The following is a 71514-nucleotide window of genomic DNA, read 5'->3' as shown; positions in this document are numbered from 1 at the left end:
GACTAAATTGGAGAAGTTCTAGGAAGATTTGCCTCACCGGAGCATATTTGACAAAGGGGAAGAGAGGTTTGAAGACCTCGCCGGAAGGTCCGGTGATTAGCAATTGTGCTTACCAGAGCAATTCTCACAGAGAAGGGTGTCGTGCTGAAAAATGAATGCTAAGTCTCACCAGATAGTCCGGTGATGAAAGCATTGCAACACCGGATTATTTCTGTCCAGAAGGCATAATGGAACAACCCACCAAAAAGTTTGGTGATCAGAGGAAGATACACACCAGAACATTTCCACCAGAGAAGATTGCAGCCGTAGAAGATCAATCAACACGCCGAAAGGGCCTGTGATGAAGCAAAGCTACAATGGACAATACAACAGACAACGAACAGTGCAAAGAGGCAGAATGAAGTTCAAGACATCGGATAGTACGATGATGAAGTGATGTGCACCGGATGTTAACACCAGAGCAATTTACACAGAAAGGATACAGTTGGCTCAGATGGCTCAGGATAACTCACCGGATAGTCTGGTGATGGAAATGAAGTATATACCAGAGTGTATAGTGTTCACAGAAGCTTGAGTAGGGTTCCAACGGTTAGTTTGTGAAAGTGTACTCATCGGATGATCCGGTGTTAGTACTATTGTTCTCACCGGATCATCCAGTGGTAATAACTTTCCTGAGTTGTTGGGTTAACAGCTAGTGCACGGGTTTGAAGCTATAAATACCCTTGCACTCAGTCATTTGAAGGTGTGGTATACCGCTGGAGTCTAGAGAAAGCTCATACACACTTGAGAAGACATCCAAACCACCAAAATGCTTAAAGTGATTATCTAAGATAATTAAGCACAAGATTAGAGAGTGTTTAGCGCTTATAGGACTAGAGTGAGTTATAGCTAGGTGCTGCAGCATGAAGAAGGGATTAAGGAGTGATCCTACCTTGTACCGAGTGGTATATCGACGTCTTGGAGTCTTGATGACTTACCGGCATCTTGGGTCTTGGTGACTCAAACTTGTTGACCCTCTGACTTGATATGGAGTAGCGACGAGAAGCGTATATGGGGACGCGAAGACCCTTGTCTTGGTGCTTCAAGCTCCGAAGTGATCACAATAGCAAGGAACCGAAAGAGAGACTAGTGATGAGACCTTGCCTCGATGGCTTGATGGCTCATACGGGTGGAGGCCTTGTCTTTATGACTTGGTGGCTCAAGAGCCATGACCGGGTGCCGACCGGGAGCATATCCTTTGTGGTGCTCCAACGTGGACTAGAGGTGACATTAATACCATCGATACCTCGGGATAAACATCCTTTTGTCGAGTTTGCTCTCTCTACCTTATTTAAGTTTTCGCGTTTACGTTTTTACAATTTACCTTCTTAGATATGTTGCAAATGCTTTGATCAGTGGAGTAGACATACTACATAAATTTAGAGCATATTTAGATATAAATTGATATAGGTTTATCTTGTGTAGTCTTTCAAACCGAATAGATTCTAAGTGTCCTAATTCATCCTCTCTTAAGACGTCACTGATCCCTTCAATTGGTATCAGAGCTAGGGCTCACATCTAGCTCTTTAATTTGTGTTAGAGCTTCACACCTTTCACAAGGTTTTGCCAATTCAAGTGGCATTTGAGTATTAATCTTATTATGATCGGTTAGGCTTCACCGCCTAGTGAGTAGTGACGTTCGAGGTTACGATGGATTCCCATAGTGCTTCACTTTTCGATGGCACAAGTTTTTCCTGGTGGAAAATTCTAATATCTTGTTATTTGCAAGTCCGAAGGTTGGATATTTGGAGAGTCACCAAGGAAGGAATGAAACCTTGTATCACCAACAAGGAGATAATTAGATGCATTGTTCAAGAGTATCATTTTATCATCTATATATATTGATGCATTTAACCGTGTTTATTCTCTCACCAATGCACATGATATTTGGAATAATCTTATTGACATATATGAAGGCACAAAGAATGTGCGCAATGAGAAATATCATGTGCTTGTTACGAAGCTAAATGGCATTAAGCAACTACCCATGAAAGTGCTAATGATATATATTCGCGTTTGAATATTCTTGTCAATGAGATCAATGGGTTAGGTTTGATGCAAATTGAAGATGATCAAGTGGTGAGAAGAATACTTCAAGCTTTTCTTCCAAAGTACAAGTTGATTGTCTCCATCATCTACGACAATAATGACATCAAGAAAATGACTCCAAGTCAAATGCTTGGCAAGATCACCGCTCATAAGATGATAATGAATATGGAGGTGTAAGCTCCTACCTTATCCAATGCCAAGAATATTGCTCTCACAAGCAAGTAAGCTCAATGCTCCCATATAAAGATAAAGATGAGAAGACAAGAGCAAGAATCAGGCTCAAGTGAAGATGACGGAAATGAAGATAAAGAGATATATGAAGAGGATGATCAAAGAACATCAAGTGATGAAGAAATTGAACCTAAGATGGCCAAGTTCTTCTCGAAGTTAGAGAAGAACATGAAGAGGATCAATGCTAAGGTTAATCATCCTATCTCCATTGAAGATTTAGTCAACATAATTGATCATATTAAGAAGGAAAACAAGATCAAGAACAAGAGAGAGACAAGGGGAAGAGTCAAGGCATTCACAAGCATAAGAAGATGGATGAGCGACGATGAAGAGTCAAGCTCAAGTGATGAAAACTTCACCATCCTCCCCTCCAAGAAAAACTCTTCCTCAAGGTTGTCATTACAAAAGTCATCATTACGCAAATCATCTCACAAGTGTCTCATGGCCAAAGGTATGGATAGTGATGTAAGTGATGATGAATTCGATGAGGATTCTCTATCCTATGATGAACTCCTTCATTTGATCAATGAGCAACAAAGGGCCCTTAAGAAACAATCAAAAGAGCTTAATAAATTTAATGCACTTAATGACACTCATGCTACCTTTGTTTCTAATTATGAATATTTATTTAGCAAATTCAATTTGCTAAACAAGGAGCATGATGAGATTAAGGCTATATTTGAGTATATTAAATCTCAAACTAAGATCCCTTTGAAGCAATCTACCTCTCTATTTAATTTTAATCTTAAGGTAGATACTTCTACTTCTTGTGATAATTTAATTGCTTTATCTAGCTCACCATTTTGCAATGAGATTTGTATTAAGAATGTTATTGTAGAATCATCTAACAACCTAATTGCATAAAAGAATGATGAGCTTAAGCAAGAAGTGCGGAATCTCAAAAAGGACTTGACGAGTTTAAAGGGCAAAGGACATATCCAACCTCCTCAAGATAACCATACTTTCGTGGTGAAGAAACTTGCAGAGGGGTCCCACTGTGACATACTTCAAATGCCATCAAGAAGGCCAAAAGTCCTTTCAATGCAGTTGGCTTAGATGGCTCAGGATAACTCACTAGATAGTCTAGTGATGGAGATGAAGTATACACTAAAGTGTCTAGTGTTCACAGAGGCTTGAGTGGTGTTTCAACGACTAGTTTGTGAGAGTGTACTCACTAGATTATCCGGTGTTAGTACTATTGTTCTCACCGGATCATCCGGTGGTAACAACTTTTTTGAGCCGTTGGGTTAACAACTAGCGTGCGAGTTTACAGCTATAAATACTCCTCTACTCAGTCATTTGAAGGTGTGGTATGTTGCTGGAGTCTAGAGGAAGCTCATACGTACTTGAGAAGACATCCAAGTCACCAAGGTGCTTAAAGTGATTATCTAAGGCAATTAAGCACAAGATTAGAGAGTGTTTAGCGCTTATAGGACTAGAGTGAGTTATAGCTAGGTGTTGCAGCTTGAAGAAGGGATCAAGAAGTGATCCTAGCTTGTACCGAGTGGTATGTCGGCGCCTTGGAGTCTTGGTGACTTACCGACATCTTAGACCTTGGTGACTCAAACTTGTTGACCCTCGGACTTGGTGTGGAGTGGTGACGAGAAGCGTGTACGAGGACGCGGAGACCCTTGCATTGGTCGCTCAAGCTCTGAAGTGATCACGGCAGCAAGAAACTGGAAGAGAGGCTAGTGGTGAGACCTTGCCTTGGTAGCTTGATGGCTCATCCGGATGGAGACCTTGTCTTTGTGACTTGGTAGCTCAAGAGTCGTGACCGGGTGCCGACCGGGGCATATCCTTTGTGGAGCTTCAACGTGGACTAAGGGTGGCATTCATGCCATCGATACCATGGGATAAGCATCCTTATGCCGAGTTTACTCTCTCTATCTTATTACGTTTTCGTATTTATATTCTTGCAATTTACCTTCTTAGATAGGCTGCAAGCGCTTTGATCGGTAGAGTAGACACACTAGATAAATCTAGAGCACATTTAGATAGAAATTGATATATGTTTATCTTATGTAGTTTTTAGAGCCGAATAGATTCTAAGTGTCATAATTAACCGTCCTCTCTTAGGACGTCACTAATCCCTTCATAAGGACTCCCTGCAGAGAAGTCAGACCGAAGTCTAATGACTCCCCGCAATGATGGCTTGGTGTGTTTCGCCTGCCTTGCAAGAAAGATGATGGTCCAACAACGGGCTGGCAGGGAATCAAATTGAAATCAGTTGGGGTCCTAAGGACTACCATCAAAAACTTGTCATTTTTGGACGAGTCTCTACTTTGAGGTTTGAGCTTCGCAGATCAAGCTCCGCTGTGATGATACTCTCTCCGCGTCGAGGTTCAACCCCCGTGGATCCAGTTCTTCTCTGCTTCAGTGCTAGTCTCTCCGTGTCGAGGTTCAGCCTCTGCGAATTGAGCTGTGCTTTGGCACTGGTCTCTCTGCATCAAGGTTCGGCCTCCATGGATCGAGCTCCTTCTAGCTTCGTTGACGACTTCGCCTTTGTTAAGCTTTGTCGACACTGGAGCGTGCCTCTAGAACTACAACCCCCTCGCTTCATCACGCATTGTCATCGCCGTTGGACAGCAGGCGGCTCTACACCTTTGGCTATGTCGATGCCCTCAACCCCGTTGACGACTTCGTCTATGCTGGGGTTCGTCGACACTAGAGTAGGCCCGAGAGAGTATGACTCTGGGTTTCATTGTTGCCGCTACCCTTCAACTACGCTGAGCTTCGTCGACAAGGGAGTACGCATGAGGAGTACACCTATTGGAGTATGACTCCCTCACCTCTGTATTGGGGGGAGTGCGCGGCTTGTTCTCCAACACATGTTAAAGAGGGAGTAAGGGGTAATACTTGGGATAATGGCCAACCCTGTAACATTACTTGAATTTAACTATTGCTTTTGAACAAGCGCCTCTGTTAGCTTTGGCCTTTTGGCTCATCGCGTCTTCAACACTTCAAACTTCAAACGGATTTACGATTGCAACCATGTCAGTCCGTGAGACTTTGGCTGTGTTTGGTTGGGCTTCTGTTGGCTTCTGCTTGTTAGAAGCTAGAAGCCCAACCAAACAACTAACTTCTGAGGGAATAAACTAAAAGCTAAGAAGCAAGCTGAGAAAAGCTTTTCTTGCTTTTGGTGTGCTGAAAAGCTAAAAAATTATTACAAAAGCCAATAGCAAAAAGTCATCAGCAAGAAGCCAAAAACTAGAAGCTAGTTTTTCAGCCTAAAAGCCAAAAGCATCAGCCCAACCAAATAGACCCTTTGTCCATGACTTTGACTGCGCCAAGGTTCATCAACACTGGAGTAGGCTTGAGGGAGCACTACTCTAGGTTTCATCGTTGTGACTCTCCTTCGACTTCGTCGAGCTTCATCGACAAGGGAGTATGCATGAGGGAATACAACCCCCTCGACTTTGTTTTGCGTCATCGCCACTGCTGGATAGTGGGTGGCTCTACACCTTTGGCTTCATCGATGACTTCACTTCCGATAGGGTTCATCGACACCGGAGTAGGCCCGAGGGAGTACAACTCCAGGTTTCATCGATATAACTCTCCTTCGTGTACGCTGAGCTTCATCAATAAGGGAGTGTACATGAAAGAGTACAACTCCCTTGGCTTCATTGGGCGCCACCGCCGCTCTCCATGTACGACTTTGTCAAGTCTCACCACCAAGGCTATTCTTTAACTTTGTTGGGCCGAAGGACTTTGTCAATGGCTTCGACTCAATCTCAACTTCGGCATGCTTTGTCGAGTACTCCTGACGGGCCAGGTATGCCCGGGGGAGTACGACACCTTTGACTCTAGCAGGTTTCGTCAGGTACTATCGGAGGCACCTATCATCCCCGTGGGAGTACGACGCCCCTAACTTCAGCAAGCTTCATCGTGTACTCCCAGAGGTGCCAAGCGCATCTTGGGGAGTACGACGTCTTTGGCTACAATAAGCTTCATCACTATCGTTCTATGTCTTTGGCCTTACAGCAGCCACAAGATTTAGAGCAATGTGGCTCCCTTGACTCTGTTAGGCTTTGCTCAAAGCCCCTTTGTGTTTGGGAAGCTCCTATGTAAAGATTAGGCATCATGGCATTAGGATGGGCTACAGCCATGTGAGTTACGCGCTCTTTCCTCTAGGCCCTTTTTCCCACTGGGTTTTTGGCTGGATTTTTTAATGATGCGTACCGGAGTCAGGGGATCCTAGTGTAGATGCTCCAAACCTTGAGAGGCTAAGGGATATCCTTAATTGTATCTGTAGGCCACTTGGGCTTAGAAGTCTGCAAATGATGGAGTACTGTGGGGGGAGTGGCCCAACAGCCCATGAAGGAAGTCAACTCAATCATATTTAATGGCATAAGTTGTAATTCTTGTATGCCGCCAAGGGTAAGAAGTATATATATATATATATATATATATATATATATGAAAAGTAGTATATACATATAAGAAAAAATATTTCACTTATAAAGAAGTATATACATATATGTAAATAGTATATACATCTCAAATAGTAGTATATAATTCAGTTATAACGGGATCATACTACTAATATGAACTTTTAGAAGTACATACTATACTCCTGACTTGAATCATAGTTGATCCATATATGTATAAGAGGGTCATGGGCTCTCAAGCTCATTCAATTGTCCACCATTTTATTCCTCTCATGGAGGTGTGGTTTCTCACCACAACATTCACTTTTGCTATTTTAAGTCATTTAAACCAACTTAATTTTTTAATCGTCATCCTATGTTATTGCATCATACTTATCAGTTGAAATGGTTGGATATGATCCAAGTTCCTGTCATTGACGTGGTAGTGCCCGAAATGATTATTAATGCAACGTGAATTAAGCATGAAGATGACGGCAAGAGAATAATACTTATATTGCCACTAGCTAGTGGAATCTGTGATGTAACATTTTTCTTACTACATGTAACATTTTTCTTACTACGAGAAGATGCGTACCATTTCTGGTGTCTACCTATTTACATAAAAATACATGAGTAGCGAAACACACCTACCATCACGGACACACTCTTAAAATAGAGAATGCACTCGTGTGTGCAAGTAGTTAGGCACCAGCAATTCAACCGTAGTGGCTGAAGACCTGAAGTCATATACTCCCAAGACTCCACCGCCCGTGAAGATGTGGTTTTCAAATTTATGATATAACTAACGCACTAATTACTAACAGCGGGAATGACACCAAATAAATATATGACCAGGTAGGTAGAGATGATCCAAGGGATAGGATCTCACCAAGTACGCAAAGCGTTGTACTCTCTCTCTCTCTCTCTCTCTCTCTCTCTCTCTATATATATATATATATATATATATATATATATATATATATCTATCTTTTTATATTACATATGCTCCCAATTGTTACTCACGCATTTTCATGTAAAATAATTATTGGTTGCAGCAGAAAAAACCAACATGCTTCAACTAGATTTTGCTGTACCTCTCAAAAGGATAGCAAGGACAACAGCAATTTCTGTACGCTAGCTAGCTTTCGTTTTCGCAGAGTTCCAACCTAGTTAAATATCTTTTATATATAGATGGTGGCATGCTGCTTACATCCGTCATGGTGATTGTTGCGGAAAGAAAAACCAACTGTGACTAAAGAAAACAAAAAAGATTCCAAAGTCAAATGAAACCGCGCACAACACGATGCACTGTTCACTTCGGCACGCATAATCCGTCATTCCAGGCTATATAGTAAAACGGAATCAGGCAGGATTTTGAGAAGCTTTCTTTTTCCCACAAGTTGGAAGTCAACCATTCATTCTTTAAAATATATCTACTTGCATGATACTTCCTATGTTTTTAAGTACAAGAGGGACGTATATATTTACTCACGTCTACACATATTCAAATGGATGTATTTTAGTACACATCTAAATAAGATTGGATACATAACCTTACATAGTTACATGCATTTTAACTACTGAATGTAAACATATATGTATGTACTATTCTTTTCAGAATTTAATTTTAAAAAATATGAGCATCTGTACCAAATCTAAAACTTAAACTCATGAACAGGTTCCACCAAAAAAAACCTTTAGATACTCCTATGTTTCTATAACAGAAACACTAAATGTCAACCTGAGTGTTTAATTGGGGACTCCAACACTAGTTTTATAGGCATCGGCTGGAGATCTGAGTTAAGAAAAGCTCATTTATTTTTATCCACTCAAACACCTGAGTTTTTGTTCACCCTAAAGTTAGGTTTACATTGGTTGGAGTTACACTAATTTTTATATAATTTTTAACTAGTCTTGATGTAAATAAAAACGGGTGTTTGAGTCCTAAGAATAGCCGAATTTTAACAACTGTCAAGTCAGATAAAATCTCTATCAAGTCAGATCAAATCAAAATTGCACATCTCAAATTCGACGGCTAAAAGAATCGTGTATTGCCAAGCCCAAAAACACTCGAAAACTCTGTAGACGCCAACGCTTTATGGAGTGTGATTTGACGTGGCACATCTTCTAAGATGAACTACCACTTAAAATTTCTCTTGTGGTACATTGTTACTAACTAAAAATCATGAACGTATGGATATAAACCGAAATACAAATCTTGCGGTATCAACTTTTAGCACTAAACCTACAAATAGTTAGCCTAACTATCCATCAAAATTTACAAAATTCAAATTTTGAAATACATGCACGCCTTGTAATTTTGGACGAAGTAGCTAGGAATGGACGCATGCAGGTACTGTACGTGCAATTGTGCATACATATAGAAATGTGCAATCAGTTTATACGATATACCAAAATTATACGAGAGATCGGATGTTAAAAAGAAAAACAAATCATGCGGAGACGTATGCCGCGATCGAGATGCTGATTAGCTAGTAGGGGTAGCAAGGTAAATGTATACCAGGAAGGAGGTGAAGACGGCGAAGAAAGCGCCGAAGCCGAGGACGATGGCGTACCCGACGGACTGGTCCAGCACCGGCTTTCCACCGAAGTAGCTGCTGGCGCGGCTGCAGACCCCGTCGACCACTGAGTAGAACTCCCCGCCGAAAGCCACCTCCGGCGGAGGGCACACGACGCCACCGCTAGCCATCGATCTATACATATATACACACAGCCAACAAGAATCCAAGATCAGATAGTGCTTATGATACGAGCACACAGGGGAAAATCAAGAAGAGGGAGGGAACCGGCGAATGAAGCAGGCCACGTACATCAGCGCACTCAGCCCCGCAGCAAGAATTGAGGAGATGCAGGCGTCGGCGGCGGCGGCGGCTCCAAGTGAAGCAGACGATCGACGACCGGATAGGAGGAGCCGTGTATATAAGGCGACGACGGCCGCACAATCGCTCTCACAACTCGCCAACAACGATCCAATTAAGAATCTTTGACTAAGTTAATTCTGTATTCTATGCTGGTATCTCTCTAAATAATATTCAAATTCTATATTCGGTATCTTGACTCTTTCAGAATTTGCATCCTCCTACTCTTACGCCGTTTAATTTATGTCCTTTAATTATCAAAACCGGGTCACCTCTTTGGCTTAGTTTTGGAACAGATCTTGAAGCTCAAAGTAGAGAGAGAAAAAAGATTTCACAAAAAAAGAGTAGAAAAATGGATGTTTGTTTTCGTTTTGCTGCGGAGGTGGTGGTCATCAAGCAGGGTAATCGTATAGGGAAATGCGGTTAATCTGGATGCAGCTTTGCACGCTGAAGAGAATAATACTCCCAGTACCCGCTCTAGTTACAAATAAGTTAAGTGTTATTTTAGATATAGATATGATCTAAAAACATATCTTTAACTATTATTTTTTAATATTTTATAGAATATAGCAAAGTATACTATTATGAAACTACTTTTCAAGACAAATCTACTCGTATTATTTTCGAACATCCAAACTCAGTAAAAAAAAAAACTTTGTAGCCAAAGTTTTAAATGTTGACGGTATGTAACACAAAACGATACTTATTTATGATATTGACACGGTCTCTAAAACACATCTTTAACTACTATTTTTTTCGAAAGGACGACACCAATAATATCGATTTTATTAAAAAATAAGAGAGTTAACCCGTTTATGAGAGAAACCGGACCCGAAACCCTTAACAACTTAACGGTTGATTTAGGGCCAACATGCGAAAGACCCAATAACATGAACGCCCAGACAAAAAAAACCATCACTACTACACACCAGAACAAACAAGCGGAGTCCGCCACTGGATCATCGTTGTCAAGCATGACGCACTAAAGTGCCCAAGCAGCTTTGCTTACCAACAACAGATCTCAGCCTTTGTCTTGATGTCTTCACGCCCTGCCCACGACCACCATAGCAATAACGACAGGAGAGAGACATGCAACATGTTATCATTGCCGAGCTCATCGGATGCCCCGGCACAGCAGCTCTAACTTCACCATAGCCCCCACAACCTAACGCATGTCAGACCAACCGCAGGCGCAACACCAACAAAAAACAGAGACCTCGCCAACAACCTGCCCCTACAGAGGTCGGTGTGGACACAACCAACGCTAAAGTAGGTCCCCACCACAACAAAGCCGATAGACACTAGGACACGGCATAGGATAATCCAAGGGGATGCCTCCAAGGAGGTCGCGACGCCCAAAGTGCCGTCATTGCCCATTCGGATATGGACAGGGTTTTCACCCAGATGATCCCACAGCGAGTGGGAGAGAGCACCTTCAACAACACCTCCATGGAGGGGAGCAATGCCCAACGACGTCACTGTCGTTGGCCCAGTCAAATGTCGTGCCATGCTTTCGCCCGGGGCACGCACCCCCCTCGCAAGGCATTAGTCACTATGAGCACGTGCCGCCCCAAAGCCTCTCCATGCCACAAGGCTCCCCACGAGCCAGATCGGAGAGGAGGAAATTCGGCAAGGGGAGGAGCCAACATGGCACAGAGTGATTGTGGGAATTGGGAACCCGAGAACAAGGTGGGATGACAGCAAACCGGCAGCACCACGCAAGCGTAGTAGCCATCACCATCAGCGTCCTCCCAAGATCCTTAGACAAAGCCACGTGCCCTGGTCGTAGATGCCCATGTCACTGTCAGCGGCCACCATGAAGACAACAACGAGCAAGACCTTGCCGAAACGGCCAACGAAGGCTGCGGAGATGAAGCTGAGCTTGAACTGGAAGATTATGGCCAAGAACCCAGGCCACACGCCCAAAGGTCCTGCACAGGGACGACCAGATATTGCGGCCAAACACTGGCCCCATGGCCAGGGGCATCCCCCACGCAGCCGCTAGTGCCCACAGCCATGGGAGCAGGGGACCCCATAAAGCAAGAAGGGGGCCACGCCGAATGGACTCCAAGAGGCCCACTGCCGCCCTGGCTAGCCCCTAACTACTAAGGGCACCGATGCCAGACCGGCACGAAGCAGGCCATCGACGCCCGAAGCCTCCCAACAAAAAACGAATCCGACCGAAAACACACTGGATCTACACTCTAGCTGGCGCTTAGCAATGGGGGGGGGGGGGGAAGGAGAGGGGGCGGAGGAAGGAAAGGGAGGGAGGTATGGGGAACCGCGACGGCCGCCGCTTGGCGCTGCCGTCTCCGGCCAACAATGACGGTAGCGACCGCTCTGGGCCACGATGGTGGGGACTCCCAATGGCGGTGGAGTTTCAACCCCTGTGTCGCCTCTCAAAGACGACACGAGGGTCTTTCAGGATCATGGATCTTGACTACTAATTTTTGCGTAAGATGTTTATATAATATAGCAAAGTATATTATTATGAAATTACTTTTTGAGACAAACCTACCTGTATTTTTTTAAAATATCCAAACTCGGTACATAAAGAATAATTGGTAGCCAAAGTTTAAAAATATTGACTATATATAACCCAAAATGATACTTATTTGTAACCGGAGGGAGTATTCTAGAAGCAACATGAATAGCAAGATTAAAATTTATCTTGTCTTGTTTAATTTGGTCATAGAAGCTGTAATACAGCTGCGCATGAACGTTCCTCGTCTATTGGACTGAAGGTGTCCCTGGGTTTGTAATGTCAAATATTCCTTTAAAAAAACCATGTCACTTAGCTCCCAAATCCAGATTTTAATATGGCCCACTCGCACCCGCTCGCAATGTCAGCCATGCCATTGTAGCGCTGGCACCTCTTTCCTCGTTGCCTATTTGCAACGACGGAATCTATGAACGGAGGATGGCAGCGACAGGAGAGGTCCTGCTGTCCTGGTGCATGGTATCTTCGGAGATCCAGTGTAAGTTGCGCTTTTTCTATGCGAGCAGACAGCTTGGCTGCTGTGAATTTCAGGATTTGGTCAGCTAATTACTCTATTGATGCCGATTACTATAATTGCCCATGGCTCTCTTTGTTTTCCTCTCCTCGATGCAACGGCAAACAGAGCCCCAAGCTTTCGTGTAGGTTCGAGCTGAACTTTTGCGAAGTCTTCGCTCAATCCTGTAGCGGCTTGACAATGAAGAAGATCCATCGCCGTCGCCGTTGCCGTCGCCGTCGCCACTCCACGACACAGCCGCCGTCGACCTTGAGCGGCCCGGCCTATTCGACGTCTCTGTAGGACCTATACGTTGCTCTTGGTCCACCTGTATTAGGAGCCCTGCTGATGGATATGTGGTTAGACGTTAGAGGGTCGATTGACCCGCGTGTAGAATTGGCGATTTGCTATTTTGCCACTCTAAATAGTGCGTTTCAAATATTTGTTATTCTAATTTATATGTCATTAATTCAGATCATCTTATATTTCATCGACGCCAGTAGTAATCTATCGAGTGACAAATCATCATTTATTTTTTTAGAATACAGAGGCTTTGTGCCTTTCCTTCCTATGTCCCATGGGATCGCTGCCTGCAAACAGTCTCACACGTGTTGCCGTGTGATGTGGCGAGGCGGGTATTGGTGGAGTGGGTTTTATGATTTTTCGAACTTCTATTTGTTCCATCTGATGATCAACTTGTCAAATAGTTATTTTATTAAGCAGGTGTTCTGTCATGTCTATTTATTAATGAAAAAAAGTAATTCTAGATCTCAGGGACCCAAAGAGACAAATCCATGAAATTTTAGGAACCTACGTGTTTACCATAGTTACTACTATATGACAAAAAAAATCTGCAAATGTTAGAAATTCTGATATGCTTTCATAGCTAACAACTAATGCAGTGAGGTGTCATATGAAAGTCATGCAATTAACAATGTACAAGCATAAGAATTGCAAACTTTTGGAAAGTGCACATTATTACTGCCTCTGTTTTTTCATCCTTGCCAAACGAATATAAAATGATCGTGGTGAAACATATATGCAGAAACAAGTGTAAGGCATATTGTGCGAGAAACATGATCTTAGCACTCAAAACAGCCCTTGAAACTTGAAGATACAGAACGTACATTAGAAATGCATCATCTGTAGATCTGGATGGCACTCCAATACCAGAGGCACCGCCGCTGTACGGGGTTTGTTATTTCCTCCGGATATCATCTATTCACAATGTACATTATTCTCCTATTATTATATTCCCTCTGTTTAAGATGTTTAAGAATGTAAGGTGTATATTAATTTAAAAAACTCATTAAAACTAAATTTTAATCGTTAATTTCTCTTATAATATGTTGTCAATTGCTATAAAATCAATATCATATTAAAAGTACTTTAAAATACAAAATCTATTAATATAAATTTGTATCCTAAGCATGCATATAATTTGATTAATCATTGATTAAAATTTATAAAGTTTAACTTTTTAAAATAAAATATGTCTTACATTTTTAAACGAAAGGAATAATTTTTCTCTTGGAGGAGGAGAAAACTACACAGCCAGTCTATGACATCGTGGGTCAAAGATCGTTGGCAGTATCAACTGCCTCCGTCAGGTATCACTACATCTACCTGCATCTTTGTTCACGGCATCCAATTTTAGTCAGTTAATCTAGTTCAAAGACACCTGGAGATTCCAGCCACTGAATTGGCACCTGTGCTGTTGAAGTGGAACAATCAGTCTTGCTGCCTTGCGTTAGTATTCGCAAATCGCAAGGACATAAAAGAGAGAGCTAATTAAGCACTCGTTCTAGTTATAAATACATAACGTTTTAGACTAATATTATCTGTAATGTATATTTTTAACTACTATTTTTTTATTAAGATGGATTTATAAAATCCAATAAATTTGTGATATTATAAAAAAAATAGACAAATCTACATATATAATATTAATTTTTACAAATTAAATATTTTGAAAGCTATTATTAAATAGAAGTTTTATAAGTTGACCAAATATGATTCAAAACATCATGTTTTTATGATGAGATGATACGAGGGAGTAGCTAAATTGCTTGTGTTGTATGATCTCTCCTTTCTATGTGCCTACTACCCCCATAAGAACATTTACACCTTTTGCTAGTTCGTTTCTCGTATTGTGTTCCCTCTAAACTTTTTGTCGCTGCTAGTGTTTGCTAGAGCTGATCCTCGTTATATAGTGTTGTTGCTGAGAGGCTAGGGGTTGGTAAATGTGCGCTTAGGATGGATGGTGAGAACATTTGACTTACCTACATTAAGAGGCTAAGAGCTCTTTGTTAGAGCTAATTCAATCTTAATTTGTCAATTGCTAGCCTTAAATCATGGACACTAATCGGTTTTAGCGGAAGCGTGAGCACATACCAAATGAGGAAGACGACATGATGTGTAGATCCGTCGGTGTAGAGTCGCGACATGGATCAGTATGCTTGACGAGGCGCAATGACGACATGATGTCAAGATCTGTCAGGAGGTAAGCCTTTTGTAAGAGGATCCGTAGGTATTAACTTAGTACTTATATACTTAACATTAATGATCTGATCATAGATTCTATCTTTCACAATATGATAATTAATATCGATGTGTTTGGTAGCACCACTCGATTTGTTGTTATTTGTATAGAAAATTACGGGTTGATTATCGCAGTATAACATAAGTGGCTTTGAAATGTTGTCTACCACTATTAATTCTGAGATAAAGTTCTTTAGTCATACAATCTGCCCGGTAGCCTCATAACATGCTACAAACTCAGTTTGTATCGTTGATGATGTCGTAAGTATCTGTTTGGAGCTTTTCCATGAGATAGCTCCTCCAACGAGGGTGAAGATATAACCTGGCGTGGATTTCTTAGTATCCACACACACCACAAAGTCTACATCCGAATAACCTTGCTTAGCTTTTCGCTGATTCCATGAATGGCTACGCTCTTAGGTGCCGCTCTCCCCTATGGGGGTGCTGTCGTAGTGCCTCCCCCTCTCCTCCTTCGGTGCCTCCCCTGATGCGTCCGGTGGTGGTGACTCCATGCCAGTACCGGCTCCTAGTATTTGTGCTGCTCCTCCCCTTGCCCAACCTCCTCCTCTTCTGTAGGTTGGGCCTGTGGGGGCTTCATGACGTTGGGATGGCCATGGGACAGTGCAGCTGTGAGGTGGCGGCGTTGCGTCTGGTGGCAGCAGCACCATGCCATTTTTCTAACCCCTGGTGTTTGCGTTACTCCTCCCCTTGCTCGGCCTCCCCCTCTTCTGTAGGTTGGGCCCGTGGGGAGCTTCGTGATGCTGAGGAGGCTGTGGGATGACGCAGCTACGAGGAGGTGGCATGGCCCTTACACGGTCTGGCCGTGCATGAGGGATGGGATGTGGGAGCCACTAGCGAATGCCTTGCCTGGTTTTTTGGTCGGCATCGATGACGGCGACGTCCTCGGGTGCCATTCTCCTCCTTGAAGGCATTGTCAGGGCGTCTTTCCACCCCCTCCCCTGGAGTCTCTAGGTGAAAATCTTGTTCGGGCAATCAGACGGGCGACGACGGCGACTCGACGTCGCGTCCTCCTTGGAGGCATCTCTCTAGAGATCTATTTTTTGCACTACGGTGGCCGCCAGCTTAGTGGCGATGTGGTCGGGTTCGGCATTGGCTCTGGCTTCGCTTTGAACCACCAGCTTCTTGTTATAGGTTTACTCCTACGTCCTCGATTCGCAGCGGCTCTTCACTGGTTTTGGCGCTTCTCGACAGCGATTTGTCCCAATGTGCGCTCCTCTATTGCGACGCGCTACCGACTTAGTGTCAGAGAGGTGCGGCGTGGAAGCAAGGCTCTGTCGACCGAGCTGTGTTGTGGCGACGTGGGAGCAGGACTCTGCCGACTGAGTTGTGGTGGCATGGGGGCAAGGCTCCACTGACCGAGTTGTGAGGAAGACAGTTGTTTGGTTGGTCAGTGCGTGAATTGAGTTGGATTAGACTTGTATGTTTGTCTGGTTGTCCCTTCTGGTGTGTAAGTTTGTTTCAAGTTGAGATCGTATTGTCATCTCGAAATTATCCGCCGATTTCCTTTTAAACTGCGCGGTTGTGAGGTTTTTATGTCCGATCTCTGTTATAAACTGAATCAATTCTCTTCTTTTATAAAAAAAAAAGGCAATGTTCTTACCATCCTTTTGAAAAAAAAATTGTTGAAGATATAGGGTAGACGATAATTACATTATTATTTGCCTGATTGAATATAGTTTTACCAACTCTCCTTTGTATATCCAAAAGCAAGAAAAAGGAAAAGTAGGCTCACAGAGAACAAATCATTTATGGGACTTAGAATCGAATGATTACCGGGTAACCTAAAATCTACCCAGTGCCTTAACTCTCAATCAACCCCCCCCCCCCCCACCCCTCACAAAAAAAAACGAAGCTATGGTTGATCTGATGCCAGCACATCGCACTGCTAGTGATCCAATTCATTCACTAGTACTGCGTCCATATTTGTGACAACTGTGACCAACTGCTCTTAATCTCTTACTCTAGTTTGAATACAATACAGTATCTCTGCCCACTTTGTACAAAAAAGTGAGCTCTAGCTTGAAGTCCACTGCCAGCAGAACAATCCATGTTCTTGGTAGGTTAATAGGAGGCTATGGTAAAGATAGTTCGACATATCCCACAAGAGAGTATCGCTGTGTGGCACCATTACGAATCTAGGATGATCGCCTCTATCCCAATGCAAAGGACAAGTGCGGTAACTACGGGAGGCTAGGTTTGCTGCTGAGAACATTTTATCTACTCCATCAGTTTCATGGCACTTTTGACAAAAACTTCCCTCCATAAATCCTTGGTACTCTGTCAAATGTTAATCCAGGGCATTATAACTGTCCCTGGCAACCAAGCGCAAGCTCTACATTACCACCAGTTTTGCCCGCTCCATTAGTAGCTGACCGGAAGCATGTGTATTCAAAATTCTAGCAGTCAGGCAATTTATGCAGCGTTCCCCACAGTTTCAATTCTCAAAAAAAAAAAAAATTACATGCCTTAATTCTACAGAGTGCTTCTTAACAAACTGAGATCAAACATTGCATCCAAGCGTGGTAGCATACTCCTTCTATTCTACAAACATGTGCATAGAAGAGATCCGAGCATCAAAATGCCTGGACAAGCATTATTAAATTTGTTTGTGCATGATGATGAATATCCTCAGTAACTAGTGCTCAGCAGGGCAGATATCTTCCAAGCTGAAAGATAAAATGCAGAGCACATGAAAATGAAGAACCGAAGTACAGGTTGTTGAAAGTATAGTGCAGGCGAACAGACCTTTTGCCCAAATACTCAATGATGTCGGTGGTAACGGTTGCTCGCTTGTTCTTCTCAAACGCAAACGATGCAGCTTTCCTAAGCAGTAGAGAACCAGCTATGCACCCAAGGGTCATCGGATTTACTCTGCATTTCACAAAAACAAAAGCAAATCTGATTCAGGATGACACAGTTCGTAGTAGTGACAGAGAGGAATGTAGCATAACCTATTATCAGTAGACTGCTCATTTGACAAGATAAAGTGCCGTGCCCATGATGAAAATACTGCCACGCTGACACCAACAAAAAAGATTAGAGTATGTCGATGGAAAATAAACTAGTCATGTTCATTCAAAAAAACCTGTATATAATGCCGAGTCTCAAATATGTTGGCAGATAAAAAAAATACTTGTACTGATGTCAGAAATAGACAATCATGGCAAAGCTAAGAGAAAACAAATTAAACTGTTATAATTTAAAGAAGTGAGTTGCCACAAGAAATTTATGCAATCAACAACTGTACAAGTAAAGGACCTCATAGTGCAACTACAAAGATACATTTCTTCAGAGACAACCATACATCTCAAGCATGTGTTTTGTGTCGAAGCCGCATATATGTTGAGCGAACTCTTTTTGTGCAAGGTACAGATCATTTATAGCACTCAATAAGAGTAATGTCTGCACGGAATGGGTATGGTCTGTTTCCAGTGAAAATGTAGATAGGCTATTATAATCCCGAATCCATTTTTAGAACTCAGTGAAAATGTAGATAGGCTATTGTAATCCCGAATCCATTTTTAGAACTCGGCACAGCTCTGAATAGGTTAGAACTACAAAGAAGTTGTAGAGAGAAAAAAAGAGCAGGTACTGTAGTAGAAACAGCCAGGCCTTTTAATCACACAACCGAGATGAGTTCACTAGCAATAATCCTAGTTCATTTGGTTTCCTAAAGGAAAATTTTCCAAATGTTTCGAGAAAGAACCTAAAAGAAATAGGCAAAACAGCCCTCATAGCACTCCCTGAGATGTAGTTTCCCCTTGTACCATTATTTTTTCTTTCCTTGCAAAAATAGCACTCGGTTCCATCGGAGAGTTCCTCCATCTAGCCCTCACCCTCACGCAACAATATTTACGTCGGTCGAACAGAAAGAAATCGGGATGCAAGAAAACACCCGCTTCCTACAAGCCCAGGTCCAGTCACTAGAAGCCGGTCTGGATCCCTGACCCCAGGGAAGGATTGAATTTGTGAGATTCAATAGCACAGTAGCATTGAATTTTGTAAGAGCCAGTGTGTAACCTGGAGTTTTTGTGTGTGCTTTATCTCACATAGCACATTCTGTTGCTGTCTGTTTTCCTGGGCATTTTTGGAAGTTCTGAACAAGTTTAGTAAGATAATGTTCTGTACAATGTTCTGAAGTTCTTGTTAAACTTCTGCTGATGCCTGTTTTCTTGTTAAAATCCGGGTCCTATTTTCAGAATAATCAGCTGCCTGAACTTGTGCCGTTGCTTTGCTTTTACTGGGCGTTTTGTTTTGTTCAAATATGGGTCATATTATGTTCGCACTTGATCAGGGAAGGTGAAAGAAGCAGAAAACGTGAAAAGTTAACAGCGTGCTAGACGGAGCAATGGCTCATAGCAATCGGATGCTATTTTTTCAAGGTAGCAAAAAATAATGGTACAAGGGGAAAGTGCATGTCAGGGAGTGCTGTGAGGGCTATTTTGCCAAAGAAATAAGAACCTGGTCCGTGTACAGTAATTTTGGTGAATGCTAACCCAAAAACAAGGGATAGACAAGTATAGTAAGTATGTTGAAGTGAAGTCTACAAAAATACAATGAACAGTCAACTAATATAATTCGAGAAGGGACTGATCAGCACCAAGAAAGCAACAGACCTTCCAGAAAGAATGTCACCTTGACCGCCACATCGCCTTGGGGAACCAAAAGTACTCACTTGTGTCACTTCAGAAAACCAGAAAACAACATATCTAACAGTTTAAGAAACCAAAAAGAACAGTCTTACAAGAATTACAGCGAAAGTAAAACTAAGATATTCATGCTTGACCATTTTATACTATTAGTTAAGTAGCCAAGCAAATTTCTAATATACCTGTTTTACCATCACTAATTAGGTCTGCTTTTCCTTTCCGCATGATGCTTACGCCACCAATTCTGAACAAAAAAACAATCACAAAACATGATAAATGAACATTTAAGAAAATTGATACTTCCTATAAAAGAACAAAGAGAAAATGATACTATGGTTTGTTCATACTTTTGGCAAAGTGCAGTCAGTTGCTCAGAAGCGGTTTCCTCATTTACGTCACAGTTAAGAACCTTCTGAACAAGACGCTTGTACTCATATACATTCGGTGTTAGGACAGCAAGAGAGTTACCTTTAACAAGACCAAGGTCATTGGTTATTAGGAAAAGGCCATCCTGCAAATCACATGTATAGATTTCTGGGTCGCTTTTTAAAAAAAAAATCTAGATAGACTCAAAACTTATAATACAGGAAATAACTCAATAAGTTAAATAACATCAGTACCCCATCAATAACGGTTGGAATGTTAGCTTGTTGTGCATGCCTCATGATATTACTCACACAATCCTACAAATAAGATATGTGAGCAAACATAAGAAAGCAGATAGATCTCAACATTATTTCATTGTATTTAGACTTTAAGACAGAACTAAAGAAAAAGAAAATCAAATAAATTACTTCAATGGGGAACTTCTCCAAAGAGAAATTTTAAGTTTACATCAACTACTCTTGCAATGCTATGTCTTCTCTATACTTGAAAGATGCAGCCACCATACCAAATAATTATCCAGCTGGGCAACAGCATTTTGAACCGACTTAAAAATCTACACAGAAAGACTAGCTAATCTTTACAAAGAATATTATCTCTCCTACAGGGTTGAGGGTTCTTACTATCTAGTTATTATATTGTGGCACCATATTTACAAAGACCGGAAAGATTGCCAAACTAGCTAATATTATTTCTTAAATTAGACAAACACAAATGTAAAATAAAGTATAGGATCAATGAATCACACACTGGATCCAAGGTTCAAGATGGATAAATGCTAAAGGAAAAAGTAAACAAACATCTGAAATAAAGATGTTTGAAGTCTCAATAGTAGCAACCAATCACACTCAAGAAGAACTCAATAGGACAGCGATATTTGTTATATTCTTTAAAAATGATAAGTATGAAAGCAAACCAGAAGAAATGAATCCCTTCCGAGACCAGGGCCAACAACAATGCAATCAAAGCGCTCCATCCACTTTGCAACTTCGGTAAGAACTTTAGAAGAAACAGATTCTCTTTCATCATCCCTGCATAGGTTATTTACTGAATGATATCGCAAAAGTATCAGAATAATTGTACCATGAAATTGCTAATATAAATCTAAATTTTATTACCTTACGCTGTAGGACTCCTCCAGTATTGGATGTACAATAAGCTCAGGGCTATAACTCTTAATTACTGTTGCAGCATCTTTTGTGCAGAAAACATGCGAGAGATCTGCACCCTGAACAACATTATGTGAAACATTTGTATTGATGTGTAGTTCGCTTGATGAAACTTTCAGAAGATACTGACAATTTTCAAGGCAGAGATAGCGGCAAAATAAGGAGCACCAGTGTATTCACGACATCCACCGATTACTGCTATCTTCCCTGGAAAACATAATGCTAAATTACAAAGCAGCTCCAAAAATATAATTTTCTTTGCGAACACCCAATAGTAAACTGGAATGCACATGTCACATCTTCAATCAGGATGTAAATTGAAAGAGTATGAGGATTGGCTTAATGTTGTGTATATTGCATTGAATCTCGAGGATGGAATATATAGAGTACAGATGGCTTGGATATCAAATAACCCTAGAGATAGGATGGAATCTAATCCTAACCTACCATAACAAACAGATCCTTGTGTAGATGTTGTGATTGGAAAAGCCGACGAGTTGTCTCTAGGATTGCTTAATATCTAAGTCATCTACTCTATATATTCAGCTCTCAAAGCTCAATACAATACACACGATAATATTCCACCAATCCTCATACTCTCACATGGTATCACGAGTTTAGGTTTTAAAACCTAGGCCATAAACTCTAGCCACCACCAGCTTCCGCACCGCGCACCCCCGGGGAGATCAATCTCCATGATCTCCACCAAGGGCAGCGCTGCCTCTACATAAGGTTCGCGTCGCCGATCGTGTTGATCGGCCACCCTAGAGTCTTTTTTCGATCTCTTGATCGGGTGTTTCTCTCTCACCAGTCGTTGATTGGCGTTTCTCTTGGTTTTTTTGATCTACGATCGGTTTGCATTGCCGGCCACCCTCCGTCGTCCTCACGCGTCTCTGACATCGGCACGACAACACCGGCTCCCTCCGTTCACGCGCTGTCACCTCGCGCATTGCCCGTCTCCAGCAGCTGCCCCGTCTCCACACGTTGTGCGGTGGTCCTCTGCGTGCCACGCCTCCATAGCTCTCGTGCGGCGTGCAGCACGTCCACGCGTGAGTCCGGCGTCCTCGACCACATCGTGCGTCCTCTACCACGACTCCAGGCTTCGCCTGTCCACATCATCCTGCGCCTGGCTCCATGCACCGATGGCCTCCACGCGCGCGTCATTGACCACGGCACATGTCTCCCGCACATTGCCCGTCCACGTGCCTGGACTCCCTGCTACAGTGCGAGCCCGTGCGCGCGTCTCCGTCCGAAAGGTCGCCACGCACATCTCCGTCGCCACGTGCCCACCTCGACCACACACCCGTGCGCACATCTACGTGTCACCCACCTGTGGTCTTCATCCTCGACTCCACGCACTCGACCACTCTGTCTCTACGCGCACGATCACGCCGCAAGACCATGTTGCCCCCGATCACGCCGACCACGACCACGCTGGACTGCCGACCCCGACCATGTCGCTCAACCACAGCTGTCCTCAACCAGCACCCTCAAACATGGCTTGGCGTGTGACGCTCTAAGGGAGGCCCTCACGCGCCATTGCCCTGCCATTCCGTTCGCATGACACTCCACACCGGTTTGTCGTCGCCTCCACCACTCGGGACGCTTCCGCTACGACCGCCTTGTGTGCACTCCGTCTGATCAGCCGATCTCGCGTGCCTACCGGCAGATCAGACGTGGCTCCCGTCCTCCTCGAGTACGCGTGTCTCCACCTAAGTATCGAGGCTGTCGCTGCGTCGCCTTCGGGCCGTAGTGCTACCGCCCGTGATCCGTGCCTCCGCAGCGCCGCCACGCCCTCCCGGGCGCGGTCCAGCCGACTGGAGGCTCTCGTCGTCCCCGCACGCCACGACACTTCGGCTGACCGACGCCGCCTCCCTCGGCACATCATCGCCTTTGTCGTTAGTGCACTTGGTCTTCATCACGCTATTCAAGTGTGGCTCTAGGCCACTGGTTCCGCCTCCCTCTACCGACTTCGTCTAGCACAACCTCGTCGCCAACGTCACAGTCTCCTCCCCGACTACTTCGTCTACTCCAGCAACCGCGGGCTACATCGGCACTCTCCTCCTCGCCACTCTGCGCACCGCAACCGTCTCGAAGGCCTCCTCTGCTGGTCCCTCAGTCACTGACGTATGGTTGGACTCCCTACCTTCGCGCGTTCGGTACCGGCAACACCAATACGTGCCTTTGTCCCCGATGCGTTCCCAGGCCTAGCAAACCCGGTGCACGCGTCGTCCTCGATGGCCTCGACTGTGTCAACTTCGGCATCAACCTCTTCCTGACGATTGCCTCATCCGGGTCACCGTCTTCTTCCCTCGGGCCTCCCTACGCCCGTCTCCATGGCGCCTCCAGCGCCCGTGGCTTCAAGTGAGGCTCCCTCGATCGCAGCAACCCCAACTACGGCTACGTCAACCATGGCTATCTCACGCACAACATCCTCGACCACGGGTACTCGCCTCCCTCACGGCTACCTCGACTTTGGCACAAAGGGCTATCATCTTGTCGATTTCTTCAGTCACAGCATTTGCATCGCGTTATTTTAACTGCAGGGGGATATCATTTGTCTTCCTCTTCAGTCTCATCGTCTGTGACGCTCCCGCTGCGACTGCAAGGGATGTTAGAGTATATTTAGGATATCTTCAGATATGGTAGTTTAGCATTGATTATAATCTCAGGATACCTACCTTATCTCTAGGAGAAGCTTCTTGCCCCCCAAGCTTTGTGCTCTGTATATTCCACTCTTAAGGCTCAATGCAAAATGTTGACCACATTAACCAATCCTTATACTCTTTCATAAATGTCTGCAAAGCATCTATCAAATTTCTTGTTTCAAACAAGATTTGAAAAGCACCAAGAATGAGAACTCTTGCAGTTCTAGACATACAAAGATAAGGTAAATTGTGCCTAAAATGCTAATGTTTGTATATGTGCAATTCTGCCTTAAACTTTATCAACTCTATGGCCAATAACTAGTACAATTAAGAAGAATTACCCAAAATAGAAATTACAAAATTTTATTTTTACACCAAGTTTTGCCATAGCTTTTCTTATGTGTAATTATATTCATTTAAACGTTAGATCAAGTCAATAGAAAAGAGCACTCACATTATAAGCAATCTTATTTTAGCTCTACATCAACTAAGCAAAAAGTGAACACAATACAGTTCTCCTTTCGTTCTCTTCTTTCTTTTCTTTTTACGCACATGCGCATGTGCACTATCTATACGTGCAGGCGTGCATGTGACTCCCTCCACTATAGGTACCCTATCCACCTGGGCAGGTGCACCTCTAGCTCCAATCGCCCTGAGGAAGGGAGCCAGCTCAGGGTGCCGCTCCCTTCCGTCATTCCGTATAAAACCTTACTTTGAGTTTTTCTTTGCTTGAACTCGAATGAAAGTTTTTTGCAGCTGATAGATTCTAGATCATCAATTACCAGCCTCAAAAGTGCCACCTTATTTTGGTAAAATAAGATATGCGTAGCGCTTCATATGAACATGCCTCTATTACAAATGCACTCATGCAAGTATATCCACAGCTTATATACAATTGTACATAACGATCCACCCAGCTAGTCTTGTAAACATGACATGATTAGGACATGATTCACCTCGTATGCTCAAGATCTGTACAAAACTAGGCACGAGCTCATTTCAATCAAATTTCAATTGTTCACAATTATGTTACTGATCCCTGATAACAGTTACAAAACCTATAAAAAAGGCATTATATTTTGACTTGAAGGAATATTTTCAATCTCCATAAACATCAAAACTAGTTTACATATGGATTTGATTCCATCCAGAATTCACTAATGAGGAAAGGGAAACTCAATAGTTCGTAGAGTACAGATCTAATCATTCATGCAAAAACTATCTTTAATTCAAATCATTTATTGATTTTGAAGACTACATGGGTCAGATGAACAGATCTTATTAAACATCATCTATTAGTGACATAATGTAGTAGTTTTCCAGTGTCATGTCAACACAACAGAAATGTAATGAACAAGATGTGTTCACCTACATATTTGCTTAATTGTGGACTTATGTTCATTTCATGGTTCGATATAGTCATTAATAGGGTGTTTCGTTCAATGTTTACCTTCTAGGATGGGTTGGTCCATCATGGGATCATAACATGTTTTTTTGTGGGCTGACTCTATTCCACATTTTCTACTAGCCATATGCTTGTAAGTTATAAGAGATCGGATGGTGTTCAGGGGCAGGCGCAGCCTACATAAGTGTGCATAAATTCTCAACGTCATACCCTACCACAAGGTTCAATGGCCTAGCCCATTCTAGCCTTTCCCTCCCAGCTTCCATTAGGCCCATTGAAAAGTCAATGCCTGCTCCTCAGCAGCCAAGGACCACACCAAAAAAAAAAAACTTGGCTTAAAATAGAAGAAGTAATAGAAGAAGTCCAGGCCCACATTCAGTCTATAACCCAATAGGTGTCCGCTCTGAGCATCTTCTCGCTCTCAGCCTGTCCAATGCACTTATCTTGATGAACAGCAAAGGCGCTCCCGTCCATCAACAAACAAGCCCCCACAGTTCGTCCAGCACCGGCCGCTGTCGCGCGGCAGTGGCGGCGGCCTATAGCGGTGTCGAAGTCGGCTCCCACTGCAGCCTCCTCGTTTTTACTCACTCCCATTCTACTTTTGATGTGCTTGGTGGTTGTTTGGCGAGGTGTGTGCAGATCTAAGGTCGTTGTTAGTCGAGGGCACCGTGGTTTGCACCGATCTGCCCTGGATGTCTGGCGACGACTCAGATTCCATAGCGGAGGTAGCGCGGCTCCTCGGATCGGATCTTTCTAGGTCAGCATGGTGCTCATCTTGTAGAGGGTGGCCGAATCTACGCGACTAGCGTGAGTCCAGGGGGCGCTATGGAGGACACCTTGGATGGCCTTGTCGCTGTCGTTTCGCCTTACAGCAGGCGGTCGTGGCCCTCCCAGCTCCGGCACCTCATGTCATCGTAATTCCCTGGGGTGCGGGCGTGGCTTAGCGGCGTGCCCATCTCTGTCCGGTCGTGCCCCCTCCTCCCTCGAGTTAAGCCCTCTCCATATGGCCATCGTGGTTGGCACAGGGCCATCGAGGACAGATCGGTGGTCAGCTTGGTCATGCCATCGGCACAGATGTTAAAATTCATACAGCAAAAGCGTAGCGCTAGGTGCACGGGGAGGTTCTCCACCTCCGCATTGTCCGTCAGCACAGACATCGAAATTCGTGTAGTGAAAGCTTTGCGCCCGGTGCGTGGGGATGTGCTCCACCTCTGCACGGTCCGACGGGTGCCCCTGCTTTCAACTATGGATGTCATGCAGCGAAAGAGTCGCACCTGGTGCGTGGGGAGGTGTTCCACCTCCGCACGGCTCGGCTGGCTCATCGTCAGCCTTTTTGCCGGCCTGTTCTGTGCAACCTTGGTCACTGTGGTGGCTAACAGAGTATGGATGTGGATACTTGTGTGTTGTCTTAGGGGCGGAATCGTTTTTTCCAGCGGAAAATGTGTGGATCTTGGGTTGTGCTTGGTCCGACCAGTGGTGAGACCGTTGTCATATTCCAGTTGGTCAGCACGAATGCATGTCGTATTCCTTAACCCACCCGTGATTAGGGTGGTTCGAAATTTTGAGGCGTCTATCTGATCAAATTTGTCGACGATTGGTGAATCGTTGATCTTACGAATTTGTAGAATAGAAGAGGAATGCCTCGAATAGACAAATCAAAGGAGCACATAGAAGGATTTTTAGACAGGTTCGGGCCTCCCTTAAAATAATAATATTACATCATGTTTGTCTTGTATTGAATGAGTCTGTTACAACGCGTTGTGTAGCTAACCTAGATAGATATATCCTAGTCGGCGACTTCCTTGCTCGGCCTGCGGTGTCTTATGGCTTGTGCAACTTATTCGATTTGTCCTCCATAGGGTCTTCATGCTCTGTATATACTCTGTATATATAGGGGCGTTGTACGTTTTCTAGAATCTTCCTTTCTATTTTTGGATATAAACTTCCATGTTTACGAAATACCCTAAGTACCTACGAGTAGTTTTCTTTCATCCAGGGATCCTCTTTCTGCAGATAGAGATATGTCCTAAGAATTACCGAAAATCCTAGGATGCCCGGATATGGCAATCATCCTGTAATCATTGTCAAGCCCCCCACCAGTACGTGAAATAAGACTTCAACGGGTCAAGTATTTGGCCAGCAAAGATAAGCATTTTATCTGACCGCATCATCGAGTAACACTCGGGTTCCCGATTAGGATGATGCGTGTAACCGGGTTCTCCAGGTTCTCACATCATCTATTCAGGGTTCTGAACGCCAAAGTGTTCTCAAGCGAGACCTCTAGAAGGTGTTCCATCCAAATAGGTTTTTTAATCAGCCTAAAAATATCATCCCGTCCTTGCAAAAGTACGAGGGGAGAAGACTTACCGCTGGTCAGGTTCGAAAGTTGGACCGTCGCAGCGGAGATTTCGGATAGTGGTGAGAATCTTTTACCTGATAGGAGATTATGATTATGGTGAGAAAGCGTGCGTGCATGACGGCATGGTGCGCCATGTTCCTCAGGTTACTGCTCTAACTGCCCCGCATGCGTTGAGCATTAAATGCGACGTGGCGGTAAAAAAGGAGATCGTGGCCTCGAGTCGTGCCATAGCATCAGCCAAAGAGCCATTTCCGAGAGCTGTCACCCTATATAAAAGTAGAGGGTCATCACGATTGTCCAAACCATCACCTAAGTCTCCGATGACGAAGACTTATCAGGGGTAACCTCCGCTAGAGGAAGTGTCCAAATCCATCATAGATCTTTCATCGAATTGCTTCGGATAGGTGTTTCGACAATCTATGTTGTCAGAGTTTGCAACGGAAGATCCCAACTTGTGGTGAATAGGGCATTCTCGGTTGTCTTGGCAACCGAGTGGTTAAAACTCGATGCCGTAATCCTTGGCGTATTGATCCATGAAGCGACTTACCTTATCGCTAGATTCGTCGCCAGAAAGTTCTTCATCGAAGTTTACCCGATCGATAGCCGGTTCATCGGTGGGAGGGGTGAAGCTGTCGTAGAACCCCTCGTTCAAAAAACCGGTCCTCAATGCAAGCTTGGACGAAGTCAACAATACATTCTGTGTAGAATCTTCAACGTCTATTGTCATGATCCCCATTGACGGCGCTAGCTATCCACGATTGGTGAACCGCCGATCATACAAATTTGTATAATAGAAGAGGGATGCTCGGGTAGACGAATCAAAGGAACACATAGAGAGGTTTTTAGACAGGTTCGGACTTCCCTTAGAATAATAATCCTACATCATGTTTGTCTTGTTTTGATATGAGTCTGTTACAAGAGGATGCGTAGCTAGCCTAGATAGATCTATCCTAGTCGACGACTTCTTTGCTCGGCCTGTGGTGTCTTCTGGCTTGTGCAACTTATTCGACTTCTTCTCCGTACGTGCTCTGAAGTCTTCTTTTCTGCTCTTGGAGATAAACTTCACTGTTTACAGGATACCTTAGGTGCATACAGGTAGTTTTCCTTCATCCAAGGATCCTCTTCCTATAGATAGATATATGCCCCTAGAATTACGGAAAACCCTGAGATGTTCAGAAATGGTAATCATCCAGTAGTCATCATCAAAATTCATAGAGGAAAATATGGAGGATGTAACAGCAAGCGAGTGTCTGGACATCAAGGAACTCATAAGGATGCGAAGCTGGATGACGGAGCACGTAAGGGTGTGAAGATGGATGGCGGAGGCTTCTTCTTTGTTTCTTTTTCTCTTTTTTCAAGTTTTCTTAAGCCAATTATGCCCAAGACATTACGAAATCCTAATTCCATTCCACAAATAAAAAATGTGCACTCGGTTTGGAGCTACGATCGCACAGCCCATTCACTATCCAGTTCCCCAAACCAAATGAACATAAAAGAGCACAATGGTGCTAACATACGATCTTTGTATACTACAATTGCAATACGACACTCAATTTCCACCTTGAACCTCTTTGGTTGATGAACAGTACAACTGAGCCCCCATCCCTTTCGCAGCCATGAGAGACATTCTCTTCACAGTTACACACTTACACACAAGCTCAGATTGAACAAATCATACCACATTACATTAACCAAACCCAACTGTCCTGCACTGCAACACTGTAGAGAGCTTTCCGTCGTGGCAAGAACAACACACAGTCATTCCCCATCACCGAAAATAGGCTTCCAAACTTGAGCCCGACGAGGTTGAATTCACCCTACCCAAACGCCAATCCTCTACCAAGTTGACCCATGGCTCCCCAGCACCAACAACCCAAAACTTTCTACATCGAATTCGAATCAGCAACATCCCGTCTGTTTGATTCTTATCGTCAAAGCGCTCAATTCAAACCATAAGGAGCAATCTGCCACCATCCCAAGAAGACCCACAGGTCCTTGAACCCACTATCCGAGAGCAACCCCAATCCACAGTGGGGGCATTCCCACAAACACCGACCGCGCGTCACAATCGCCCGAAATTCATCAAGAAACAGAGGAGGGCGGCGCACTGACCTGCCTGTCCCTTGTGCCGGGCGCGGTCGAGTGGCGGCGTGATCCGCCGGATCACGGCCTCCGCGTCCGCCTCGTACACCGCCGATGCCGCCATCGCGTGGGCCCGGAGAGAGCTCGGGGAGGAGGAGGAAGGGGAAGAGGTGCCGACTGCGGTGGGAGAAGGGAGGAGAGTGCGGAGCAGGACGAGTTGATTGCGGAAGGCAGGGGAGGCGGCCCACATGCGCCCGCGGTGAGGCGGCTGCTGGTGCTGGTGCCACGCGTGGGGGCACGCGCCCGTGTGTCGGCTCATCTACTGGAGTGGTAGTGCCGTGGGAAAGCTGGAGAGGTTGTGGAAGATGCTGCTGGCGTGGAGTCACCGGAGAGAGCCAGAGTAGAGATGGCAATGCTCCCCGAAACCCGATAACCTGTGAGTAATTACTGGATTGAGTATGGATCATTAGATCAAGAGGAGAGTTCATGGATCTTAAGTAAGGAGGCAGAATCGTCGTAGAGTACGTGCAGGATTTCAACCACCTTTGTCGGAGGGTAAACTCCTGTCGCAGGGATCCCGAGAGACCCCTTTTTAGAGATTCGGCCGGGGGATGATCCTGGAAAAGCTTGTTTGGGAAATAAGCGGGAACGGAAACAAATGCGATGGCTGGCGGGAGATGGTTGCACTAATGCGAGAAAAAATGGGTGCACCGGGGTTTGGACAGGTTCGGGCCGCACGGAGGCGTAACACCCTACTCCTGTGTGAGCGCTATATTTGTCCTTGAAGGGAATTCTTCAAGGATGTATCTGGTTCTAAGGGGAGAGCCGTTTACAAAGAGCTTGAGGCTCTCGTGCTCTAGCTTGGCTTGAGTTGGTTCGAGCGTCTGCGTCCTCTTCTTCACACACTTTCGGTTCCTTCGGTCTTGTTCGTCGGGGGGTCCTCTGGTCTCTTTTAGTGTTCTCCATCCTTTCCTTTTATAGGCGCGCCGACCTCAATATATCCTGAATGGGAAAGAGGGGATGCGAATGCCAAGGTGCCACGGAGAAAGACGTAATCATTTCGTCTCGACGAAGTGACAGGGGCGGTGGAGAAATGCGGCGCGCATCCGACCACCCGCCACTGTGGAAGCCCTCGGGCGCCATGAAGGGGGCCCACCGGGCAGCCTCAGAGGTGTCCGGTGCGCCCACCCTGTCTTGTTCTTCCGCCATGGCAGGGTGGCAGACGGAGCGCTTCGATCTTGGCAACGTTATCCCGAGACACCCGGATGAAACGGGACGGGACCCGTGCATTTAATGGACCCACGCCCCCCCTGCCAGTGCATGGCAGGGTCTGACACTGGGGCGTGGGCAGCTGAGAATGTCAGGATGTCAGGATGTCAGGCCGCGCGTGCCTATTAAATGCGGCATTGGGCCTTTGACTGGATGACACCCTGTCGACAGGTCCCTTCGGGTCGTCGAATGATCTTGCGCGAACCTTCGGGGAACCGAGTCCTCGGGGGCTGCCACGTGCAGCCCCGAGCACTCTCTCCCGAGCACTTGAGTGAGACCTTCGGGGAACCGAGTCCTCGGGGGCTGCCACGTGCAGCCCCGAGCACTCTCTCCCGAGCACTCCGGTGGGACCTTCGGGGCACCGAGTCCTCGGGGGCTGCCACGAGCAGCCCCGAGCACTCTCTCCCGAGCACTCCGGTGGGACCTTCGGGGCACCGAGTCCTCGGGGGCTGCCACGTGCAGCCCCGAGCACTTCCTTCCCGGTATTCGGGCTCTGCGGATCATCGGGGAACTAGGGTGCTCGGGAACCAGAGGCGGTGGCCCCGAGCACCTTCTCCCGGGACTTAGCTCCTTCTTACCTTGCGGGGTGGTGACATGTGGCGGATGGCCGGCCTGGTCTCGGGACTTAGGGACCCCTAGTTCTGAATACACCGACAGTAGCCCCCGGGCCCGTTGGTAGCCGACGGGACGGAGACTGCGAATGGGCCCTTCGTCGCGACCGAGGCCAAGGCTGGCGCGGACGCCATGTGGCAAGCTTTCGAGAGGTGGCCCTTGCGGACCTAGACCTCAAGTACGTTCCAACGGGAAAATGAGTGGACGCGTGTCCACACAACTTCCGAAGGATATGATGACCATACGGGCGGCACGCACGGGAGTCTTCTTTCTTGCTTTTCCATGGGCGTTTTCGGCCCGAACTAAGTTTTAACAATTTTCACTTGTCTCCCGTAGGCCGGCCGCAGGCACTGCTGCGACGGAGAGAGAGCAGGTGCCGGGGCCAGAGCCGAGCCTGCCTGCTGCGCCGACGGAGGCCGGCATAGGAACGGCGGAGGCGCCAATTGACGTGGCGGCCCCTGGGAGAGAGGCGGAGGCGGCGGCCGAGAGAAGGGCGCCGGCGGAACCTACCCCGGGCGCGGAGAGCCCGGGGCGGATAACGGTGGAGGTGGATGTTCTGCCGGGGCCGGTGGACAGGGCGGCCGATGCGGGAATGCGGCCGCCGTCCGAGACCTTGGCTCTGGCGGAGCCTACCCCGGGCAGGCAGAGCCCGGGGCGGATGGCGGTGCAAGGCCCTGCGGAGAGCTCGGCCCCCTTGGAGGCACTCTGCGGAGAAGCCTGGGCCCCACCGGTGCCCGGCCAGCCCGCCGATCCTTTCCTGGCCGCCATCGAAGGCGTCCAAGTAGCGGTTGGGCGGCTGGGCGCAGTGGTGAACGCCAAGGAGGGGGAGCTCGAGGCCGAGCGCGCCCGCCTGGCACTGGAGAAGGCGCAGCTGGCGGGCGCCCAGGAGGAGGCCCGTGCGGCAGCCGCGCGGGAGCAGAAGCTCCTAGAAGACATCCGCGCGGAAGCCACGCGGGAACGAGAAACTCTGAAGACCGCGCGGGCAGAAGCCGCGCGGGAACGAGAAGACGCCGCCCGCTTGGCTGAGGCGTCGAGGCAGCAAGCTGCCGAGGCCCTTGCCAGGATGGGGCAGGCGCAGGAGAGGGAGGTGGCAGTCGCAGCCCGGGAGCAGGCTGCGGAGGAGCGGCAAGCCGAGCTGGCCCGCCGGGAGGGCGCGGCCGAGAAGACGCGCGCCGACCTCCAGCGCTGGGAAGATGACCTCTGGAAGATCAGAGAAGAAATCAAGCGCTGGGAGGAGGACGTCTCCATCCGGGAGGTGGACAATGAGCTATCGGCGTCGGATCTCGGTGCCCGGGAGGATTCGGTGGCCCAGCAGGAGGATGTGCTGGCCCGGCGGGAGGGCGAGATGAGGCGCCGAGAAGACGAATTGAGTCGTCGAGAAGGCGAGGCTGCTGCTGCGGCGGCCGCCGCGGCTACCAGGGTGGAGGAGAGTGCGAAGCACGAGGCGGAACTGGCCGCCCGTGAACGCGCCTTGTCCGAGATGGTGGCCAAGATGAAGCAGGCTGCCGCCCCCGTCGCGGCTGGCGGTTCTTCCGGTCCGGTCGGGAACCAGGGGCTCGAGGCACAGCTGCGGGCCGCCAAGGAGAAGCTCGAGACCTCCTTTGTCTCGCGAGTCAACCTCGAGCATATGCTGGACGACATACTCCGGCGGATGCGACGGTCCGTGGAGAAGGGTGGTCTCGGACGGCTTGTCGACGACACGAAGGGCGACGGCCCCGCACGACAAGTGTTGGGGCTGCAGCAGGTCTGCGAGCGCCTCGAGGCTCTGCCTTGGGCGGTCCAGGAACTCGCCGCCCGGGAGGGACGTGGCTTGGCGCATGCAGTGGCCGAGCACGTCCTGGCCTGCTACCGAAGCAGGGACCCTAACTTCCCGCTGGAGCCGGTGCGGGAGGGAGTGGTCGAGGCTGAGGGGGAGGCCGCCCGGGCAGCGGTCCGGAGTACCGCCGCTGAGGTGGCGGCCGGCTTCAGGCGAGAGGTGCCGCCGCCGCCAGCCCCCGGGGATGACTCAGAGGATTCAGCCGACGCCTCTGCCGCCGACTAGATCTTTTGTAGCCTCTTTTCTTTTGTTGTAGATGTAGGAGTGAACCCTTAGAAAATGCCTTGGAAATATCCTGTGAATATTAAATGGCCGTTTTCCCCTGGGCTCGCAACTCCAGTTTCTCTGTGTGTTCGATGCTTCTTCCGATGTTTTACTTCGAAGTCCCGGGGAGTACTCAGTGGGGCCGTTCCCGACCTTCCCGTCCCCAAGGATGAAGTTGTCTTGATCGCTGTTGCTGGCACAGTCGGCCTTCAAGCTCTCGCGAATCCGCATTGCCTAAGTTAAGAACAAAGACACAGACTTCCTTGCCCGGGAGATGGATCGATCCCGCTCGGAACACGCCGTGCCTGATGTACACTTTTTCACTTTGTGACCACTCAGTTAGTAGAAGGGAGACGCGTGCGGGCGAGAATGTGACCAAGAGTCCTCGCGGTCCTGTGGTGCCCGGGCTTAAAACGGGCCAGGCCGAGCACTGACAGCCCGCCCCCGAGACCTGAGCTCCGGACTACCCGAGTAGCTCGAGCGATAGGATTACCCAGGGCACCCGAGGACTCGGTAGTGCTCGGGGTCCTTAAAAGCGGACCAAACACCACGACCACCACGAAGGGCTTCGGTCAGACGTTATCGCAAGCACGCTACTCTTTTCTGTAAACCGTTCTGTCGTTCTGGGAAAAAATAGTCACGCGGCAGGGTTTTGCGTGCGAGGAGGCCACCTCGCCGAACAGATTAAACCGCGAGAGCCCCCGAGAGTGACTCGAGGACATAAATTTACTTAAAGCAGACTTGTCTGAATATAACCACTCACCGGACAGCTGTCGGCCTTCCGGCTCATCGATCCAGGAGGGATGTGCTTCCGAGCTCGGGTGCCCGGGGACTCGATTCTTTCAACGGAGCGCCCAAGTGCCCAGAGGCATACGAGGCTCCTAGGGTCGGGTGATCTCGACCACCCATGCCTAAGTGGTAGGACCACCCGAGGACCCTTGGGGCCGACCAGAGACCGGGGCATTGAAGCCCTCGCGGCCGAGCTGCTCGTGATCGCCAGCCTGTGACTTAAGAGAAAAAATAGGATTTCTTTGTCTGGTGCGCTCTGTCAGTGCGGTACTTGCTATAGACTGCTCTCGTTTTCGACCCGAGACCTCTCGAATACTCAAACCGGCGGACAAGAGCGGTCAGAGGCATAACCCAGAGGTCCTATGGTTTGGTGGTGCCCGGGTATGACAGACCAGACCGAGCACCGACAGCCCGCTCCGGGGGCCCGAGCTCCGGACTACTCGAGCAGCTCGAGCGATGGGATTACCCAGAGCACCCCGAAACTCGGTAGAGCCCGGGAGCCTGTCACGACACCGAACACCACAGCCTACCATGCCGGACGTAGGTCAGCGGCGACTGCTTACATGCATACCGATCGGGATTCTTTTGTCAACGGGGGAAAAAAAAAAGAGAGCGAACTTTTTCTCGCACAACCGAGCTCCTCACCAGACAGATTAAACATACGGAATCCAGAAAAAGTACTTTGACATAGCGATTGCTTATTGAAATACTTAATGTGTAATATTTACAAGGTTGGGCGACAGCGACTTACCCCACGGGGCGAAGCCTTCAGACTGCTCGGGCGGGGAGAAGCCCCCGGCCTTGCTGACCTGAGCCGTGAGCACGACCATCTACGGGTAGAAACGTCGGAGATGCTCGATGTTCCACAGATTCGGGAGTGGCTGTCCTTCCTCCGTCGCCAACCTGAAAGAACCTACCCGGGGGACCGCGATCACGGTGAAGGGACCTTCCCACACAGGGGACAACTTATTCATTCCTTCGCGCGACTGGATGCGTCGGAGAACTAGGTCCCCCACCTCGAGAGACCGGGCCCGGACACGGCGCAGATGATAACGCCGCAGACTCTGCTGGTACCGAGCCGCCCGGACAGCAGCACGCCGCCGGCGCTCTTCCAGGTAGTCCACGTCGTCGTGCCTTTGATGTTCCTGCTCACCCTCGGAGTATGCATGCACTCGAGGGGAGCCCAGAGTGAGCTCGGAGGGGAGGACTGCTTCGGCGCCATAGACGAGGAAGAACGGAGTCTCCCCGGTGGCGCGGCTTGGCGTAGTCCGATTGGCCCACAGCACGGCTGGCAGCTCGTCTACCCATCCCTTCCCGTGCTTAGCGAGCACGTTATAGGTCCGGGTTTTGAGGCCCTTCAGTATCTCCGCATTGGCGCGCTCGACCTGCCCGTTACTCCGAGGATGAGCGACGGAAGCGAAGCAAAGCTTGATGCCGAGATCTTCGCAATAGTCCCCGAACAAGGCACTAGTGAACTGGGTGCCGTTGTCGGTGATGATCCGATTGGGGACACCGAAGCGGCTGGTGATGCCGCGGATAAACTGGAGCGCCGTGTTTTTAGTCACCTTGACGACTGGGACCGCCTCCGGCCACTTGGTGAATTTGTCGATAGCGATATATAGGTATGCATAGCCCCCGACTGCTCGGGGGAATGGACCAAGAATGTCCAAACCCCAGACCGCGAAAGGCCATGACAGGGGAATGGTATGGAGAGCCTGAGCTGGCTGGTGAATCTGCTTTGCATGGAACTGGCACGCCCTGCAGCGCCGAACCAGCTCGGAAGCATCCTGGAGGGCTGTAGGCCAGTAGAAACCTTGCCGGAAGGCTTTCCCGACCAGCGTGCGGAACGATGAATGGCCACCGCACTCGCCCTCGTGGACCTCAGCGAGAAGATCGCTGCCTTCTGCCCGAGAGATGCATTTCAGGAGGACACCTCCTGCGCTACGTCGGTAGAGATCCCCATCTACTATGGCATAGCGTTTGGACTGCCGAGCAACCCTTTCGGTAGACGCCTCATCCTCGGGTAGGAACTTTTCTTTCAAGTACCCTCGGATGTCAGACATCCACGAGGCATCTTGAGAACGTTCGGCGAGCACAGCGCACTCGCCGGACGGCGGCACCCTGACGGGGCTTCCCACTGAGGGCACCGCCGGGGTCCCCTGAATTGAGTTCGAGGTTTCCCCTTCATCCTGTTCGGCAGGCAGGACGGAAGGCCGTGCGAGTCTTTCTTCAAAGACTCCGGCAGGGACGCGCGCACGTGAGGAGGCCAGGCGAGAGAGCTCGTCGGCCGGAGCATTGTCGCGACGAGGGATATACTGCAATTCGAGGCCGTCGAAACGTCTCTCGAGCTTCCTGACTGCAGCTACGTACGCCGCCATTTGAGGATCCGTGCACTGGTACTCCTTGGATACCTGGTTGACGACCAGTTGGGAGTCCCCTTTGACCAGGAGGCGACGAATCCCGAGCCCCACCACAGCCCGGAGGCCGGCGATGAGACCTTCATACTTCGCCATGTTGTTGGATGCGCGGAACTGCAACTGTACGACGTACCGGAGCTCTTCACCCGTTGGGGAGGTGAGAACCACTCCGGCCCCTGCGCCTTTCAGCGAGAGGGAGCCATCGAAGTGCATAACCCAGTACCCGGGCGCGTCGTGCCCAGGATAGGCAGAGATCTCTTCTGGGATGACGCAGGGGACGGGCGTCCACTCTGCTAAGAAGTCGGAGAGCGCCTGGCTTTTGATTGCCTGGCGACAGACGAAGTGTAAGTCAAACTCCGCCAGCTCGATCGCCCATTTGACAACGCGTCCGGTGCCCTCCCGGTTCCGGAGAATGGGTCCCAGTGGATAAGTGGTAACCACCGAGATCTTGTGCGCCTGGAAGTAGTGGCGCAACTTCCGGGAGGCGACGAGCACGGCATAGAGTAGCTTCTGCGCTTGGGGATACCTTGTCTTGGCCTCCCGGAGGACCTCGCTGACGAAGTACACCGGTCGCTGTACCCGGCGGGCCCGGATGGTGGCCCCACCCGGGGGGCTGCCACAGCCCCCAGGGTTGGCGGTATGGTCGGGGCTGGCCGGGCACTCGGGCTCGATTTCTTGGCTGGGAAGAGCAGTGTGCTCGGGCTCGACCCCTTGCCCAGGGGGAGCCGCGAGGATAAGTGAGCGGTCGGGGGCCTCTGGGAGCTGGGACCCAGCACCCAGCCCCGAACACTCGTCGCGCTCCACCACCAGTACTACGCTCACAACCTGAGGAGTGGCCGAAACGTAGAGCAGCAGGGGCTCACCTTGAGAAGGAGCCACCAACACGGGTGGTGAAGTGAGGTACTTCTTTAAGTCGCGGAAGGCCTGCTCGGCCTCCGGCGTCCAGTCAAAATGACCGGATTTCTTCAGAAGCTTGAAGAGGGGGAGCCCTCGCTCCCCGAGCTTGGAGATGAAGCGCCCGAGGGCTGCCATGCAGCCGGCGAGGCGCTGGACTTCCTTGAGTCGAACCGGGGGGCGCATCTGCTCGATGGCCCGGATCTTCTCTGGATTGACCTCGATCCCTCGGCTAGAGACTAAGAAACCAAGGAGCTTGCCCGCCGGCACCCCGAAGACACATTTCTCCGGGTTGAGCTTGAGGCGGGTAGAGCGGAGACTGTTGAAAGTCTCGGCAAGGTCCTCGAGCAGGGTGGCGCGGTCTCGGGTTTTGACCACGAGATCGTCGATGTAAGCCTCGACGTTGCGGCCAACCTGCGAGTTAAGAGTGATATGAATAGCGCGCTGGAAAGAGGATCCAGCGTTGCGCAGGCCGAAAGGCATTGACATGTAGCAATAAGTCCCCACCGGGGTAGTAAAAGCAGTTTTTTCCTCGTCCCCCACGGCCATGCGAATCTGGTGATACCCAGAGTTTGCATCTAGGAAGCATAAAAGATCACATTCCGCAGTTGAATCTATAATTTGATCAATGCGAGGTAAGGGGAAGGGATCTTTAGGACAAGCCTTGTTAAGGTCGGTGTAGTCCACGCACATGCGAAGCTTGCCGTTGGCCTTCGGGACGATGACTGGGTTTGCTAGCCAGTCGGGGTGGAGGACTTCTCGGATGAATCCGGCGTCGAGGAGCTTGCGGACCTGCTCGCGGATAAACTCCTGGCGCTCTGGCGCCTGCCGCCGGACCTTCTGCTTCACTGGGCGGGCGTCCGGACGCACGGCCAAATGATGCTCGATCACCTCCCTAGGGATCCTGGGCATGTCGGACGGTTGCCAGGCAAACACGTCTACGTTAGCCCGGAGGAAGGCGACGAGCGCGCTTTCCTATTTGCTGCCCAGGTCGCTGCCGATACGGACAACCTGGGTAGCGTCTTCGCCCACCTCGACCTCCTTCGTTGGAACAGAGGTGTCGGCGGCGAGTCGGGGTCTGGATGAAGAGGGTGCCGGGCCCCCTGTAGAGCCATCAACCTCGGCCTGTGCTGAGACCAGAGCCATGTATGATTGTTCAGCGCAGGAGACGGCGCCGCCGGAGTCGGCGATCACGGAGATAGAGCCTGCGGGGCCGGGCATCTTAACCGTAAGGTATGCATAATGCACGGCCATCATAAACTTGGCAAGCGTCAGACGCCCGAGGATGGCGTTGTAGGGGAGAGGGAGCTCCGCGACATCGAAAAGGACGCACTCCGTGCGGAAGTTGTCCCGGCTCCCGAACGTGACAGGCAACTCAACCTGCCCGAGGGGCAGGGAGTGCCCGGGGGTTACTCCACAGAAGGGGAGTGACGGCTTTAGGCGTCGGGAAGATACCTGCAGCTTCTCAAAAGCCTCTTTGGAAAGGAGGTTGAGGCCGGCACCACCGTCGATCAGCACTCTGCCGACCTTAACATTGCAGATAGTGGGAGACACTACCAGAGGTAGCCGTCCCACGGCTGCAGTACTGGCGGGGTGATCAGCCATGCTGAACGTGATCGGAGCATCCGACCACCTTAGGGGTCTTGTGGCCTCCTCGCTCGGGGTTGCCGAGCACACCTCGCGTCGCATGACCTTGATGCCACGGCGCGAGCAGGGTGTGTAAGCGCCCCCGTCGATGAAGGCGACCGCATGCTAGGGCTCCTGGAAGCCGAGCTCGGCGTTGTTGGGGACGACCTCGGTATCGCCTCCTCCGCGGGACTCGTCGCGCTCCCTCTGGCGCTGCTCCACGAGTCCTTTGACCGTACGACACTCCGTGAGGTCGTGCCATCTGGTCAGGTGTATGGGACACCATTTACCTGGCTCGGGCCCCGCGGGAGCGGGGGCCCTCGCTGGAACAGGAGCTCGGCCAGGGGCCGAGGCTCTTGCTGGAGCTGACGCCCTAGCCGGTGCCGGGGCCCTCGCGGGCACAGAGGCCCGAGGAGGAGCCCGAGCAGGGGCCCTGACGGGGCGCCGATCGACACCCGGCCGACGCTCTTGCCGGTGATCGGGCTCTTGCGGCACCCTGTGAGCGGGGACTTGGGCTGGCTCAACGGGAGCGGCCTCGCGCTTCCTTCTCTTTTTCTTTTCCCGCTTATCAGAGCGGGAAGAACTTGGCTGGTCGGAAGCGGGGCGAGGAGCATGCCACGCCCTGGCCTCCGCAGCCTTGGCGCACTTATCGGCCAGTGCGAAGAGTTCCGCAGTGGTCTCGATCTCGTGCGTACCTAGCTTCTCGAGCATCCGCTCATCACGGACGCCCTGCCAGAAAGCAACAATAATAGCATGGGGGGCCACTCGCGGAATAGTGTTGCGAACCTGGCTGAAACGCTGTATAAATCGCCGTAGCGTCTCCCCTTCCTGCTGTTGGACGGCGTGGAGGTCGCACTCCAAACCGGGACGCGTAAACGTGCCCTGAAAGTTGGCCACGAACTGGTGGCACAGGTCATCCCAGGAGCCGATAGACCCTGGGGGTAAGTTCATAAGCCAAGAGCGGGCGGAGCCCCTCAGGGTAACATGAAAGTAGTTTCCCATCACCTTTTCGCTGCCTCCGGCCGCTTGGACGGCCGTCGTGTAGATCTGGAGGAACTCGACGGGGTCGATGGACTCGTCGTACTTCTCCGGCAGCTCGGGGCAGAACTTGGAAGGCCACCTAACCCGGCGGAGCTCGGTGGTGAAGGCGCGGCAACCGGTGCCGTACCCCGCAGCACGAGCGGGGGTCCTTGGTGGCGAGAAGCGGCGAGCCGGGGATCCCCGGTGGCCGTGGGCCGGGAGAGAGGAAGCCTGGTCCTCTGCCCCAACCCCCTGCCGGGTCTCCCGCTGACGTTCGAGAGTAACTCGGGCATCCTCGTGGCCCCTCCGCTCATCAAGGTGTAAACGAAGGTCCCGGGCTTCAGACGCGGCCAGGGGGACGGCGCTCCGCCTGGAGACCCCTCGGCCCGTGCGGGTGTTGCCCGTTGAGGAGCCGGCTCTGGCGGCACCATGCTGAGAAGTGGCGCGAGGACTCCCGGCCTGCACCTGGCGACGAGCAGTGCCGACCAAAGCGGCGACATCTTGTATCCACCGGCCTTCCGGAGTGTTTGGCGTGGCCTGAATGGGCGGGTGCCTGAGGAGAGCATGTGCTGCAAGCAGCGCGCTCCCTGGGCTGGCCTCGCTGAAAGCGAGCCTGCGCCGAGGCGGCACCCGACGTGGTCCAGAGGCGGACCTAGTGGCCGGGGATCCGACCACCTGCTGGGGGTCGGAAAGTGCGTCGGCAGCGGCGGCGGCGGCCCTGATGGGCCCAGCGCCTTGATCCCCTTGAGCGGGAAAAACCGCGCACGTGGATGGCGGCTGCCGCTGGTACGCAGCAGCGACGGGGCTCTATCGGGCGTCGGGCAGCGCTCCGTCACTGGAAGTGGAGCCGGAACGCTGGAGACGTTGCCCACCGGCCATCTTTTCCTGTAAAAAAAAGTGAAACAAACAATACAGGGATATTCCCCCCTACCTGGCGCGCCAGCTGTCGGAGGGTGAACTCCTGTCGCAGGGATCCCGAGAGACCCCTTTTTAGAGATTCGGCCGGGGGGATGATCCTGGAAAAGCTTGTTTGGGAAATAAGTGGGAACGGAAACAAATGCGATGGCTGGCGGGAGATGGTTGCCCTAATGCGAGAAAAAATGGGTGCACCGGGGTTTGGACAGGTTCGGGCCGCACGGAGGCGTAACACCCTACTCCTGTGTGAGCGCTATATTTGTCCTTGAAGGGAATTCTTCAAGGATGTATCTGGTTCTAAGGGGAGAGCCGTTTACAAAGAGCTTGAGGCTCTCGTGCTCTAGCTTGGCTTGAGTTGGTTCGAGCGTCTGCGTCCTCTTCTTCACACACTTTCGGTTCCTTCGGTCTTGTTCGTCGGGGGGTCCTCTGGTCTCTTTTAGTGTTCTCCATCCTTTCCTTTTATAGGCGCGCCGACCTCAACATATCCTGAATGGGAAAGAGGGGATGCGAATGCCAAGGTGCCACGGAGAAAGGCGTAATCATTTCGTCTCGACGAAGTGACAGGGGCGGTGGAGAAATGCGGCGCGCATCCGACCACCCGCCACTGTGGAAGCCCTCGGGCGCCATGAAGGGGGCCCACCGGGCAGCCTCAGAGGTGTCCGGTGCGCCCACCCTGTCTTGTTCTTCCGCCATGGCAGGGTGGCAGACGGAGCGCTTCGATCTTGGCAACGTTATCCCGAGGCACCCGGATGAAACGGGACGGGACCCGTGCATTTAATGGACCCACGCCCCCCCTGCCAGTGCATGGCAGGGTCTGACACTGGGGCGTGGGCAGCTGAGAATGTCAGGATGTCAGGATGTCAGGCCGCGCGTGCCTATTAAATGCGGCATTGGGCCTTTGACTGGATGACACCCTGTCGACGGGTCCCTTCGGGTCGTCGAATGATCTTGCGCGAACCTTCGGGGAACCGAGTCCTCGGGGGCTGCCACGTGCAGCCCCGAGCACTCTCTCCCGAGCACTTGAGTGAGACCTTCGGGGAACCGAGTCCTCGGGGGCTGCCACGTGCAGCCCCGAGCACTCTCTCCCGAGCACTCCGGTGGGACCTTCGGGGCACCGAGTCCTCGGGGGCTGCCACGAGCAGCCCCGAGCACTCTCTCCCGAGCACTCCGGTGGGACCTTCGGGGCACCGAGTCCTCGGGGGCTGCCACGTGCAGCCCCGAGCACTCTCTCCCGAGCACTTCCTTCCCGGTATTCGGGCTCTGCGGATCATCGGGGAACTAGGGTGCTCGGGAACCAGAGGCGGCGGCCCCGAACACCTTCTCCCGGGACTTAGCTCCTTCTTACCTTGCGGGGTGGTGACATGTGGCGGATGGCCGGCCTGGTCTCGGGACTTAGGGACCCCTAGTTCTGAATACACCGACAACCTTGTACAGTATACTCAGGATGAGGTCGACACCAATGAGAGGAAGTAATACCGCTTTGTCAATGGTCTCAACTCGAAGATGTAGGGCCAGCTGTCCGCGCATGAGTTCGCTGACTTCAATAAGTTGATGAGTATATCTCTCACGGTGGAGTTCAAGCTCAAGAACCATCAAGAGGAGAAGAAGCGCAAGAGGGGTCCGTCGCCTTCCATAGGCGGGAGCTTTCAATGCGCCCACACGAAGAGTCAATCTTCACCATCTCACATGTCGGCCTTGACAGCTCCACGACCGATGTGGATGGTGTGGCGCCCGTCTTTCTCCGCTCCACAAGGATTGATAGGATAAATATTGTACTATTAAGAGGGTTCTTGACAATTGCTTGAGTTTTACCATGTGTTGATAAGCTCAATCTTGCTTGTGCATACTCTCTTTAGTAGAATGCTATTGTTTACAAATGGGTTTTCCAAATAGCTCAAGTTCGTATTCCTACTCCATGTGGTATGTCACTAAGTTTGCAAAGGTGGTTTGCAAGTTGACATAATGAATGCATTAACCCTTGGTCATGTGGAACCTTTAGGTTGCAAATTTGTTTTGAAAATATTTAAGGTTCATGTAGTTTTCATTATGGTGGATCTTTGGAATATGTTTTAGGTTTGATCCAATGGGTTTGAGGTCAAACAACCAGTTGGGATGTGTAGCCCTTTGAATAAGCTCTCCATAGAGTCTAAGATCACCTAAATCGAATATCGGGTTCAAAAGTTATCGCCGTTTCTCTGAGTGTCGTCAGTGCCGTTCTAGGAGTGACTGTCCGACCACCAAGAATTCCGGTCTAACCGCCAGGGTGGCGGTCGATCGCCAAGATGGGCGGTCTGACTCCTGGAACTAACAAAGAACTCACATTTCTCTGGATCGGGTGGTGGTCCAACCGCCAAGGAGGTCGGTCTAACCGCCACAGCTTGCAGAGAACCTCCATTTTCTTAGAGAGGATGGCGGTCCGACCGCCACTTGGCGGTCTGACAGCCAAGAGGGTCGATCTGACCGCTAGAAAGGTGAAAATGTTGTAACAGCTAGTTTTATGCCGTTTGTCCAGTGACGTTCTGACCACTAGTTGTACTGCGGTTTGACCGCCAGATGCACAGAGATGTCAGTTTTTGGTATAACGGTTAGTTTGGGTGGTGTGGCATATATATACCCCTTTTCCAGTGACTTGGAGAATAGCTTCTACCCTCATTAAGCATACTTGAGCTAAGAAAAGTCCTCCCCATACATTTGTGCATGTGTTGCACATAGAGAGGGTTGTAAAGCAAGAATCAAGTGCATTTGCATTAGTGATTGAGCTTTAGGCACTTGGTGAGAGTTGAGTTCGTCTTGGCTTGTTACTCTTGGAGGTTGCCGCCTCCTAGATGGCTTGGAGGTGGTTGTGCCGTTGAGCCCTTCAAAGAAGCTTGTGAAGGAGTCACGGTAGTGATTGTGAGAGGCCTTGTGCACGCCTTGCCGGAGAGACCAAGTGTAACTCTAGTGGAATTGAGGTAGTGAGTGATTCATTGGATTAACCAACTCATGATCAAGTTTCTCGTGGAGAACCTCTTCTCGTGGTGAGAATTGTATACTTGATAGAGGAGCGGTTAAAGGCTTGAACTCACCGCAACGTGGATTAGAGGTGATTGGAAAATCACAATACCATGGAATAAACTTCGGGTGTCATCTCTCATGCAATTTACTTCTATGTTGTGACATTTGTTTTTATTCAATTTACCTTGTGCAATTTATATTCCTAGAATCATAATTGCTTACATGTCGCCCTAGGTTGCAAATCTTGATATAGACATAGAATTTATCACTTTGTTGAGACATAGAGTTTGTGGGTTTTATATATGTTATAATTGATCATTTTAATTTCTCATCTTTATCGGTTAAATTGATAGATAGTTTTTAGAACCGTTTATTCACCCCCCCCTCTAGTCAGCCTCCTTGATCCTACACCTTCAAGGTAGACGGTATTTTTATTGATTTTGCGGTAGCACATGCAAGGTATGCAAAATCTTCCTGATTCAGGAAATTCTTTACATTTATGTCATGACCTTGTGAGTTAGTAATTATGTTTCTTATCATTCTAAAACCAGGGTGATCTAATTTATCATGCTATACGGAGAATAATTCTGCACTATGAGTAAACACTTTATGTATTTTAATGCAAGTGTAGTATAAGCCACTGCTCATACAGAGAATTTTTTTTCTAGTATTCTTACTTCACTATCATGCTTAGTGATGAATAGGTGCTCTCTGCCATCTTCTTCACCAGTTTTCTACATGAAAACCGCTAGCGTGAATATTTTTAAAACTTAAGAGATTTCTTGTGAATTCAGGGTACAACAATGTTTCTTCGATATGCAAAATAGTTCTCATAGATAGTATGACTATGGCTCTTCTAGAACCTACTGTACATTTATCACTACCAGTGACAGTCATCACTTTTCCGGAGCTATTTCTAATAGACTAAAAATACACATTTTCTCTTAAGATGATATTTGCGGTTCTAATGTCCACAAAACACACTCCCTCCATATGAGCGCCACACATATTCTATATCAAAAAATATTGTTTACAGCTACATTTGCTCTTCTTGAGATTTCATTCATTCTAAATTCAGCAACTAAATGGATTACTGATTACTCTAATTCTAGATAGAGTCTATGAAATATTTAGACACTTCTTCTTCAACGGCTTTCTTTTCCGCTTCATACTTCATGGCATCTTCTATTGTGGTGGAGGAGAGCAAAGTAAGGGCCTCTACATCATTCATTAGGAGGTCTTTTATTGTTAGTGTGGGAGCACTATTAACTTCCATGTGAGATGCTTTCCTTTCAATTGCGGCTACTTTTTCACCTCCATCCCCACTGCAATGGTAAGATGTGCTTCTTTTGGTATGCTTCCACAACATGTTTTGGTACTTTGCAGATTCTGTTTCTACTCACCATATGGCTTGACTTCTTTCTTTGTCTTACCATTATCATCATCAGGCTTGACCTTGTCTGCCACTACTTTCCTTCCTTCCTTCCCCCGCTTCTTATTGCGGTTCTACGTGCTTTGAAAGAGCTGTGGTTGACTTCTAGACCACTGCTCTTCCATTGTGGCTGGGATAAGAAGTTCTTATTAATGACTTCATCATGAACTTCAAGAAGCTGCAATACGTCAGTCAGTTCTGAATACTTCTTGTATTTTGATTGACAGTGATTGCATGTGGATTCTACCACATTCGGTGGAAAGTGGAGAGGGACTTCTCAATTTTCTCCTCTTATATGATCTCTTTCCCATAGAGACACAGAATTGTGCAAATGCAGTGTAGCACGGAGTTATACTCTCTGACATGCTTGTGGTCATAGAAATAGAGCCGAACCCATCCTTACTCTGTAAGAGACTTGATGGTGTACTTAAGGTGCTCAAACTGCTCCTGCAGTACGTCCTATAGTGCCTGAGCACTGATCATTGCAATGTACTCATCCTTCAAAGTAAGGGAGAGATAGTGGCGGAGAAAAAGAAATGTCTGATTATTCTCATCCTCTGTGGGAACTATTGCACTATTTTTTCCTAGGCCAATGGCAGCGCGAGCCTTTTTTTGCTCCAAGTACAATGCGGACATCCAATGTCCAAGTGAGATAGTTGCAGCCATATGCACTCAGCTCAGCGAACTCTTTATTCGTGATGCCAGCCATCTTCATATTCAAATGACGTAAGTATTACTACTAGTAAAGTTGCATCGTGTTTGCTAAATTAGATTGCTGTGAAATTTTCCAATATTTCCTATGATATTATATGAATATTATTGAATTTAAATGCATAACAAGTAATTAAACAGTAATAATAACATATAAATAAATACTGTGCAGATACAAAATTCAAATTCTAAGATATTTTTCTGCAAAAAAAAGTATTGTTGGGGTTTTCTGCAAAGTCTGAGGTTTATACGAAAAATTTTAGGATTTGCGTAATTTCTAAAAACCACATAGTCTAATTTACAAAAATTTTATATACCCTTTTTCTTTTCTATTTAGGTCCTTTCTAGCCGGCCCACTGAACTTTCCCTTTTTTGTCTTATTCTAACCAATTTCTTGTCAGGCCAGCATGGCCCAACTCCCCTTGGCCCATAAAGCCGTGTGGCCCAGTTTGACGATGCAATAGGGTTTACTAACTCTAGCCGCAACCATCATTCGTGCACGTGCTGGTGCGGCCGGCCGCTGCGCTCGATGCAGCGAGCGCTGGTGAGATGGCTTGCTAGCCAGGATGGCCACATGTGGCAACTCGGGCGCGCGAGCTGCAGCTGCTAGCAGCGTGGGGCGGATGATGGTGTGCGACAACGCAAGCGACGGCGCGTGGCATGGACTCTGGCCCATGCGGCGGCAGCAAGCTCTGCCATAGCCTTTTTACATGCATGCAAGTTCTGTTATAGTCCTTGCACATACTGTTTGATTGGTGCATGCATGCAACATCGTTCTGTTCTAGTTCATGCGCGTACTACTTACACGTTCTGTTCTAGTCCTTGCGCACACTACTTGTTCTAGTCCTTCGGGATCCATGCATGCAGCGAAGGAGTTCATCCTTGCACATACTGCTTGATCGATCAAGTGATCGTGGGAGAGGTCGGCAAGGTAGCAGGTCAAGATGGCCTTCGAGTGGCTGCTAGCAGGGATGGCATGCAGGCCTTTTCTCTTTTTTTTTTTTCGATTTGTGCAGGGGTAGCGTAGGGGTGCGGCAGTGTTGACAAGGACAGCACTAGCGGCAGGGCTTCTGGCCATTGCATGGCGTGCAGGCTAGCAGATGGGGCGGCGTGTGGCGTGCAGGCCAGCAGGGCCTCTGGCCGCATCTCCGTTCAGCGCCATGGGTAGCGGCAGCAAGCCTCCGACTGGTTCTCTTCCTCTACCTCAGGACATCCACATCCGGGTGGTGGTCGAATTGTAGAATCGGCTCGACAGGGCGAGCGCAGAGGCTCGATCCCCTCTTCGTGGGAATCAATTACATACAAGTCGGGATCTAGTAAACATATCTATTCCTCAAAACAATATGTTTGTTCAACATACACATATCGTAGCCTGTTCATGTCGTGATAAATTCATATCGCGTAGGACATATAGGCTAGGCCATGACCTGCCCGCTTGACGATGAAGTCGATGCAGTGCAAATCTGTTCCGCTAGCTTGGTCTTCGATAGAGCTTCGTGCTGATAACGTGTTAAAGAACCACTGCTACCGAGTATAGTCTAGCGATTCCTCGAGAGAACGATTGCAAAGAAAGACACGATGTAAGAGAAATACTGTCTATTTTTTATTTATCTGTATTTACAATAAGGGGTGTTACTGTGTATAGTATCAAAACCCCCTAAGATATAGAAATCAATCTTTAAGAGATAAAGATTCATCTCAAAAAGATCATATCTTTAGAGATCAAGACGATCTCAAATTCTATTATAGAACTCCAGATTTTTTAACACGATGAACCAAATGTGAGGAGGCACCTGTTTTTCGTTTTTTGTCTTCAGGCAACCTTTCTTCAACCGTTAACAATTTATGTCAGATCCCATCCCGCTTGTAGACTATCTTCAATCTACCTTGCTCCCCGCTTCCGACTGTCTCCGGCGATGACCTCGCTCCCTCCCTTACTAAAAATTTGTTTCCGTGGCACTGGCTCATAGGAGGTCCTCCACCTCCTGTGACAGGGGGCGATCTCATCTGCCCACCTCTTCCGTGTACCGGTCTCTCTCTCAGGGCTTTTCTAAGCTCCGTGACGAAGGAAGCCAGGCGAGTTCACAAATCGTCTGAAAACTTTGGAGATTTCAGGCGCCTCAGCTCTGGTAAACGTGTGGACATAATAAGACACGGGAGGCATCGAAACTGTGATCGTGGTGCGGGAATGATGCAAATCAAGGAGGGATCATGGGCTGGTGGCATTGGGGATGTGATTGCTCGCACCGTGTCGGCATCGTCAAAACTCACGGGGGCTATCAATCATCATAGACAGCCAAAAGAGTGCCACTACTCGACACCAGCAGACACCACAGTTGCAGAAATTTGATCGGAATTTCGCACAAAAACAGTTCAATCCTTACCTGACAATGCCTAAAGCGTGTATTACAATAGCATATCCAGCCAAAAAAAATAACTTTATTGTCTCCTAAAGAATTATCATAAAACATAATAATTTACTTGTCTCATCTCTTCCTCTAAGATTGAACAATTTCTATGACAAACAATTTGGACAATATAGCATTCTTTTTACAAAAAGACAAGAAACGAAGAAGGAAAATTAATTAAATAAGCACCTCGACCATGCACCAGCAAGAACAACCGGCCCAAGAGGAAGAAAGGGACGTCCTCCATTATCGCCACCACCGGCCCCCATTAATGACGGCTGGTGCGCCGTGACGGCGTCAGCCTCGCAGCGCGGCAGCGGCCGGGGGCGGGCGCGGGGAGTGCGGCTGCGGGTGGTGGAGGAAGAGAGGCGGCGCGTCGCGGCCGCCGAGGTCCATGGACGACTTGGCGGAGCCCAGCGGCGCGACGAAGCGCGCGGAGAAGTCGCGGTAGCCCCTGTAGTCGCCGCCCTCGGGGCTGGTGCAGTGGCCTTCGTCGAAGTTGAGCGCGTAGCTGAGCGGGTCGTAGTTCAGCTTCCCGCCGGCCCCCGCACCGGTGCCGTGGCGGGGGTGGCGGCGGAACCGCCGGATGAAGGTCTTCCACCGCGGGCCCGCCACCAGCTCCGACCACTCCCGCACCTTCATCAGCGCGTCCACCCCGCGCCGCCACCACCGCTGCCTCGCCGCCCCTCCTCCGCTTCCTTCCCCGACGCCGTGCCACCACTCCGCGCCCGCGCGGCGGGCGTGCGGGGACGACGAACGCCACGCCGGCGCCCAGAAGCACCCGCAGCAGCGGTGCCCGCGGCGGGAGAAGAAGGCACCGTCCGCGTCGTCGAGGCCACCCGCCACAGCCGCTGCGCCTCCGCCGGCGTCCATAGGGATCAGCTCGGCGTTCCCTCGGGGGACGGCGCGAAGGTGTGGTGCGCGGAGGCGTGAGGCGCCTCGATTTTATTGGGGAGCCGGTTTCCGGCACCCCACTTGCTTGTGACGGCAGCAGCGCAATTAACATAACCGCCGCCCATTTGTTTGCCTCGCGATGCGCTCTCGTCTGACACGTGGGGTACCCATGTCAGTGGGATACATCATGTGTGGCATGTTTGTCTGGGTCCACTTGTCAGCGTCGAGAAGTGGGCTGCTTTTCGGTGCATATTGGCGCGGAGCAGGGCACGCGGGCGTGCCTTCCGCGACGGCCGAGGTGTGTGGGCACGGTTGTCAGTGACGGGGATGGTGCCAAAGCGTGGAGGGTGGGATGGATGGGCCCAGATGACAGTGTGGATACAGACGAGGGCTCGTCGGGTGTGTGATGGTTGCCGCCAACGGTTGGCTCGACGCCGGGACGGAGCCATCGTGCCTTCCCTACGTGAGGTTGGCCAGCGCCGCGCCATGGTGGTGGGTGTCACACTGTGATGTGAAACAGAGCTGCATGATGGTCATCTAAAAATATCTGAAGGCTCCATCTCCATGAAATGAAGCAGGACCAAGAAACACATTCTTTGTCGATCATATTAATTTCTGTCGTGTGTAGGCCTATCCTGTTCTTAAAGGGGATCGAGCAGACCAGCAATTACTTTTCTTTCGACCCTAGCACGCTTCAGCTTCAAGATCCATCTATAATTTAGAGTTTATAAAATAAAATAATTTAAATATATATTTTTAGTTTAAAATAAGAATAAGATATTTCAACTAAAAACCCTCTAATTGTTTATAATTTCAGCTCAAAATATTTCTAAGCTATAGATAGCCGGATCTATTTTTTTAAAAAAATTAAACTCTACCAAACAAGCCCTATGTTCATCTTCAAAATAGTTGATTGAAATTAAAGGATCGTGATGCAGTATTACAATTTGCACTCGGAGTGATATACTGATATGGGTTTCAGGGGATACAGATGAGGTTTACGCATATGGGTGAAGCTACAGTAGTGCACTTTAGTTCATTGGTACTAGGAAAATAATAAAATCTCAGATATTAGCAATCCAATTTCACCGTGTTTGCACTACGTAATTCCAAACATGTGCAACGTCTAAATCTAATTATGTTGAAGTGTGCACTCGAATTTTTAGATATCTAGCATGGCTCCTGTTTACGCATGCATTACAGAGATAGCCGTTAGGTGCAGGGTTGGTCAGTCAAACCGAGCAGAAACTTGCGCAATCCTTTCTTTTTTGCAGAGACGACGACTACGCATTGGGCCGGCCGACGTGATTTCACACGCTCCCAGCAACTCCCTACGCAACGGAAGGATGGGTCAAGGAGCGCATACAGAAAAGAATATAAGGAGAGGCTGTGCAAAACGGGCGTTATTTACTTAAAATATCAACCAAGGTATGCTTAATGCCTTTTTGTTCCATGAACCATTCGAGAAGATTATTGGCAAGACGAATAAGCACAAAGACTGAGGTCATCACGAAGAAGCAAGTAGGAAACTGGTAAGAAGGAACATGTTCGTCATTCGACGTGGGTTTTGTGGTGAAGTCAATCCAAAATATAACTAGTTCATCTAAAGATATCCCCCCCCCCAACCAACCTAAACATCTAAGATAATTCATCCTATAACTAGTTCTCTCGAAAAACTGAAGTGGTTTTAAACAGAAGGTGTCTTTTAGTTTGTGGAGAAATGATCTCAAACTTGCACCAGTAGACTTCCGATGTATGGGCACATGTCGGTGTCACATATTGCTTCTAACTTCTAAGCAATCGTGGTCGAAAAGCTAGCAATTGATGCTGTATTTTGTGCGGAGCATCTTTGGAAGTTGAAACATGCCATTTCAACAAAAATGTAGCATGGCTTATCATGTCGTATTATAGTCATAATCTGTAGCTTAACTTAATCACAAGTAGAATTTTGGATATGGGGCATGAATGTTAAGATATTTTGATTTTTTTTTTTACCATAGTTCTCCATGATTGCCATGGTACCACTAGCTACGAAATTTGACAAGGTCAAAGGTATTTGACCAAAGGGGAACCACCCGATTGCCTGCCCACTTGAAGAGCAGAATAGAGGGTGCAGAAAGACGAGTGGCCGAAGCCAAAATTTTGCATCGACGCAGTACGTCGGCTGAAAATTTAGGAGTACTCAAATCCCAGCGAGTTGCTGACTCTACGCGCTGATGTGACGTGAGAGGTGAGACGATATCAGAACCGAATGGATACCTGCAAGTCCATGGGTGGACCTGCAAGTCCATGGGTGGCTGCAGCCTGCAAGCGCTGCGCGGATTGGCACAACCGGCCGTGCCGTCACATCGACCATGCCTTCGCTCTCACGAATCCGTGGCAGTGGGCGGTCCACGGCCACCACCAAGAAAGAAACAGCCCCTCCCTTTTTCGTCGTGAGCGACAGAGCGAGAGGCCAAGGCGAAGGGAGCCAGGGAGGGCCAGCACACGAGGTCGCACGACTCGCGCGCCATGGGGTTTGGTGATTCAGGCCATAGTCCAAAGCTGCAAATGGCCAAGGTGCTGCTAGTTTATCCATATGGTAGCACGAGTCATGGCCCGGGCACTGGCGTCTCACAAGCGTTATTTTAAGTTTGATTTCCGCGTTAACATATTTGTTATTTATTTTAAGTTTGATTTCCGTGTTAACATATTTGTTATTTATGATGTAAGATATTAACTAGTATTATAAAATTGTTTTTTGATGCTACTTTAATTCTGATTTCAGAGCATATATTTCCCCGGAGTGGTTTTGTTACATTGAGAAGTTGGTTCCTGGTGAGTTTTACTTTTGTCAATGATTTGTTCCTTATAAGTATGTAGCTTCACATGAGATAGACCGTATCACAAAAGAATGTGGCCACTTACACAGCAGGGGTCTCTCGCAATGCGGCCCTCGCATCGCCTCTAAAGGCGACTCGGGGGTGAACCCTCACCCTCTGCCTCACACCTTGGCGGCGGCTGTCGTGGTCTCCTCCTCCTCCTCCTCCTCCTCTCTCTCTCTCTCTCTCTCTCTCTCTCTCTCTCTCTCTCTCTCTCTCTCTCTCTCTCTTCTTCGTTCAAGGCGCGGCGTGGCAGGTGATGGAACGCGACAGCTGGATCCGCTCCCTCGTTAGCTCATGGTGGTGGCTCAACGACGTGGCGGCTGGCTACACGGCACCGGTGGCGTGGCGCGGTGGCCCAGAGGCGCTGGGGCGGGATCTGCTCGCCCAACGAGCGTGGCATGCTGGGCAGCGTGGCGGTCGGATCCGCAACCCTAACGATGGATCTGCGCCCCCGATGGCGTGGTGGGCGGCCTGACGACACGATGGGTGGCACAGTCGGTTGTACGATGGGCGCATTCAACATGAGCCCGGACTCTGTTACGATTGGTGGCACGTTTCGGTGCTTCTCGTGCGAGGCCTTCATGCGGCTGAAGCTGTGGATCGCGGAGGTGATCTTGGTGTAGTCTGCGGTGCACCAGTGCGCAGCGTTGGTGGACCTCAGAACCTGGGGGAGCCCACTACTTTCCCCCGACATCAACACGTTTGCGCTGCACGGGCTCTTCGTGGCCTTTGACGGGTTGGCGTCCGTGCCGCGGATTTGCGCCCCCGATGATGCGGTGGGCGGCCTGACAGCCGGATCCGCACCCCCAGTGGTGTGGTGGTCGGGCCGACAATGGATTTGTTGTGGCTGTTGGAGCTCTTCACCCCTATGCTCGCCTCCTAGCCCTCATCGTTGTCTATGCTCCTCCTCTTGCCAGATCTGTCTACTCTTCCCAGATCTGACACGTGGGGAGCTCGACGATGTGGTGGTGGCTTGGGGTGGCACGCGTGTGGAGGGGGTGGCTGGTTTTGTTAATCTATCACGGGGATCTGTCTGCGACTTGTCGGTTGGGGTGTGGGGGTCACGGGCAAAATCCCTGCTTGGCTTCTTGCCGACGTTGACAACAGTGATGCCTAAGGCGCCGCTCCCCTTCTTGAAGGCGTTGTTGTGTTGCCCTCGACCTCTAGGTTGGGGACTCTCCAGGTGAAAACTGAGCACCGGGTGTACGGACAGGCGATGGCAGCGTTTGCGGACGTCGTTCCCTCCTTGGAGGCGTCGCAATGGAGGTCTCTTCCTGGGTTCGTGTAGGGTGCATGCTTGGGCGCGAGCGTGGAACTTTCAGCAGAGGCTTTGACTACACCGAACGTTCAGTTCATTGAACATTCTCTTTCATCGGGTTGTTTGCCTCATTGGTGTTGCTCTCCACATGGGGCTAACCATGTATGACGGAGCTTGGCAAAGATGACGCGGTGCATGGCTTTCCTCGCAACGGAGTCGGTGGATAGAGATAGTAGTTGCGAATTGTCGTAAAAGTCAGAGCTCCAGTCGTGCTTCGCAACGATAACCTATGACAATTTCCATCAGTTGTAGTGTTCAAGTGGCTGTTGGTGCATCATATGTAGTTGTATGGTTTTTGGGTCTAATTTTCCTCATAAACTGGATTAACTATCTTCTTCTAATATAAAATCGGCATGACTCATACCGTCATTTCTAAAAAAAGTATGTAGTTTCACATGATTGTTAGACCTCACTTAAGTGGTGTAGGGGTTCGAACACTTGATTTTGCACCCATGGATTTTTGTTGCGATTAGTGCTCAAAAGGATTTGAGACAACAAAAAATCATTTTAAAACCTCATTTTTTGTTCTTTTGCGAATTAAGAGAGTTTTATTAAAGATTAAAAAAGTCATTACAAGCCAGAACACGAATGCTATGGGGAAAGCTAAAAAAGAAAACCCGACTACACCTCGATCTCATAGCTATTTGTGTGAGTTCGTGCGCAACCTTATTCTACTCTCTACCTACCTTAACAAAATCAACACCGTTTAGCTGCTGAGCTTCATATCTAGCATCATGGATGAAAGGCGCAACCACCGAGGAGTCGGGAAAACTTGCTTGGAGTTTCTGCACCACCGATGAGCAATCAGATTCAAGAGTCATCGCTTGATCCGACCATCTGGCCGCTAGGCAAATTCCTTCTAAGCACGAAGCTGCTTCCGCCTCCTCCGCATCTCTACAATGGAAGAGAACCCTCCTTGCCGTAAGCCTTATTTGGCCCCAATGGTCGCAAATGACCACCCTAACAGCTGCTTCACCCGTTTGGGCTAAGAACGCCCCATCAACGTTGATCTTTAGACAACCCTCGCTCGATGGAGACCATTTCTTGTTATGTTGTGACTTGCTTGCCCCGGTAGACCTTCTGCTCCCAACCAGACATGCACCCTTTTGTTTAGGATCGGACCTCTGTCCCTGCTGCCGGATTTGGAGCAGGGAATCCATGTAGCACTTCAGAAAAGTCGCTGAGACCTCAATCGAAATTCTCCCTCTTGCTTTTAGAACTTCATTACGCATAGTCCAGGCCCTCCAAATGAGCATGAGAAAATTGGCCAATATTTCAGTAGGATATTTATCAATTATCAGCAGAAGCCAATCCGACCCATTTATAGTGATATCACACTCGCCGGCAAGCACCAATAAGATTTCATCAATTGTCTTAAAGCCAAAGCATGTGGACAATTGATTACAGCATGAAAACAGTCCTCCTCTTGATAACCACAAAGATCACATATCTTCTGAGTGTTCAGGTGTCGGTAATATTTATTCGCCTTAGTTGGTAGACCATTATTGGCAAGCTTCTAGGCAAAAACCTTCACCTTCGATGGCACAAAGGAGTTTCATAGCTTCTTCCACATCCACCTCTCCCAATCTGACTCCAAATTGCTGCCAATCATCCCCGTATCATGGCTGATGCACATAGCAAGCTTATATGCACTCCTCACTGAGAAAGTACCCGTTTTTTCATAATTCCAAGCAACAAAGTCATTTGCACGATTTGAGGACAATTTAATTTTCAGAATTTCAGATATGTCACATGGGTAAAAATACCTTCGCACCAAAGCTTCATCCCAGGTTCTGTTGGACTGATCAATCAACTGGTTTACCTTCCTAAGACGACACAGCCTACTGCTGCCAATCGGCCGCAATTTACACAAATTTAGATGTATGGTTTATGTGCTAATATCGTCGCCATAGAGAACCGCTATGGGATCTTTGTAGAAAGTTAGAATATATGTTGGTTATGAGACAGCATCCATAATCCGATATTTAGAACCAACGATTGAAAATCTGCACACGGCCCGCTTCTCTGACTGCATATCTGATGAAAATAATTTACCATCATTAGGAGAGAAAATATACCTTTAGATGAAGAATATCGGGAAATTATTTGGTAGGCTGAAGGAATTACAGCATATGATCTCGCACTAGTGAAGCAAATGATGAAGTATAGAAAATTACCGTTTTGCAGAAATTAGCAAACGATCTGCCTGATCATTTTTGTGATTTGAAGAGCGTGACTATGTCGCATATGCATGCACACAATGCACCGGAGAGGGTGAAAGTACCAAAGGAAGGTACCCCTTATCTTGCCCTAAGAGCTTCGGAAAATAAATAAAGAACTAGCAATTCGATCTTAAGTCCCAAATAGCCAGAGACGTCTGGTGAAAGTAGAAAATAAGAGTTTACCATAGCCGATCATAAAAATTCCCTAAGAAGGAGAGACAATTGAGACCTGACAACGGTGTGGAACGTCAGGAAGTATGCATACTAGATTTGAATCTTCCCAGGCAAGAAGAAATTAGCAAAATTCGCACGTTCCAATAGAAATTAGCGCTGGTAAACTAAAGGACCTTACTCCAATAGTAAGAAGTAATGAAGAAGCACCTAAAAGTGCACTTGAAAGAAATTATGAAGAGTAAGATATTGAAGCACCTGAAAGTGCAACCCATAGCAATGAACTATGTGAATTCAGAGGAATTTTGAAACAGAACATGTTGAAGCACCTAAAAGTGCAACCCATAACAATGAACTATGTGAATCCAGAGGAATACTGAAACAGAACAACCACAATAGTTGATATATACTTAACAAATAAAATTTCCACAGTTCTAGATCATGATCCTGAGCCTGCATCACTCACTGAATGTAGATTGAGGTCAGATTGAGAAGACCGCCAGAAGGCAATAACAGTTGAACTGTTGTCCCTGAATAAAAGAGAGGTTTTTGGACCAGTATATCGCACACCTCCGCATATCAAACCAGTAGGATACAAATGAGTTTTTGTTCGTAAAAGGAATAGAAGGAATGAAATTGTGAGGTACAGAGCATGACTAATGGCACAAGATTTCACTCAACGAATATGTGTTGATTATGAAGAAACCTATTCCCTGGTGATGGGTGATATTACTTTTAGATATTTAATCTCAGTGGCAGTCAACCTGGAGTTAAAAATAAAATTGATGGTTATTGTGACCGCATACTTTATGGAAGTCTTGATTCGAATATTTATATGAAGGTATTTGAAGGAATACTATTGCCGAATCAGGATAGAAGAAATAGACACATTTATAGCTTACAATTGAAGAAGTCGCTATATGGGTTGAAACAATCATATCCCAGAATGGATTTTTGCATATGAAGACGATCTGAATATCATCGGTACAGAAGAAGAAATAGAAGAAGCAAGTATGTACTTGAAGTATGAATATGAAATGAAAGACTTAGGTAAAAAAAGTTTTGCTTAGGCATGCAGCTAGAGCATGTGATAGATGAAATTTTAGTACATCAAGTCAAACTACACTCAGAAGGTGTTAGAGCGGGTTGGAAAAATTATTTCTAGCTAAAATCCCATGGTCGGAAAGTCATTGCAAGCAGATCTAGAGCCCTATAGACCTAGAGAAGAGAGGGAGGAAGTATTGGGACCAGAATTCCCGATACAACGTAGAGCCTACTAGAAGGCATTTGAAGGGTGTGAAGGAAATTTTGTGTTACTTGCAAAGTAGCAAAGATCTGGGTCTGTTCTACAGAAAGAATCAGAACCTAAGTCTGGTTAGATACGCAGATGTTGGGTACCTGTTAGACCTGCATATAGCGAAATCATAGACTGACTATGTTTTTCTATATGGTGGAACTACAATATCTTGGAAATCGTCGAAGCAAAGTCTTATATCTACTTCGACGAACCACTTAGAAATAATAGCTTTATATGAAGCCGCACAGAATGCACATATCTTAGAAGAGTGATCAATCATATCCATCAGTCATGTGATTTGAACACTACTAACATCCCTACCATTATTTATAAAGATAATACTGCATATGTTGTACAAGTGTAATCGAGATATGTGAAAAGCAACTTAACAAAGTATATCAATCTAAAGTTTTTTTATGCTCATGAATTGCATAAAATGACTGAAATAAAGGTAATGCATACCAAGTCATGTGAAAATCTTGCAGATTTATTCACTAAGTCTCTCCTTGTATCTACTTTTGAAAGATGTGTTCATGGCATTGGGATGATAAGGCTTAGAGAGTTGCATATTTCAGAGGGAGAATTTTCACATAATACTGTTATGAAGAATTAAATCTTAGTTAAAAAGATTAAGTATCTAAAATTATTCATGAAGATTATATGAAATATTTTAGATGAAGTGTACTCTTTTTTTCCTTAAATGAGTTTTACTGAAGTTTCTCCTGTTAAGATTTTTAACGAGGCAATTTATGTGATTATATCATGAGCTATGTACTTTTTTTTAATTTTTTCTACTAGTTTTTTTTGGAAGTTTTGATGAGACATGTATTTCACGAGAAGTGTCCAATAGATAGTGTTAGAAAATCTGAAGTTTTATAAAAGAATTTGGACCAGTCTCAATATCTAAAGATTTAACATTCTTAAAATATGTTTCTATCTATTAAATGTTGATTCTATCTCTTAGTGACTTTTGATACTATATATACGAGACAGTACCTCACTTTGTAAACATAGATTAATAAAAAATAGATAGTTTTTCTTTATATTATATTTCTATTTGCAATTGTTATATTGAGAAATGTTGAATTGCATTCGGTAGCAGTGATTCCTTAATAGATCGGATCTGGACCGACCCTCCTCGATGCCTGGCAAGTGCGGACTTCGCCGACCATTAGGCGGCTGGGTTGGCTGCCGTGCCTGGTCTAAAATGAACCGAGTAGTGTGACATTGATGGTGAGACCGGCCGCCGCCTTTGTCTCCGGCATCACCCCGTCAACCGGCCACCGCGACAGCTCCCCGCGGAGGCCGCAAGCTTAACATGGTGTAATCTGACAGATCTGGTCTTTAGAAATGATATGGGATCGATGTAGCATCGCCAGCGTCATGTCTGCGAGCAAGGAGTGAACGAAACGAAACAAATGACGTGTCTAGTGCTGTCTGTACTCTACAGATCACGAGCGTTGCAAGCATGATTTAATAATTGGCGGATGACCAGGGAACGACGCAACCGAAGAATCGAATCCGAGACATGAAATATTCCCAGTTTTGATGGTAACATGCGACCAATCTATCCCCCTTGCTTCATTTCCCAAATGAATATTGGAGACTTGGAGTACTTGTATCTGCTTTTTTTGGGTGATGATGTTAATTTACTACGCATGAAATTCTTTTTTTTTTTATTAAAGAGGCTCACACTCCTCAGCCACACAGGTGTATGAAATTCTTCTGCATACAGATACGTTGTTAACTTCCATAGGTGAGCCCCTTGAGTTTTTTTACACTTTTTTTGAGATTTTTTTTTCTGAATAGTTTGTGGGAACCTGAACCAAACGCACGGCCAAAAATATGCCTTCTACGAAAAAAAGTGCTGAACCAAACAGTAGGCCAAGGATTTGCCTCGTAGCACCTACGGAGTATAATACTAATGGTGGACAGATGCTGCTCCAAAGTTTTTTTTTTCCCGAAAACCGGCTACTCCACTATTGTGTGCAAAGGGTATCTTCAATGGTTAGAGATAGTTTTTATTTTTTAGTTGAGATAGTATATTTTTTTAATATTATTACTAGCGTGATATTTATATTTAACAAAGGAGAAAGAGGAATAAGTATCAGAGGAGAGATGAAGAATTAGTATTTACAAGTCATCTCAGCACATCTCTCCTCTATAAAATATAAAAAATTATAAACGATAGCATCCATATAAATTTTAAAAAATATACCCTTTCATTTAAAAGATAATAAATATCTATAAATATTAAAGGTGCCTAATGCCAGACGAAAACCTGAGGTGCTGGCAAACGTGCCAGTGGTTAGCAGTACTAGTAAAATCACAACACTGTCACATCCTGACAGCACTGGAAGATAGCCAGGTCTGAAGGATACGTTGACCTTCTAACAGCACGGTGATGAAAGCCGGTGAGCCAAACAAACACAGACGCGACTATTCATTCAACAGCGAGCCTCCAATTTTTTGTTCACTTGTTCTTGTCCGTTTCAATCATGCCTGAGTCTGGCCTTCGCTCATGAACAGCTGCATCCGATTGAAACAGTGGCCGTGTTGAAAGCCTGAAACCGGTGTCTTCCATTTTTCGCATCGAAAACAGTTTTGTGAACCAGCACCAGCCAGACTTATCTGATCAGCTGCAGGACCTGAGACCTGAAGCTTGTGGGACCTGAGACCTGCAAACTATTTGAAATGAAACGAATCTTTGAGACTTGTCATGAACCTGGAATAGGAGATCTGGAGAACCTATCACAAGGCAGCTGTTTCATCAGAACAAACAAACAATAGCCATTTCAGATCTGAATATTAACAATAACTATATAACCAATCGATGAAATACAAGATCATTTGGCACAGCAAGAACTCTCAGCAAGAGTCGATTCACATCTCAGATCAAAACGCCGGGCAGATGTATTGCATATGGCACCCACAAGATACCTGTTCATCTGGTCAATGGAGGCATTTGGGGCAGGCACTTCAGATTATTTTCAGATAAAGATGAACCGAAAGACGGAGGAACGCATTATATGACACTGAATTCCACTTCACTAAGCACCCCCGGTTTTATATCTCATCAGAGTACTGTGTCATAAAAACTATTGGTTCCACTCAGCCTGGTCACTGTCCAGTCCACCGCAAAGGTGCATCTGAAGGAAGATAATTTTCAGTTGGATATATATCAAATGCACAAAGAGAGCCGACAGAGGCCGAATGGTCACACTTCCACAGAGATGGAGCACCAGAGCAAAAGGTGGTAGCTCCTCTTCACCAACTTGCCTGTTGATATATCAACAAATTTGTGTATCTTACATCTGACTGACAAGGAAATCAAATGAAGTCAATCTCATAAATTGGAAGTGAGTAACAAAGAAATCAAATGAAGTCTATATCACAAATTGAAAGAGAGTAACAAAGAAATCAGAGTGCCTGAGAAACACTGACACTACATTAAAATGATAAGATTACAAACAGGCGGTATCGGTAAATAACTAAATATAGACAGAAATTTTGGCTGTTAAGCTGACACATCTATACTTTGAGCATTATGGGTTCCTGGCTGCCCAGGAATGGAAGAAAGCAGTATGAATTTCTTTCTGCTCATTCCAACCTTTTTCCTTTCGTTCAGTAAAGAGATTCTTGAAAGAGAGGATGTAAAATCCACAAAGTATTCTTCAAAGGAAAAGACAGAGAAAGGTAGCAGATGACTGACGGACTAAAGGCAAAAGCAAAGAAAAATAATTAATCTGAGAATGCAGGATCAATCATTAGAATTTGTGTTTTTGTCCCTTTTTTCCTGTTCTTAGGTCCCTTTGTCTTGTTTGTTGTTGTTCTTTTTCCTTTTGTTGTGTTGGGCTGGTGTGCTTTATTTTCGCGTTTGAGAAAAAAAATCATTAGAATTTGCTGTACATTTCAATCACTGTGCTCATCACAAGGATGAAGGGGGAAATATCAGAACCTATCACCCATTAGTTGGATTCAAAATTTACGAAGTGTATACCTGAACCTCAATTTACAAAGCAAAAGCAAAACTAAACAATTGGCTGTTGTTCTCCTTACAAGTCATAAATACACTCTTCAATACTTGCAAAATATACAGGAATTCAGGACCTCCAAATGTGCAACAGTGACTTCCCTAGAACATCCATGGCCAAAAATTGGTAGGGAAAACACAAGAAAACTTTGCAATATCTGAAGTTTCCTCTACTCTCATAAAGGGCAAACAGCATGCTATTTAGAGATAAAAATAAGGTGAATAACCTTAACTTCGGTGCTGGAAGATTGTAGCTGCCAATAGGTATTTCCATGGGATATGACATATTTGCAAATTGCAGCCAAGTACGAGAAAATAGAACTAGAATGCCAGGGGACAAAAATAATCTTTAAAGAAGCCAATTCGTTCTACTAGTGCATGAACAGTTAATTTTGGTAAGTACAATGCTCATAATAGTTACATCTGTCTTCCCATGCGTTTCTGTTGACAAATGTCAAAACTGTGACATGTTACAGGTCAATGCAACTATACTCTGATCAATCACATAAGGAAGTTGCGGAAATTTCAACGGTATCATCAGATCAATACAAAATAAAGGCAGACCAGAAATCACATCATTCTATGCCATCATAATCTACATGGTGCAACATACGAAGCTGGTATGACTACCAACCGTTATACCCCCAATGAGATTAACACATTCCAATTAAAATCAGCACATGAAATTAGACAAGAAAAACGACTACAGGTAAGAAATTAAGTGAGCAACATTAATAAAAGAAAACATTAGCTACTATCAAATTACACCAGTACAGAGTCAAATGTTTGATGTATCCCCGGCGCCTCCTCTCTTCATCCATGTAAGGCTCCCTGCATCCGAGCAATCATCCGAACCAGCAGGTAGCTTGCCCTTCAGATTAGACCACTGCCAAATCTTCGACATGGAGAAACTCTCCCCTTTGTTCCGTGCGCAAATCTTCTTTCCCTCCATAATGTCGGCATTGATCGAACTTAACCCAGTGGGCCTTCCTCTCATTGCACCACCACCAGCAGTGCTATTTCTAATCCGGCCGGGCTGGAGAGCTACCCGGAGCTCAGAAGTGCCAAGAACATACTGATAGGTACCCATGGAGAAGCATCTCCTTCCATCCAAGCTGCTGCTGCTATTCTCCCCTTGATCCCTACTCAACACACTAGCATTGGCATTGCCACCTTCCACGGCACCCTGGGTCCCGACATTCTTGAACTTCCCAAGCCTCACAGGGAACACCCTCTTCTCAGCCACCGGCGTCTGCGCCACCCCTGAAGCCTTCTGCACAGGCAATCCGAACCCGTCGTCACACTCTTCGGACAACCGCCCTTCCTCTAGCCTCTCCTCGAAATCGAACATCGGATTGTCCTCGGTCATGAGCCCCGGGACGAAGAGCACCCCGCGGCAGAGCGGGCACGTCGAGTTGGAGAGCAGCCACGTGTCAATGCAATTGAGGTGGAAGGCGTGCCCGCACAGCGGCAACAGCCGGAGCCTGTCCTCCGCGTCGAACTCGCACAGGCACACCGCGCAGTCGAACGGCTCCTTGTCCCCGTCGCCGCAGCCGCCCGCGACGATCTCCCGGTACGCGAACACGGGTAACGCGTCGATGAACGCCTGGTCCAGCCCGGAGTCGTGGAGGTGGAACAGCTGCTGCAGCTGCCGCTGTAGCGCCGCGTCCGCCCCCGCCTCCCCAGCTCCCCGCGCCGCCGCCGCCGCTGCAGGACCACCTCTGCCGCGGCGGTGCCGCTTCTTCATGAGCAGACGCACCAGGAGGTGGAGCAGGCCAGAGATGAAGAACACCACAGCTAGAATCACGATGATGAACAGAACCGCGGGGCTAATCTTCCCTCCTCCTCCCCTACGCGCACCCTGCACCGGCGTCGGCGGCGGTGGCGCAGGCGCGGCGAGGCTGCCGTACGGGAGCGAGTCCCTGATGACGGCGGCGCCATGGAGGCGGCTGGGGCCGAAGGATCCGGACGAAGAGGCCGCCACTTCAGCCATGCCTCCTGCTACGAGCTCGGATTGCGAGACCGCCCCCGCATCTCATCGGATCCCGCAGGCCAAAGATGCGATCCCGGCTGGAAAAGATGCGGCAGTCGCACCTAAAAGCGGCGGGCTCCGACGCGGCCCGGGAAGCGGACAAAGCGCCAGGCAACAAGAAACCTGAAACCCTCGGGCAGGAGCAGGTGGGCGGGCGAGCAAGCGAAGCAGCGGAAGGGAGAGGAGGGGGAGAGGAGGGTAAAGATTTGAGGGAAATCGGACGCTGTTGCGAGCCGCGTGGCGAGGCTGTATGGGAAGCCGGGTGTGGTGGGAGCGCACGAGCTGGGACGGCGAAAGCGACGGCGGCCGAGCGAATGGTGCGCGCGGTGGCTTTCGGATTCGGGCGTGTTTGCGGGGTGCGGCTGTGCTCGTCGCTTTCGGCCGCCGCGCTCGTTGGTTTGGGTTCACAGCCTCGCAGGTCGTGGGCGCGGGGTGCGAGGTCAGCTGGTCATGAGGTCCGTGAGAGCGAGGGCAATAGGACGGGCGGGCCCCTTCGTGTCTGTGTCGCCGGCCGGCCGGCTGCCGCGATTGGGGCGTGGCGTTTCGATTTCCTGACGGGATTTGGACTTTCGGATGGCTGGTTAGCTCTTGACTAGGAGGACCCCGTAGTGGCCGCTGCCCAGACTTTTTTTAAGTGAATTATATAAAACTATAAGTATTATATTATTTATTATAAAATTATAAATATTGTGTCTAATAATACAAAATTATAAGTATTACGTATTAATTTTATATAAAATTCGATTATAATTGAATTCATTCAAAAATGATCTTATGTTTATCTAAAAATTATAGAATTTTTTGTACGTGTTCCATAATTCTTGCACCATCTATTTTAATTGGATTCATAAAAAAAATGTGTATAGTTTAAACTAAAATTCTCTAAAAAGACTATTTTTATAACTTCTAATAATTATTAAGGACTCAAATAAAATCCCAAAAATCTAGAAAAAATCACTAATATTCTTCTTATATGATGGAATAATTTCTCAAATTATTTTCGGTAGTAGGTTATAATTTTAAAAATTACTACATCATATAATAAGAATATTAGTAAATTTTCTTAAATTTTTCAAATTTTATTTGAGGCTATTATAATTGTTAGGAGTTATAAAAGTATCTTTTTGGAGAATTTTAGTTTAAATTCTACACAGGATTTTTGGGTGAATCCAATTAAAATGGGTTGCATATGGATTATAGAACACTTACAAAAAGTTCTAGTATTTTTAGAGAAATATAAGACCACTTTTTGGTAAATCCAATTAAAATCTGGTTTTTTTGAAATTGGTGCACAATACTTGTATTTTTGTGATACAAATGGCACAATACTTATAGTTTTGTGTAATTCACTTTTTAAGGAGCTTTATTTACTAGTTTTCAGTACGATTACAATCTGAAAGCCAGCACTCCTGTATCAGTAGTGGTGCTAAGGTAAGCTATTCAGCGCTAACCATAATACATGATACTTCTTTTACACACAAATGTGCAGCTTTCTTACAAACACGATTAGCATAAGAATTTGAAAAATTCAAAACTTTCCCACTAAGCTCCTTTATATCATCGAGGATTAACAAAATTTTGGACTTATATTGCTGAGAGTTGTTCTAAAGATCAGCAATTACTTTGCTACCCGTCTATATGAACCCTTCATTACTGAATGTACGTGATGTCACCTAGAGGGAGGGGGTGAATAGATGTTTTCTGAAAATTAAAACTTCACAGCGATTAACAGAATCCAGACTCTCAGGTTCAGTCAGGAGACTTCGGGGTCTGAAGACTCCGAGCTAACTCGGATAGTCCGGCCTATACAGGAAATTGAAAAGTGAGCAAGTCTAGTTGGATATAAAGGTTACCACAAGTTCTAATTAATTTAAGAGCTTCTTTTAACCAACCACCTGTAATTACAACCTCACAAATAAGTAGATCGAGGCACCCCCCCCCCCAGAAAAAACAACTAGAACAAGGAAAACATGCAAGAATGTAAAGGAGACAAGAATTTATTTTTCGACTGTTGAGTTGCTTACAAAGAGGGTCTCTTTCAAACCTTGTTCTCACCAAGCGACCACAAAGATCGAGCTTGGGCTTACTCAAGAGTTTCTCTTCCCTTGTGGAGGCGAGAAGAACTTTCACAAACTTTCCAGGGTACTCTACAAGCTTAGGTGCTCTCCTGACGACACCTAACCATCTAGGAGCTCCAAGCTCCAAGAGTAAAGAACACGAATCGATGGCTTGATGATGAACTCAAGTGCTCAACGAATGAATTTAAGCTCACTAGTACTCAATCTCACTCTCTCAACTCAACTCTCAAAATATAGCAAGATTTAAAGCACTAGAGGAGTTGAAGGGGCTATTGAATGGCTATGAATAAGTTTGTCTCGAGTTAGTTTAGCAACAAATGAAGGAGGGGGTGAGAGGTGTATTTAAACTCAGCCCCCAAAACTAGTCGTTACAGTGCCTTTTGTACTGACCCAGAGTATCCGGGTTCACCCGGAGACTCCAGATTGGGCACTCAAGCCAAAACCAAGAGCCCGGCTTGGAGTCTAACTCAGAGACTCTGGGCTACTATCCAGAATCCAGAGTATTCGGGCTAACCTGGAGACTCCAGGTTCAGAAAACTATCCCGATGTTCGGGTGATTGTGTCTCTTTTGCAACTATCCCGATGTTCGGGTGATTGTGTCTCTCAACTTTTATGTCTAAAAGGGTACTTCTAGCACTGAAACACCTTCAAGACTATCAACACGCATCGCTGTTGATAGTACGATATTTCTAAACTCAAAGTCAAAAATAAAATAAATTTAAACCTATGAGTAACTACATGCCGCTTCTCTTTTCTTTTTAGGGACAACAACGCCTTTTAACTTTATCGATGGGACTAAAACCTATTCATAACCTCAATAAACTCATTAGTCCCTTAATTGTTTGTCATCAATTATCCAAAACCCACATAGGGGCCTAGATGTACTTTCAATCTCCTCATTTTTAGTAATTTATGACAACACAATTAAAACTTACAAAAGATATTTGAAATAAAAATTTTGAATTCTAAGATATATGTGAGCTCCCCCCTAAATGTGTGCATTAGATAAATTTGAATTTGAGATCAAATGCACATATTTAAAAGAATTTTTGTGAGAGCTCGTCCTATATCTTAGCATCAGTGGGGTGCAAAGAGTGTGAGTGAATGTGATAATACATGATGCGTATGACATGGTATATCACATAATAAAAAAATAGAGAAACAAACATTATACCAAACATCTCATAGCATCACACTAACATACTTAAGTTCTTACAAATTAAAGTTCAATGACAAGCACATCAAATGGTTCATCACACATTATTACAATAATCTTACATGTCTAACGGAAGCGATAAAGAGTTTGAACAAATAAATGAGACATGACATTGCCCAACCTGGAGACTCTGGGTCAACCCGGAGACTCTGGGTTGGGGCAGAACAGAACAAACAGCTGACACATGATTTCTCTTCCCCTTTGATATCAAGCACAAAAAAGGAAAGAGAAGCAAAGATAGAGATCTACTTGCTGTTCTCTTCATAGTCCTCATCTCCATCTCCATCTCTGTTGCCATCATTATCTTTTGGAGAGTTTTCTTCGGAACCACCCAAGTTTTCTTCCTCTTCCTCAGTCTCTTCTTCCTCATCTTGAGCATGAGAGGTTTCAACACCCCCTACAGCAGCTTGGGCCTCATAATACCAAGTCTACGGGTTCTCAAACACTTCAGGCTCGCTTACTTCTTCTTTGGAGGCAATTGAAAAGCAAGGAAGCTCCATCCTCAAATGAGTATGAATGGATTTTTGCCTCTCCTCAATGTTCCTCAATCTCAAATTTGTCATGTCTTTGTGTTCCTTTATCTTTACAGCATTGTGGGTGCAAATATTGTAAATAGCTTTGAGGGCGCTCTTGATAAAGGATGGTGAGCCATAAGAGGAAGATGCACGCTTCGGTGCTGCCCTTTGTGCTTCACTAGGAGGAGAAGGTGGCATAGAAGTAAATGATTTTGAGCTTACCAATCTTATCCTATAGGGCTAATGCTTTACTTCCTTAAAGAAATTCTTCTTGGTGACCTTCTCGATCATATACATAATAAACTGAGCATAGGCACAACCTCTGCTAAGTGTGTGGAAAGTAGTATGTATTTCTTCCCAAAGAAAATCCATCACACTAAAAGGTTCACTCTCATTGGATATTCTACCAAGCAGGTTCCTTGTTATACCTTGGATAGTAGTGGCATCGCCACTTTTAGGAGCTAGAGTGAGGTCGAACAAGGAATTAAGACACTTGTAAAATGCCTCATGCCTTTGGTTGTGCCATAAGTCACTTCACCTTGATTCTCATACATGAAATCCATTTCTTCAGAAGAGAGATGTTTCTCAATATGGATTTTTGTCTTGCTAGTGTCACGGACATCAAATCCAAACAAGTGACCAAAGTTTCTATACTTGATCTGATATCTTCCTCCTTCTGTCATCCAATGCATTGTTTGGTTCTCCTCATGATCATAGTGGAGTGTGGCATAAAATTGGGCTATGACCTCAACGCTCCAATCATACTTCAAACTCATGATTCTTTTGACCCTTTTGCCATGTAGTTTCAGTTAATCCATTGTATTGGGGTGACTGGCTTATTTTTTTTGAGAATCACGCTTTCATAGAAATATGCTTAAAAGTCATTCTAAAAGCGATGATCTGTCATACCCTTCTCATATTCAAAGGGATCTTCATATCTTTCCTTCTTCACCCTGCCAGCCCTTTTCATGTAATCTACCATTTTTCTAGACATCTGAGTTAAAAAGCTTGTCCTGTATGGTTTGTAAAGCTTTAATGGTCCCAAGACAGGACTTTCATCTTGTTCATCCACATCCTCTTCTATCTCCTCATCTTGTACCCTTGAGCCAGATGCAAATGCTTTTCCTTTGCCTCTTCCTGTCCCTGCTGCACTCCTTCCTCCTCTTTGTGGCAAAGCACTACCACGAGGCGCATTGAATGTTTGCTATTTCTCTTAGTGTACTAATAAGGAGTAGAAATCTACTCCTTAATAGTACCAATTCTCTTGGTGTACTAATAAGGAGTTTTTTGAGCCGCCTCATCAATGTGCATTCCACCTGAAGAGGCCCGCACTTTCCGAATTGCGAACATGGCCTTGGCCACCACCGCTACCACTGCCTCCAAACTCAGCTAGCTGCGGAGAAACGTTGGTTTGATCTTGCGGATCAAACTTAGCTTTTGTTCTCCTTTGATGGGTTTGAGAGTCAAACTTGTCACGGTCCATCTTGATCTTTTCTGAGATAGACAAAGATAACATACTTGAGATGCAAAAAAGATTTGCACAGGAATTGGAAAGGATGAGTAAGGACTTGCTGAACTGATGCTGGACAACCCAGAGTATCCACCAGGTTGCCCGACTCCGGGGCAAAAAGGCTAGGGTTTGAGGATTTATCCAAAGCATTGCAAAACCCTTGAGAGACATGATTCTAGGATGGATAAGCATCATCTTTACCAAAGGGATTCAACTCTAAAGCACAACATTGAGAGATCAGGTAAATCGGTCTTGAAATATACCTTAGGTCAAACGAAGCACCTGGAGTCGATCTAGAGAGTGGGTTGGAGAATCCGACCAAGAGATGAAGTCACTTGATGAAAAGTTTGGAAATCCCACGGTGGAAACCCTAGATCGCCAGAGGGGAGGTGTCTACGGTGAGAGGAAGAGAGAGGAGTGAAAGAGATAGAATGAGATGTAACTCCTCGAGGTGGAGGTTAAAGCTTGGATGACCCGGAGTATCCCGGTGGACCCAGAGGCTACAGGTGGAATTTAAATCCAAACCGAGAGGCTCTCCCGGAGGGGAACCCACACACTTCGGGTTGAGTGACAGAATCCGTAGTATTCGGGTGAACCCGGAGTCTTCGGCTTCTGTCAACTCGACATAATCGAATAGAGACTAAGGGCCTACAGAATCCGGATACTTCGGGTTAGGTCGGACACTTCGGGTTCTAAAGAGGGCCAGAACTGATTTTGAAGATGAAATTTGACGCATATCTTTTGGAGATTGGATAGTTGGACATATAAGACACTTTTACCACTTGTGATCAGCCAACAAACAATAATACATAACTATGATCACAAGTAGCAATATATGATCAAAAGATCAAAGAACCAAATCTTTTGGAAAATAGCACTAAAATGATATTTTTTGTAAACTTCTAGCTAACAAAGCTATAAAGATAAAACAATCAATTGTATGCAACATATTAAACCACATTACGAGAATTTAGGATATTTAGCTCACTTCTTAACTCGCAAAACCTTTGCTTTTCTAGTGGCTTGGTGAGGATATCGGCTAGTTATTTTTCGGTTCTCACATGACAAATGTCGGTATTCCCTTTGGTTGAGTGGTCTCTCAAGAAATAGTTGCGAATGTCTATATGTTTGGTTCTTGAGTGTTGTATGAGATTGTTGGCTATTTTTATGGCACTCTAATTATCACACAAAAGTAGGACTTTGGTCATGTTGTAGTCATAGTCTCTCAAGGTTTATCTCATCCAAAGTCCGCGCCAACATACTCGGCTTCAGCAGTGGATAGGGATAAAGAATTTTGCTTCTTTGATGACCAAAACACCAAGAACCTACCAAAGAATTGATAAGTCCCAGATGTACTCTTCCTATCCATTTTGCAACTGGCATAATCGGAATTCGAATAGCCGATAAGGTTAAAGGTTGAACCTTTAGGATAGGTTGAACCTTTAGGATACCATAAGCTAAGATAAAGGGTATGAACCAAATATCTAAGAAATCTCTTAACAGTCACTAAATGACACTCTTTTGGAACAGTTTGAAATCTTGCACACATGCACACACTAAGCATAATATCTGGCTTAGATGCACAAAGGTAAAGTAAAGAACCAATCATGGAGCGATATACCTTTTGATCCACAGACTTTCATCTTCATTGAGATCAAGATGTCCATTTGCTTGCATAAGAGTTTTGATGAGTTTGGCATTCTCTATGTCAAACTTCTTGAGCATATCCTTGATGTACTTGGTTTGATATATGAATGTGCCTTTCTTGAGTTGTTTGATTTGAAATCCTAGGAAGAACTTCAAATCCAGCATCATTGACATCTCAAACCTTTTAGTCATAATCCTACTAGATTCTTCACAAAAGAGTTGATTAGTAGAACCAAATATAATCTCATCGGCATATATTTGGCAAACAAATAAATCATTATCAACTTTTTTAGTGAAAAGGGTAGTATCGGCTTTGCCGATCTCAAACCCCATTTTTAATAAGAAAATCTCTAAGGCATTCATACCATGCTCTAGGTGTTTGCTTAAGCCCATAGAACGCATTATGGAGTTTATATACATGATGATGATACATGTGATCTTCAAATCCATATAGTTGCAACACAAATACCAATTCAGAGATTGGTCTATTAAGAAAATTAATCTTCACGTCCATTTGATAGAACTTGAAATCATGGTGAGTAGCATAGGCAAGTAATATACGAATTGACTCAAGCCTAGCTACGAGAGCATAAGTATCACCAAAATCCAAACCTTCTATTTATATGAAGCCTTGAGCAACCAACCTCGCCTTGTTTCTTTTCACGTTCCCGTTCTCATCTTGCTTGTTTCAGAAGATCCATTTTGTGCCAATCACATTTTAATTGGGTCTTTCC

At 47.1% G+C, this 71514-nt stretch overlaps 4 protein-coding genes across 7 annotated transcripts in view; all 4 read right to left on the bottom strand.

The window, feature by feature from the left end:
* Positions 1–9643, bottom strand: part of LOC133930568 (urea-proton symporter DUR3) — a 12844-nt gene extending 3201 nt beyond the window's left edge. The window contains exons 1-2 of the mRNA XM_062377236.1: positions 9518–9643; positions 9208–9400 (exon numbers count right to left, since the gene is read on the bottom strand). Coding sequence (XP_062233220.1) covers positions 9208–9396 — 189 coding nt within the window. The 5' untranslated portion in view covers positions 9397–9400; positions 9518–9643. The remainder of the gene's footprint in view (positions 1–9207; positions 9401–9517) is intronic.
* Positions 9644–17481: 7838 nt separating this feature from the next.
* LOC133930566 (ATP-dependent (S)-NAD(P)H-hydrate dehydratase-like) lies at positions 17482–49303 on the bottom strand. Of its 4 annotated transcripts, none has more exons than XM_062377234.1 (11): positions 49173–49303; positions 21453–21529; positions 21272–21381; positions 21070–21184; positions 20390–20452; positions 20117–20280; positions 19952–20013; positions 19737–19803; positions 18072–18137; positions 17866–17991; positions 17482–17786 (listed from the first exon to the last, which is right to left on the bottom strand). In XM_062377234.1, exons 1-11 carry the CDS (start codon positions 49228–49230, stop codon positions 17756–17758), a joined length of 939 nt encoding a protein of 312 aa, XP_062233218.1. In that variant the 5' UTR covers positions 49231–49303; the 3' UTR covers positions 17482–17755. The 4 variants fall into 4 exon arrangements, with proteins under 4 accessions (XP_062233218.1, XP_062233215.1, XP_062233217.1 ...); XM_062377231.1 differs by lacking the exon at positions 49173–49303 and adding an exon at positions 29847–30246; XM_062377233.1 differs by lacking the exons at positions 18072–18137; positions 49173–49303 and adding an exon at positions 29847–30249.
* Positions 48995–49981, bottom strand: LOC133930567 (uncharacterized). Its single transcript, XM_062377235.1, has one exon. It carries the CDS (start codon positions 49854–49856, stop codon positions 49281–49283), a length of 576 nt encoding a protein of 191 aa, XP_062233219.1. The 5' UTR covers positions 49857–49981; the 3' UTR covers positions 48995–49280.
* Positions 49982–62378: 12397 nt separating this feature from the next.
* LOC133930565 (RING-H2 finger protein ATL46-like) lies at positions 62379–64213 on the bottom strand. The gene has a single exon (XM_062377230.1). The coding sequence runs from the start codon at positions 63773–63775 to the stop codon at positions 62561–62563; it is 1215 nt and encodes a 404-aa protein (XP_062233214.1). The 5' UTR covers positions 63776–64213; the 3' UTR covers positions 62379–62560.
* Positions 64214–71514: the final 7301 nt, after the last annotated feature.

This window comes from Phragmites australis, chromosome 10, assembly GCF_958298935.1.
Source record: "Phragmites australis chromosome 10, lpPhrAust1.1, whole genome shotgun sequence".
Lineage (NCBI taxonomy): Eukaryota > Viridiplantae > Streptophyta > Magnoliopsida > Poales > Poaceae > Phragmites > Phragmites australis.
This window is presented reverse-complemented; position numbering and strand designations above follow the sequence as displayed.

Bases quoted from the DNA above. Each gene is read 5' to 3' on its own strand.
- LOC133930566 (XM_062377231.1), bottom strand. From the start codon at position 30,135: ATGAGCCGACACACGGGCGCGTGCCCCCACGCGTGGCACCAGCACCAG. The intron at 20,453-21,069 runs GTTTGCTTTCAT...TCTTATTTGTAG, and splicing joins GAAGGGATTCATTTCTTCTG to GATTGTGTGAGTAATATCAT. The intron at 20,281-20,389 runs GTACTGATGTTA...TGTGATTTGCAG, and splicing joins TTCCAACCGTTATTGATGGG to GATGGCCTTTTCCTAATAAC.
- LOC133930567 (XM_062377235.1), bottom strand. From the start codon at position 49,856: ATGGACGCCGGCGGAGGCGCAGCGGCTGTGGCGGGTGGCCTCGACGAC.
- LOC133930565 (XM_062377230.1), bottom strand. From the start codon at position 63,775: ATGGCTGAAGTGGCGGCCTCTTCGTCCGGATCCTTCGGCCCCAGCCGC.